Consider the following 72,089-nt stretch of genomic DNA (forward strand, 5'->3'; position numbering starts at 1 on the left):
GGAGTGGATAGGAAATCCTGACTTGCTGTGAACTCCCATCGTCCAATACAACCCGACCAGTGGATTGCGTTGCTTCCATGTATGGACGACTGCAGGACACTTTTTATGTTGCTTGTCTTAAGTTGATGTCTAGCTAATGCCAACTAGATAGTATAGACCTTGTATATATAATGCTCTTTATTGAAACACAGGCAATGGAAACGAAAACAGTCATGGTAAAGGCGAGGTCAGTATCTAGAAGGCGACCGTAAGTTCACAGATAACTGTATTGTCAAAGAACGTGAAGGCGGCAGGTAGGGGGTTATGTGTCCTGAGAAGGTGAAATTGCTCTGTGTGACGTGGATACGTCCCACGCTTCATCCAAGGGCTGGCCGTACACCTCCAGGAGCTGGATGCTCAGCCCCTCCATACACATGCATCCATGGCTCAGTAGAGAGAGGGGAGAAAGATGCGGGCAGACGCCTCCTCATTAGATCATTGCAACCTGTGAAGTCACCTTGAAAGAATGTCTGTTTAGAAAATGTTTTCTCACTTACCTTCTGGGGGTCCTAAATAGAAGCAGGCCTCCCTGTATGCAAAGTAGCAAGTGAGATCACTTCTCAAGTAGTCATGGAGCGTGTCAGCTGTGTCCATTTTAACCTCCCAGTCATTACCTTGGATGGACATTCAGAGGCAGCTGTTGTACCCACCAAGAGGTGTCCCGGAGACTGAACCTCGTTCACCTCGATCTGTGGCCGTACTTACAGGATATCCCTAGTTATATGCTGCACTGAGCACTTCTAATTTTGTCTTTTACATCATTGTTGGATAGCTTTGGTCTTCTCATTTACTACTTTTTATACTTGCATGAGGTGAAACATAAGATGTTCACGGTATTAACCACTTAAATGGATTTGGATTACTTCTAACCACAAATTATTTCTCACTTCTTTTTTTTTTTTTTTTTTTTTATGAAACAAAATTTCGGCTTCCATATGACACAATAAAAACAGAACTTGATCTCACACAGCGGCCCGACTCCTGTGTATTATTTAACTGTTTTATTTAATATGTTTATTACAGTAAAATATTAAACTACTATAATACTGCCTCCTATGTACAAGAATATAACTACTATAATACTGCTCCTATGTACAAGAATATAACTACTATAATACTGCCTCCTATGTACAAGAATATAACTACTATAATACTGCTCCTATGTACAAGAATATAACTACTATAATACTGCTCCTATGTACAAGAATATAACTACTATAATACTGCTCCTATGTACAAGAATATAACTACTATAATACTGCTCCTATGTACAAGAATATAACTACTATAATACTGCTCCTATGTACAAGAATATAACTACTATAATACGGCTCCTATGTACAAGAATATAACTACTATAATACTGCTCCTATGTACAAGAATATAACTACTATAATACTGCCTCCTATGTACAAGAATATAACTACTCTAATACTGCCTCCTATGTACAAGAATATAACTACTATAATACTGCCTCCTATGTACAAGAATATAACTACTATAATACTGCCTCCTATGTACAAGAATATAACTACTATAATACTGCCTCCTATGTACAAGAATATAACTACTATAATACTGCCTCCTATGTACAAGAATATAACTACTATAATACTGCTCCTATGTACAAGAATATAACTACTATAATACTGCCTCCTATGTACAAGAATATAACTACTATAATACTGCCTCCTATGTACAAGAATATAACTACTCTAATACTGCCTCCTATGTACAAGAATATAACTACTAGGAATGAGTGAATCGACTTTGGATGAAACATCCGAAGTTGATTCGCATAAAACTTCGTTCCAATACTGTACGGAGCAGTGGTACCTTGGAACCAAACCCGAGTTCGGGAAATGTTTTTTTTACAGTACAAATTAATTTATGAAGTTATTACCAGAAGTCTCGCGAGACTTCGCAAAGCAATAACTGGCTCATCAGAGCCAATACTGCCACGCTTCGGTGTGGGAGGGAAACGCCACACTGAGCATAGAAGGAAAGGGGGGGGGGGGGGGACAGGGAATCAGGCCTGAGAACTAGGGAAGGAAAATGGACACCAACCCTGAGCCTCTAACACCTTCACCTCTAGGTCAGGGTGTAGAGCGGATATCACCACCTCCAGGAAAACTACGTGACAAGGCATCTGCCTTGACGTTCTTAACCCCGGGACGATAGGTGACAGTGAACTTGAATCTGGTGAAAAACAAAGACCATCTGGCCTGCCTCGGGTCCAGTCATTTAGCCGACTCCAGGTAAGCCACGTTTTTGTGATCTGTGAACACCGTGATCGGATGAATCGCTCCTCCCAAACAATGACGCCATTCCTCAAAAGCCAACTTAATGGCCAGTAACTCCCTGTTTCCCACATTATAATTTCTCTCTGTGGAAGAGAGTTTTTTTTTTAAGAGAAAAAGGCACATAGACGCCATTTACCAGGTGACGAGCCCTGTGATAAAACTGCTCCTACCCCCACCTCGGACGCGTTCACTTCCACAATGAAAAGTTGTGATACATTCGGCTGCACCAATATAGGGGCAGAATAGAAGCAACGCCGAATCAGACCACCCTGAGACATCCGTCCCTTTCTTAGTCATGTCAGTTAAGGTTTTTACTATTGTCGAATAGTTCTGAATACATTTTCGGTAATAGTTGGTGAACCGCAAAACTGCGTATTTTCGGGTCGATCCCAGTCCAAAACAGCACAGACTTTCTCTGGATCTATTCAAAAACCTGAAGATAACAGTAAGTAGCCCAAAAACTGCACCTCGTGTACAGCAAAAACACAGTTCTCTAATTTTGGATACAATTTATTGTCCTTTAGGATCTGTAACACCTGTCTAACGTGATCCTGATGTGTCTCCATGTCTGGAGAATAAATTAGAATGTCATCCAAATACACGACTACAAACCTCCCCACAAGGTGATGAAAAATGTTATTCACGAAATGCTGGAAAACCGCAGGAGTATTGGTCAACCCAAAAGGCATGACCAGGTTCTCAAAGTGCCCCTTAGGAGTATTAAAAGCAGTCTTCCATTCATCCCCTTCCTTGATCCTAACCAGATTATATGCCCCCCTTAAGTCTAACTTGGAGAACACCTTGGCATCAACAATCTGGTTAAACAAATCGGGAATCAAAGGAAGAGGGTAAGGATTATGGACAGTAATCCGATTGAGCTCACGGAAATCCAGACATGGCCGAAGACCTCTGTCCTTTTTTTTAACAAAAAAGAACCCTGCTGCCACTGGAGACTTGGAAGGTCTTATGTGTCCTTTAGCCAAACTCTCTGCAATATACTCTCTCATGACCTGTCTTTCAGGTCCAGAAAGGTTATATAATCTAGATTTTGGCAATTTAACTCCGGGAATAAGGTTGATAGGACAATCATATTCCCAATGCAGAGGTAAGTCCTGGCATCCACTCTCCGAAAATACACCTGCAAAATCAGATATAAAAGAGGGTAATGTTTTAGTGGTTAAAGCAGAAAAGATGTATTCAAACAATTGTCAACGCAATAATCACCCCAATCCAGAATCTGTCTAGCTTGCCAATCAATGGTTGGATTGTGCTTGCTTAACCTCTTCAGGACACATGACGTACCGATGCGGCATGTTGTCCTGGCGGCGGTGATCGGTACCCGATGCTCGGAACCATGTTGTCCTTGCGGGCGGTGATCGGAACCCGGCGCCTGCTCCAAATCATTGAGCAGGCACCTTGGGTAAATGCGCAGGCACCCCCCGTGTCGGCGATTGCCGCAAACCGCAGGTCAATTCAGACCTGCGGTTTGCGGCGGTGCCATCGGGTCCCCATGCGGCTGTAGGGGGGACCCGATGGCATGGAAGGCAGCGCGATGTCTAAGGAAGGCATCACGCTGCCTTCCGGTGACCAGTCTGTGAGATCCAGCCCCCTGGATCTCACAGGCCGGAAGCTGTATGAGTAATACTCATTGTATTACTCATACAGTCAATGCATTCCAATACAGAAGTATTGTAATGCATTGTAAAGGATTAGACCCCCAAAAGTTGAAGTCCCAAAGTGGGACAAAAAATAAAGTGAAAAAAAAAGTTGAAAAAATAAAGTTTTCCCCCCGAAAAATTAAAAGTTTCAAGTAAAAATAAACAAAAACGTCATTTTCTCCAAATAAAGTAAAAAAAAAATTGGTAAAAAAAATAGGGGAAAAAAAAGTATAAATATTAGGTATTGCCGCGTTCGTATCGACTGGCTCTAAAAACATATAACATGACCTAACCACTCAGATGAACACCGTAAAAAATAAAAACTGTGCTAAATAAACAATTGTTTTGTCACCTTACATCACAAAAAGTACAACAGCAAGCGATCAAAAAGGTGTTTGCCCACCAAAATAGTACCAATCTAATCGTCACCTCATCCCGCAAAAAATGAGCCCCTACCTGAGACAATCGCCCAAAAAAAAACAAAACTATGGCTCAGAATATGGAGACACTAAAACATCATTTTTTTTTGTTATCGCCGCATCCGTATCGACCGGCTCTATAAAAATATCACATGTCCTAACCCCTCAGATGAACACCGTAAAAAATGTAAAATAAAAACTGTGCTAAATAAACCATTTTTTTGTCACCTTACATCACAAAAAGTGTAATAGCAAGCGATCAAAAAGTCACACGCACCCCAAAATAGTGCCAATCAAACCGTCATCTCATCCCGCAAAAATCATACCCTACCCAAGGTAATCGCCAAAAAACTGAAAAAATTATGGCTCTCAGACTATGGAAACACTAAAACATGATTTTTTTTGTTTCAATAAAGAAATCATTGTGTAAGACTTACATAAATAAAAAAAAAGTATACATATTAGGTATCGCTGCGTCCATGACAACCTGGTCTATAAAAATACCACATGATCTAACCTGTCAGATGAATGTTGTAAATAACAAAAAATAAAAACGGTGACAAAGCTAAAGTGTAAAATAGAGCAACCAAAAATCATATGTACCCAAAACTAGTACCAACAAAACTTCAACCCTATCCCGTAGTTTCTAAAATGGGGTCACTTTCTTGGAGTTTCTACTCTAGGGGTGCATCAGGGGGGCTTCAAATGGGACATGGTGTCAAAAAAACCAGTCCAGCAAAATCTGCCTTCCATAAACCGTATGGCGTTCCTTTCCTTCTGCGCCCTGCCGTGTGCCCGTACAGCAGTTTACGACCACATATGGGGTGTTTCTGTAAACTACAGAATCCGGGCAATAAATATTGAGTTTTGTTTGGCTGTTAAGCCTTGCTTTGTTACTGGAAAAAATGGATTAAAATTAAAAATTTGGCAAAAATGTGAAATTCAGAAATTTCATCTCCATTTGCAAATAACTCTTGTGGAACACCTAAAGGGTTAACGACATTTGCAAAATTTGTTTTGAATACCTTGAGGGGTGTAGTTTATATAATGGGGTCATTTATGGGTGGTTTCTATTATGTAAGCCTTGCAAAGTGACTTCAGACCTGAACTGGTCCCTAAAAATTGGGTTTTAGAAAAAAGATTTGCTTCTAAACTTCTAAGCCTTGTAATATCCCCAAAAAATAAAATATCATTCCCAAAATAATCCAAACATGAAGTAGACATATGAGGAATGTAAAGTAATAACTATTTTTGTAGGTATTACTATGTATTATAGAAGTAGAGAAATTGAAACTTGGAAATTTGCAATTTTTTACAAATCTTTGGTAAATTTGGTATTTTCTTATAAATAATTTTATTTTTTTTTTTACTTTATTTTACCAGTGTAGTGTCATGGTGACGAAAAAACAATCTCACAATGGCCTGGATAAGTCAAAGCGTTTTAAAGTTATCACCACTTAAAGTGACACTGGTCAGATTTGCAAAAAATGGCCAGGTCCTTAAGGTGAAATAAGGCTATGTCCTAAAGGGGTTAACCACGGTAAACCCAGAACCACCGGGGCAGGGAAACCTTCCAACACAAAACACGAGATAAATTCTTCATGAAAGTCACCCACCATTTAATAAAATTTACGTGATAAAAAAAAAAAGAAAGTCACCCACTCTTAGGGCTCATTCAGACGGCCGTAAGCTTTTTTGCGGATTAGGTGCTGGCCCATTCACTTTTATGGGGCCTTTTCTTCCATTGCACAGCTAATCAAAAGAAATGAAACATGTCCTATACTTGTCAGTTAAAATCAGGACATGGCCCCATTGAAGTCTATGGGTCAGCAAAAAAAACTAATGCAGTTTTTTTGCGGACATGCTGAACTGTCCGCAAAAAAACTGATCCGCATTTTTGCGGACAGCATACAGCCGTCTTAATGAGCCCTTAATCTGATATCATGCACCACTTGAGATAAACACTTCTGAGTTAGAGGTGCAGAACCAAAACCTAAAACGGAAATGTTTTTTTCTAATGCACTCGGTGACAACGCGTGCATACGGACGAACTGAGCATCAATCAGGTTCACCCCGGCCCCGCTGTCGATAAACACCTCAATCCCCACAGTTTTTGAATCTAGCGCCACCTCAGCAGTCAGGAGAAATCGGGTACTACCAGTCAAAGACAAATGCACATTTTCTGACTCTCCTCTCACCCCTACAAGAGTCAGATGGGAATTAAATGTTCCTATTTTTTCTTTTTGCCGTTGAATGTATGGACATACTCTGATCAAATGTCCCTTCTGTCCGCAAAAAAACCACACTCCCTTCCTATTACCAGGATGCTTAAAAGCAGCTCCAGGAGTAGCTCCCCCCAATTGCATAGTTTCGTCCCAAGACATAAACCCAGGAATATCTTCACCCAAAGTGTCAGGGGAGGACGATACAACATGTGATATTACGTCCTGAGAGTGGGGGCCCCTAGATCTCTCTCTCAGGCGTCTATCAATGCGTATAGCCAGAGACATAGCAGCCTCCAGAGACACTGGAGTTTCATGAAAGGCCAAGGCGTCCTTCAGATGCTCTGATAACCCTTGACAAAACTGGCTACGGAGGGCAGAATCGTTCCACTCTGTATTCGTAGCCCACCTCCTAAACTCAGAGCAATAGATCTCAGTCGAACGATCACCCTGACGAATGCCGCACAGCTGTCACGGATGAAGTTAGCAGATAGCTGGAACATATAAATAAACGAGCGACTGGCTTGATCCCAAACTAAGGAGCTTATAGGTGAGCCCTATAAAACCCCTAGAGCTCTCCCTGACAGCTATGCACATGCAAGGGTCTGTATGGTAGACGATTGCATGCCCGCGTACCTAATACTGTGTGACAACTGAAAACCCTATAATAGTGAGGGGACACGACCACCGGCTCCCTGCACTTAATACGGACGGAGTCAGGGTCACCTAGAATCAAGCCAGCAAGGAAACACAATAAAGTAAATGACTTATCTGAACAAACAGCAGAAGCAGCCTCCAGCAGTGAACACCTCATCCAGGAAGTAGTATAAACCGCAAAGTGAGGCAGTATGGGAGGGATTATAAAGGAAGACAATTAGTCAAAATAAGTGACACCTGGCAGAAGGAAAGGAGATGAGAAAGTGAAACCAAAACAAAAAACATCATACAAGAGGTAGAGAAGAACGTCTGCCAGATCTTCTCACAGAACTGGTGGTGTCAACAGCTTGGTTTTGGCTAGAGAGGTCCGAACGGATCATCATAGATAAGACCCAAAGCTTTGAAATGTTAATCTACTGACCGTGGAGACTGCGATCCGGTCGGCAGAGAAAAAGCCCATGAATGAGCATCCCCCTTAAGCAAGGAAATAACCTCACCGACCGCTGTTTCTCATCCCCAGATGAGTGTGGACGTAGCTTAAAATACAGTTTGCACACCTCCCTAAACAAAATGAAATATTCATGTCCCCCAGAAAGTCTGTCTGGGAGGGTAACTTTAGGCTCCAGATAGGCCTGGTCTCCACCACCACCAGGACCAACAGCCTGTGATCTCTGCATCTGCGAGACGGTTGTGCAGAGGTCAGCTACCTCCAAAGATAGCCCCTGCAGCTGACCTGCCAGTGGAGCAATAGGATCCATGGCTGCACACAAACAATGACGGTTTTGGCGGTTTATAATGTCACACTTAGGTGTGGGAGGGAAACTCCACACCGAGCATAGGAGGGAAGGGGGAACAGGGAATCAGGCCTGAGAACTAGGGAAGGAAGATGGACACCTCCTAGAGAAAACCCTAACCAAAACCCTGACTGACTACCAGTATGAACAGACCCCAGAGGTAGGTGAGTTCATACGCAGGAATACCTAGAGTCCTATCCAGCCCTATAGGACCCTGGTACTAATGGCAGGGACAAGACTACCTGTTTCTCCAAAAGGAAGGACAAGCAGGAGTCTCATTTAGGCCTAATACAAACAATAGGGAAATGCAACACACAGAACCCAAACAAAATACAAAAGGGAAAGGAAAGACTTAACTTCAAAAGAGCAATGGAAGCACCAGGAACTCAGCCGAGATCCAACCACAATCTATCCAAAGGTCCAAACAGAAGCTCTAAACCGCACAGCATCGTGGGAGAAGCAACTATAAATAGAGAAGGTTAAATGACCCTAATAGGGTCCGAAGTCGATTCGCTCATCCCTAAAGAGGACCCGTCTCCTCTCCGGAATTGTCTGTTTTAATAGCTTCATGCATTCCCCATGTAATAACAATTCTGGAGCCTCTATGTTGTTTTATTCCTCTATTATTTCTACTGGAAGTTATGAATGAATTGCTAGCAGTCTGCAGTAAGGGTACAGAGGGGCGGTAACAAGTTAGGGGTGTGTCCCCCAACTTCGCAAAGTAATAACTTCGGCTTTTCGGACCCAAAACATTCCAGTACTGTACAGAGCGCCCGCTCCGTACAGTATTAAACGTAAGTTTTATGTAAAATCGATTCGCTCATCCCTCGTCCTCTTTAAACATGTTCTGCAGATAAATGTCCATTATTATGAGGTGATGAGCACTGTCAGGTCTCTATGTGCCCTGTCCACGCTGTGCCCTGTCCACCCTGTGCCCTGTCCACGCTGTGCCCTGTCCACGCTGTGCCCTGTCCACCCTGTGCCCTGTCCACCCTGTGCCCTGTCCACCCTGTGCCCTGTCCACGCTGTGCCCTGTCCACCCTGTGCCCTGTCCACCCTGTGCCCTGTCCTTGAAGTCTGTGCAACTTTTATTATTGTCGCATATATACAGGGTGCACCTAGCCTTTCTGCTGCCTGAGGCAAAAACTGAAACGGCGCCTCTTGCCGCTGAGGCAATCGCCTCACCTGGCCTCATTGGTGGTGTACCCCGTGTGTGTGTATATATATATATATATATATATATATATATATATATGTATATCTTTTTTTTGTTTTTTGTTACACCACAGAGCAACAGGGCCCTGCTATGTCTGACACTGTGTATTGATGACTCGGCTCACACATCACACGCAGGCAGAACGTGTCTTTCATGTGGCAGGCACCGCAAGCGAACGCTTCCGCCGACTTCATCCTCCATAAACGCGGAGTTAACGGGGAGTACCAACATGGCCGCCCTTGATGCAGAGCACGGGAAACACCCCCCCCCCCTTCCTTGCTGATGAGTGTACAAAGATGGTCTCCAGATGGCGCCTCGTAAGTCATCGACCACGCCCAATCACATGACCTTGTTCGGATTCCATTGGCTGCTGAGCGGCTGGAGCCGGAAGTGACGCAGGGCGCTTTTTAAGCTCAAGTTGCGTGGTTGCTAGGAGAGGGGAGGCCGCCAAGCCCGGGATCGGCGGGTGGAGTGCAGATTGTGAGGTTCCGGGCGGCGCGGGTCCTCGCTGCTCTGTGGTGTGGGTGAGTCATAGACGCGGGGTGACCCGGACAGTACAACGGCTTTGCGTTCCGGCATTTTTCTTGGGGTCACTGGGTTATAATGGCGGGGAATTGGGCCGCAGCAGAACCATGTTTCCAGTCAAGTGACTGTGCTTACTACCAGTCACCGTCTGTCATGTATATGGCAGTGCATGCTGGGCCTTGTAGTTGGGCAGCACTTTGGCAGTGCTGACAGTTTTATTTGTTTTGCTGGGAGTTGTAGTACTTGAGGCACTTCAGGAAATGTTGCTTCAGAGGTGGCTTCCAAGTGACTAAAGGACTACGACTCCCAGCATGTTCAGCCGCAATATGTTCTCACAGCGTGTCACACATCTGTTCTGGGTTCGGGGCTCGGTGCTCTGGGGTAGGTTAGTGCACGTTGCAAGGCCGCGGTATTGGGTTGAACGTAGACCTGGGCAGGACTCGGAGCTAGAAGTTTGCTGATGTGTTTTTTTGGTAATTTTTTCCCGAATCTTGGTGTATGGGGGTCCAGTTCAGTCTACCAGCCAATGCTCCCGTTGCCCCCCTCAGTAGGACTCTGTGCAGTCCGCTCCGCATCCGGAGAAACAAGTCTAATGAATAATCCTTTCGAGGTTCTTTAAACAAGTGTTCCTCCTCCAACTGGTGCAAAACTACAACTCCTAGCATTCAAAGGGTTTCAGGACAGATACGGATGGACCTATCGTTATCAGATGAGTCGGGTCTTGCATCTGCGGCAGAAACCCCTACAGTATACACCGGCGTATGGCTGTGTGCAGAGCTGCAGTATGGCGGTAAAGCCACTGCGCCTTGTCTGGATTGCTGTGTCCGGTGACTGATCGGCAGGGGATCTGATATTGATGACCTGTCCCCAAGATAGGACATCGCTATCTGTGTACTAGGAAACCCCCTCGACGGCGCTTTACGCAAGTTTTTAAGGTGTTTTTCTGCACTAGCGCTGCTTGCAGTGTTTTTTACAGTAAAAACGCCAGCTCCAGGTGTTAGCGGAAGGTCTGCGGGAAATATGAAACTTGTTGGGACACACAAATAAAACAGATATTATTTTTATTTATTTTTTGCTCCTGTTTTGTTCATTAGGTGGCATTTTTTGTCTTTGCGGTAGTAGCATAAGGGGCTTTGAGACGTAGCGTAAGGGGCTCTTGGTGTTTTTCAGGCATTTTCCCATCACCTTTTTCTACAGGACGATATGCCAGTGGTGTGCTCCACAAAAACATGACCGAGATTATGTTTCACCCTGGCGTTATGTTTCGCCCGCTGCCGTTCATCGTATCCAGCATAGCCTGAAATGGCCGAAGGTTCCATTGACTATAAAAGAATCGGCAGGTATCCAGTCTGTTTCTGGCACGAGTGCCGAGGTTCTGCCGGACCCAAAAAAACCATGCTGCCATTAGTCGATGGGCTCTGGCTACACCTTTTTGATTATTCCACTGTTCCAGCAGCCACGGCTTCTGTCTCCACTGAATCGGAAGCGCTGATGTTATCCTTCTTGGTCACATGACTACTGCAGCCAATCGCTGATTGATTTTTTTTTTTTTTTTGTATAGAAAGGTGATGTCGGCTCTGCTTTCATGCATTTTTTTTTTTATTTTTCCAATGTAAATTGGCGAACGGCTTATGGCACACAGTTATTTATGTGGAGGTCGAGCATTTACTGTATACATCGGAAGCATTTCTTGGCGTGTATGTAGAACATAAAAAAGAACCGGGCGTAACAATGTTCTCAGCTGCCCGTCGCCCTCTCCAAAATCAAGCCTTTTAAAGTAAGGACTCAAACAGCGGAAAAGCAAAATACGGATACCGGCCGTATGCGTCCTGCGCTTTCTTTGGGCTATGTTGTAGAAATACCTATTTTTGTTAGCAAAACAGGCAAGAACAGGACGCTCAATAATTTGCAGAACAGCCGCACGGATGGGGTCAGCACGCTAATGACATCTGTGTGCTGTCCACATTTTTTTTTCTGTCACACCGTGATGGCCTGTACTCTCTACACAGCTGCGTTCTGTTCCCTGGGGCGTCACCCCCCTTCCCCCCGGGTGGGTTGTGGTTTTTGGGATGGTATACGTAGATCCTGTGAATAGACGTTTGTGGGGATAGAACTGAACCACCTTGTTCAGGTCGCTCTGGTCACGTTGTGGAGACGCGTGTCAGTGTATGTTCTGCCCACCTGACACCCTGCGCAAATACAGAACATGAGCCCGTTATCAGCCGTTGTCAGGAACACGGGTGATGGTTGTCAGTGGACACTGCCTATGTCCACATAAGATTATCACAAGGATTGCCTGGAGATCGTGGAGGAAGTAACGGAACCGCGCGGTTAATGTCAGCGCAGTCGGATTAGTGGAAGGCTTCAAGATCTTCTCTTCTGGTGCTGCAGTCTGATGGGCTTGTGTTTTTTCAGTTTAACTCCTTCAGGGACAGGTCATTTTCCATTTTTTTTAAATGTATTATATTTTTTTGGTTATTCCCAGAGTTATACATTTTTATTTTTCTAGGAGGGCTTGTTTTTTGCAGGACTAGTTATCGTTACTAGCTCATGAGCAGGCGCCATATTTCAATACCCGACTTCCTCTGTAAATTTATGGTGGACGGTCAGGAAGGGGTTAAAGGTGTTGGAGGTATCCGAAACGCACCAAGTTTGCCACTGTCGTCTCCCCTGTGTGTGTATTGCTGCGAACAAGGAATACAGTTATACCTGGATTTTACACCGATGCCGGATCGTATTTTCTTACGGTTATAGGTGGTGTCTGACTCGGTCATAGCCCTAGCAGCTCTTGTGAATGGGATAAAATATCAAAATCGTCGCCCCTTCTGTCCCCTGCAGCTTCCAGCTCTGAGCTGTGGTCCTCCCAGCTGCTGTTTGGTTTCCTTGGCTGCAGTGGTGACGCCCTGTATCCTGCTGAGACCAATGATTGGCTGCCCAGTGACCTCTGTGCCCCAACGTCACCGCTGTAGCCAGGAAGAGGTTGTCAGCAGCGAGGAGGACCATAGTGCAGCGCTGGAAGCATCAGGGGAGAAAATAGGAGTCTGACTAGTTTTATCACATTTACAGGGGCTGCCCGAGCTTATGGAACGGTCTACCCATGTAACAAGCTGGTTCCAAACTTTCCAGTAACAGACGATTAGTGAGTGCAGCTCTGGAGTGTACAGGACATAGCTCAGGATTAGTAATGTATGTACACAGTGACTGCACCAGCAGAATAGTGAGTGCAGCTCTGAAGTATAATACAGGATGTAACTCAGGATCAGTACAGGATAAGTAATATAATGTACACAGTGACTGCACCAGCAGAATAGTGAGTGCAGCTCTTGACTAGTTCAGACTGCTGTCTAGTGGCCAGGACTCGCAGGACCAAGCAGCTGTTTGTATGAGGCCTAAGGATGAAGGACTTTAGGAACCAGTTGCACATATCCTGGAGACAAGTGGACTTTGTGTCGCACCAATCTAAAAATGTAGGTGATTTTACAGTCCCATTGGCCAAGTGTCATCTGGAATTTCCTCCGCTCTGTTCTACACTGAACCCTCTCCCAACAGTAGTAATAGAGCTGGCCTTTAGGCAAACATTGCAGATTTCTGAGGTTCCGGCCATGTTGGATTTCAGCATGCACGATCCTTTCATTTTCAGGATAGATGAGTTGCAGGCTGATACATTTGACAGCAGTTTGCTCATCTCTCCCTATTCAGAACACACATTCTAGGCTGAGCCCCATATGTATGTGGGGTTGGGGGGGGGGGGGATAATTGGCAGCTTTGTAAAGTGTACGGTCACCATGGGGCCACAGCCTTGTCTATCTGTATCCATGGAGTAATATGGCTGAGACATTGTCAGGCGCTGTCCCTTTTAATGACGCAGTGCTGTATTAGGTCTCATGTTTGGTTAAAACGAAAAACTCTCCTCTTTCCAGTCACCTTTTCGTTTTCCTAATTGGCGCATCACACGGATTCTTGCGGCCATATCTCGGCAGCTCGCTGTGCGCGGGGGCAGGGAGGGCTCCCGTTATAACATTGACACTGGTTCAGCTGGACAGCCTAAACTGTTGTAAAGCTTTAATTCCAGCAAGGATTTGGTTTTGCCACTTCACTCCCAGAGCCGTGTTCTGCTGGCGGCCGAGCTGGGTGGTTGCAGGAAGCTGCTGGAATACCAGTGAGGTCGCGTCAGGAGTTACAGCTGGATCTGAGCCGGTCAGCGGCCTGAACGGAACGCGCTGAGTCAGAGGCACGAGCAGCACTTAGTGCAGAGTCTGCTGGGCTTATTCTTTTACAACTTATTTTTTTTGGAAGGACAACTTGAGTATTCTATCAATAGACACAGGCTTTATGCTTTAGACCATATTAGTCTAGCAGTTCACAAATCACGGATCCGCTAAATACGAGTGAAGTCCATGTGCAGTCCGCTTTTATTTCTCGAGGACCCTTGACCCACATTCTGCGGACATATTATCTTCTTGCGGAACGGGCATACGGATGCGGAAAGCAGGTGGATGAGCCATCTGCTTTCCACGTTCATATCTCTGTTTTGCAAAAAGATAGAACATGTACTAGGTTGCAAAATGAGGACCATGGACCCACTCAACCCAAAAAATGCAGAGACGGCACAGACTGCGGCCCTATTTTGCAGATCCACAATTGGAGGACTGCAAAATGCATACGGTCGTGTACGTGAGGCCTTATCGAGTATCCATTAGTAGTGTCTAATTGTGCCGATCAGATCAGTTTTTGTGAATTTCCTGTAGACTATTGTTGTAGAAATATATCTAGTTGTAATCTGCTCTCCAATATCTTTGTGTAAGGAAATGTAAACCCCCCCCCTTTCCTTCAGCCGCAGTCAGAGACGGACACAGGTGTTACCATCTTTCTTGAATTCTTGCTGAGCACTCCTCCTCCTCCCTGCCCAGTGTTTCTTTTATTTACTCACAAAAGGTGTAAAAGGGGCTGGCCCAAGACAAGGATACAGGAAGTGATGACATACAGGAAGTGATGACATACAGGAAGTGATGACATACAGGAAGTGATACTTGTCAAAGGACAGGGAAGGGCATTAATGTGGCTGGACAGACAATGCACACCCCATCCCTGTATAAGGAAGGATGAGTCATGTCCATTGTCTGATCAGCCAGGTGGCCGCCCATCCCCCATCACTGTCAGCATGGACCTCATCAGTGGCGTCGCCAGGGGGGGGGCCAGAGGGGGCCACGGCCCCCCCTACATCAAGCTGTGCCCCCCCCAACTAAAATGTCCCCCATTCATTTTGGTACTAGTGTTGGTCTCCTGGTCTGTGCTGCCTGCTGCGCACTGTGTAGGCACTGCTACCTGACATCTTCTTAAGTTCACACATCTCAGTCTGATGATCTGACTGAGTCTCGGTGCACGGTTGCCGTACTGCCGTTGCGGTCTCTGTCTCACTCGTCTCTTCTAGTCTCCACCCACCGCCGCCGCGCCGCATCCTCAGCCCCGCCCCCGCCCCCAGCCCCATACTAGTTGAGTCAGTCAGACTCAGTGGCAGTGCTGTGCAAAAATCAGCGCGCCGCTAGTCGAGACTAGCTCAGCTGATCTGAATTCATTCAACTACTGGCAGCAGTGGGGGGCGGCGCTCCTGCTCCTAGGCGGCGGAGGCAGCCTGGCCTGGGCCAGGTGCGTGACGTCACCGTGAGCAGCCCGCCCATTGCCTGTAGTCCTTGCTTAAAGGGCTTCTACCACCAGATTTGGTCCTATTTAGCTGACTGACACTAGCGATGTGCTAGTGTCAGCAGTCCATAACAGTGTTCTTACTTATCATGTGTCACCTTAAAAACATACTTTTATAGATATGCCTCTAGGTGCTATGTGGTCTATTCAGCACCTAGAGGCTCCATCCACTAACCATTTCAGCCGCCCATCGCGTCCCTCCAGCCCGCCCCGCTCCTGTTGATTGACGTGAAACTTCTTTTGTATCTCGTACCAATTCCTACGCCTGCGCCGTGCGCTTCTGTATTCGGCGCAGGCGCAGTGAGTGAATGCCGCGCTCCTGGTGCCGGCTTCCTCACTGTAATGTAGTTGGCGCAGGCACAGTGAGGAAGCCGGCGCCGGAAGAATACAGAAGCGCACGGCGCAGGCCGGGAATTGGTACGAGATACTGAGAAGTTTAACGTCAATCAACAGGGGCGGGCTGGAGGGACGCGGTGGGCGGAGCCTCTAGGTGCTGAATAGACCACATAGCACCTAGAGGCTCATTAGCATATCTATAAAAGTACGTTTTTAAGGTGACACATGATAAGTAAGAACACTGTTATGGACTGCTGACACTAGCACATCGCTAGTGTCAGTCAGCTAAATAGGACCAAATCTGGTGATAGAAGCCCTTTAAGCCAGCCAGGGCCAGGCGAGACTAGAGACTGACTGAGACAGACGAGACAGTGTGTGGCCTGGAGTGGCCCTACCGATACCGAACAGACAGACTGGACTGAGACTGACCTAGTGGTGACGGTGTGTAGCAACTTGCAAGCAGGACACTCAGGTTAACTTAATAATATAAGGTACTACAACGTACAGGTAGTGACTGAGTGGACTGACTAAGTCTCTTTCTATTCTAAGGGTACTTTCACACTTGCGGCAGTGTGATCCGGCCGGCAGTCCCGTCGTCGGTACTGCCCGCCGGATTCGCTGATCTGCCGCTGACTGTCTCTCCGCTTGTCATGCTGACAGACGGATCCGCCTTGTGCATTTTTTCACATTTTTACCGGTCTGCGCATGCGCAGGCCAGAAGGACGGATCCGGCATTCCGGTATTCTAATACATTCCTATGGGAAAAAATCTCGGCATTCAGGCAAGTCTTCAGTTTTTTTCGCCGGAGATAAAACCGTAGCATGCTGCGGTTTTCTCTTTTGCCTGATCAGTCAAAACGACTGAACTGAAGACGTCCTGATGCAAACTGAACGGAATGCTCTCCAATCAGAATGCATGGGGATAAAACTGATCAGTTCTTTTCCGGTATAGAGCCCCTGTGACGGAACTCAGTGCCGGAAAAGAAAAATGCTAGTGTGAAAGTAGCCTAACTAGAGAGATTAGATCTGACTGACTGAGTCTGAGAGGAGAGCTGGCTGGCGGCTGCCCCTGAATCTTCCTGATTTAAAAGTTAAAGGGGTTCTGCACTTTCATTTAACTGATGATCTATACTCTGGATAGATCATCAGCTTCTGATCAGTGGTGGTCCCAGGTCAGACACCCGGGTCCCCCGCCGATCAGCTGCTTGAGCAGGCAGCGGCGCTCCAGTAGCGCCGCGGCCTTCTCACTGTTTACCGCCGGCCCAGTGATGTTACGACTAGTATCAACTAGCGTGGGCGCGGCTAAGCTCCATTCAAGTGAACAGAGCTTAGCCGCGCTCAGGCTAGTTGATACTAGTCGTAACTCGTGACATCACTGGGCCGGCGGTAAACAGTGAGAAGGCAGCGGCGCTACTGGAGCGCCGCTGCCTGCTCAAGCAGCTGATCGGCGGGATCAGAAGCTGATGATCATCAGTTAAATGAAAGTGCAGAACCCCTTCAAAGTTAATGTCAGTGCAGCCTGGATGATTACAGTGTTTACTTTACCGTTTAGAGAAATCATGTTCAAATGTGAGCGGTGGGGAGGGTGATCTGTGGTCTGTGGATGTCATGAGTCATTACACTGTTATACGGGGGGGAGATCTATGGATGACACTGTTATAGTGTTATAGGGAGGAGGATCGGGGGTCTGTGGATGTCATGACACTGTTACGAGGGGGGGGATCTGTAGATGACACTGTTATAGGGAGGGGGATCTGTAGGTATTGGGTAAAGTATCGCAGCATTTCTAAGCATACTTGTGTAAATGTATCGTTGTTATAGCTGCCCCCCCCCCCCCCTACTTTTATCCTGGCCCCCAGTGTGCCCCCCCAAAATTTGAAAGCTAGAGACGCCACTGGACCTCATTCAATATTGCTCAAAGCGACCAGTATCTAGTGAAGATCATTCTACTGGTTCTTATAGGTTTGAGATTATCTGCAAGACATTGCTACGGCTATTGTCAGTATACGGTACTTGTATACAGACAAGGCAGATATGCATGTCTTAAAAGCAGCTATGTATCCAGAAAGGGATAGCGAAGCCGCAGCAAAGGTATAATATGGAGAGACAGATGACAATAGGGAGACAGATGACAATCTATAAACACACACACATCCTAAGATAAAATTTCCACAACACTATCGTTGAGAGCAGCATTGCGCGCTCTACCCATCTCCTGGTGGACGCACGTTCTCGTGATCATTGGATGTGGATAACGCTTTGTTCAGACATTGCTGTTATAGACTTGCAAAACCGTGAATACAGCCTGGAGACTTTTTTAGATCCCAAGACCTACTTGTGCTTTATATAAATTATTGCGTATTCTAGTAAGGCTACATGCACACGACCATATGTGTTTTGCAGTCTGCATGTGACATCCGTGTTGCGTCGTGTGTTGTTGTGTTGTGGTGTGTGTTTTTTTTTTTTTGTTGTTTTTTTTGCGGATCCATTGTAACAATGCCTATCCTTGTCGGCAAAACTGACACGTTTAGGATATGCTCTATATTTTTTGCGGGGCTACCGAACGGACATACGGATGTGGACCGCGCACGATTGAAATGAATGGGTCAACTTCTTATCCTCAAAAAGAAGGACACAGAAGCAAAATCCGTTTGTGTGCGTGAGGCCTAAAGCTTATGAATCCACTTCATGCCTCCGCCCGCAAGGATTTTCATATTGGAGCCAATTTTGAGACGAGCGGGAAAGGGCGACGTGGGATCCCTGAGTGAACGGCAGTCAGACATTTAATCCGCCGGCTAGAAATCCACCCTCATTAATATGTTCGAAGCAGAGGAAAGAATTAATTAGTGTTCTGTTGAGCTGGGTTTTGTGTACTCTCACTAATTTCTGGGATAATTGTCCTCCGGTTTCCATGTTCACAGCCCTGTGACTTCATTACCTATCAGACTGAGCCTCATGTTACACAGAGCGGCTTTTCTGCCTCGTGCACCTATATCCAGTGTGTGTATGTTTCTTACCTCTATTGGATATTCTCATGGAGCAATTTCCCGGTTGCTGTGGACACTTGCTAAGGCTTCTTTCACACTTGGGTTGCCGGAACTGCCTGCCAGAACCGGCAAAAAGTATGCCAACTGATGGTATTCGTAAGACTGATCAGTCTTAAAAATGCATTGAAATGCCGTATCCGTCTTTCCGGTGTCATCCGGAAAAACGGATCCAGCATTTCGGTATTTTGAATGCCGGATCTGGCACTAATACATTCCTATGGAAAAAAATGCTGGATCCAGCATTCAGGCAAGTCTTCAGGTTTTTTTGGCCGGAGATAAAACCGCAGCATGCTACGGTATTATCTCCGTCCTGATCAGTCAAAAAGACTGAACTGAAGGCATCCTGTACGGATTGCTCTCCATTCAGAATGCATGGGGATAAAACCGACCAGTTTTTTTCCGGTATTAAGCCCCTAGGACGGAACTCTATGCCGGAAAAGAAAAACGCAAGTGTGAAGGTACCCTAATTTGTTTGGGTTTCTTGAAAGTCTGTAACCAAGGGGCACATCTACTATAGTGTCTGCGTCTGTTTTTAGGAGTAAAAAGTCTGTTTCCGACTCTTAGCTTTTTAAGTCTCATTTACCAACTGATTTATAATATTTTTTTTCGCCTATTTTGAGTTTTAAGACTAAGGCCTCTTTCACACGGGCGTCATGTTTTTGGCCCGGATAAGATGCGAGTGCGTCGCGGGAAAATGCACAAATTTTTTTTTTTCTGCACGAGTGCAAAACACTGTAATGCATTTTGCACGCGTGTGAGAAAAATCTGCAAATCACAGAAGTTCAGGTTTGGGTTAGGTGTTGTGTAGATTGTATTTTCCCTTATAACATGGTTATAAGGGAAAATAATAGCATTCTGAATACAGAATGCATAGTACAATAGGGCTGGAGGGGTTAAAAAAAATAAATCAATTTAACTCTCCTTAATCTACTTGTTTGCGCAGCCGGCATCTCTTCTGTCTTCTTCGTTGTGCACAGGAAAAGGACCTGTGGTGACGTCACTGCGCTCATCACATGGTCCATCACATGATCTTTTACCATGGTGATGGATCATGTGACGGACCATGTGATGAGCGTAGTGATGTCACCACAGGTCCTTTTCCTGTGCGCAGCAAAGATGAAGACAGAAGAGAAGTCGGGCTGCGCAAACAAGTGAATGAGGTGAGTTAAATATAATTATTATTTTTTTTAACCACTCCAGCCCTATTGTACTATGCATTCTGTATTAAGAATGCTATTATTTTCCCTTATAACCATGTTATAAGGGGAAATAATGATCGGGTCCCCATCCCGATAGTCTCCTAGCAACCGTGAGTGTGAATCGCACCGCATCCGCACTTGCTTGTGATTTTCACGCAGCCCCATTCACTTCTATGGAAAACGCACAAAGAGCAGCATGATGCGATTTTCACGCAAAGCACAAGTGATAGAAATTAATGTGTCTGGATTCAGTGCGGGTGCAATGCGTTCACCTCACGCATTGCACCCGTGCGGAAAGCTCGCCCGTGTGAAAGGGGCCTAAGGGTCCTTGCACACGACCGTATGCCCTCCTAGATATACAGTCCGTGAGCGGGTCATATGTCCCGGAGCGACATTGATCGTGCGCAGGGGAGCGCACAGCATCATAGGTTACTGTGATACTGTGCACATCGGGTCGCCTGTGGGACTGTTGTCCCGCACTCAAAATTATCTGATGATTACAGTATATAGTCCCGCGTGCGGCCCGATGCACGCAGCATCATTGTAATCTATGATGCTGTGCGCTCCCGTGCGCACGATCGATGCCGCTCTGGGACATATGGCCCGCTCACGGACTATATATCTCGGAGGGCATACGATCGTGGGCAAGGGCCCTAATTCAGAAGTCTTAAAACGTTTGCACCTATTTTCCAACCCATTTTATGTAGGTACGCCTGGCGTACTTTAATGGAGACGTGCGCCTAATTTCAGCTCTCCTGCACCACAATTTAATGCGCACACTAGACCAGTCTTGGTGATTTATGAATCTGTCGTGCAAGAAAACAACCACTTAGGGGTCAGACTTAGACCAAAAAAGACAAACCTGATTTATATAAGGATAATAAATGAGGTGCAAATAAAGGCAAATGTTGCCAATACGCTTGTTTTCAGTTTTTTTTTTGTTTTTTTTTTACTCCAAAAAAAGTGAGCTTGATAAATGTGCCCCATAGTGTCTTCCTTCTTCGATCCCCAGCAATCAACTGTAATCTATGTGGAAACCTTCTATGTCTCTGCAGCGCCACCACAGGGGGGGATAAAGGACACAGTTCTCATTCAAATCAGTGTTATACAGGACAGGTCATCCAATGCTCTTTGTAACCTCTCTCCACCTTGGGCCAAGAGACGAGTGTCCTGAAGGAGGGCCCCCCTTCTGTTTACTCAGAATTTCCCACTAGGATCTATGAAAATGGGTTTTCTAAACTGTAGAGCCACCTGCACATGTTGCGCAATAGGTGCATTTCCCCCCCCCCCCCCCCCCACGCATTCCCCCCCCCCACGCAGAACAGCAACGTAGTACAGTACCAGCAAAGTGTATGAGAATTCCCAAATCATGTCTCGAAATTTAAGTGGATCTTGTGTGCGCTCACCTGCATCCGCCTTAAAGGTGGCAATCTTTTATTTATTATTGCATTGTACTCCTTTTGTGCTAAAATCATTACTTCAGTTGGTCTTTATTAAAAATTGTTGAGCCGTTGTCCCTGCACAGCTTTGAGTTTATCTAGTAGCTGGTTCTGAATTTTTCTCTCCGTCAGTTGGGGAGCTGATGGGCTCCTTATCTCTGCTCTCTGACCTTTTATAAACCCTCATTATAGCTCAGTCCTCATTTAAGCCACATTCTTATCAGTAACATAAGTGTTTGACCTTTTTAGTAATGTATAGATAAGGTTTATTAGATGACAGCACAAATGTACCAGTCGTGCAGCTAGACAAACGGTTAACCCTTTGTGACAGAACGGCTCAATATTTTTAATAAAGACCAACTGAGAATTTTTTTTTTTTTTTGGTGCAGATTTCATGTGAACTTTCTGCACATAAACCAACACCATCTGTAGGTACCTTTTTAGGGCCTGTTCACACAGTGCTAAATTTCCACCGGTGGATATGTGGTGTTTGCAATGGGAGGCAGCGCTGCCATTTGAGCGACCAGTGGTTTAAAGGCACGACCATGTCAAGAAGGGACGGGTCACATGTTCGTTTGGTGCTTTTTCAGACATTTATTTTTATTTTTTCCTTTTGGACATGTCTGTGGGAAAGTGTCCGAATAAATGGCAATAAACTATGATCAAACGCAGTGTGACTCCAGCCTAAAAGTCTTCCCTGCTGGTTCAGCACGTGTACAGAGCGCACACCATTTAACAGCCCTACATAGTAAGGCTGAAAAAAGCCCTATGTCCATCCAGTTCGGCCTGTTATCCTGCAAGTTGATCCAGAGGAAGGCAAAAAAAAACTCCTGTGAGGTAGAAGCCAATTTTCCCCACTTAAAGGAGAAATAAATTCTTTCCCGACTCCAATCAAGCATCAGAATAACTCCCTGGATCAGCGACCCCTCTCTAGTAGCTGTAGCCTGTAATATTATTACGCTCCAGAAATACATCCAGGCCCCTCCTGAACTCTTTTAAGCCCCCTTCACACGGGCATCGCAGGTGAGGGCCAGATGCGTTCAGGGAAAATTGTGCGAGTAGGCACGCAATTTCAGTCAGTTTTGACTGCGATTGCGTTCCGTTCAGGTTTTTTTTTTTTTTCTACGCGAGTGCAATGCGTTTTGCACACGCGTGAGAAAAACATTACTCTGGTACCCAGATTTCTTCACTGAAGTTCGGTGTTCTGTAGATTTTATTATTTTCCATTATAACATGGTTATAAGGGAAAATATTAGCTTTCTTAATACAGAATGTTAAGTATAATGTCAATTGAAGGTTTAAAAATAATAAAAACATAACTCCCCTCATCCTCTTGATCGCGCAGCCGGCATAGTCTTCTTTCTTCTTCTTTCAGATCCTGCAAAAGGACCTTTGACGTAATTGCGCTCACCGCGTGGTGACGTTCAGCGCAGGTCCTGCTGAATGAAGATAAAAGATTATTTTATCTTCATTCAGCAGGACCTGCGCTGATGTCACCACGTGGTGAGCGCGATTACGTCGTCAAAGGTCCTTTTGCAGGTCCTGAAAGAAGACTATGCCGGCTGCACGATCAAGTGGATAAGGTGAGTCTATGGGGAAAGTTGTGTATTTAGGGGGGGCCTTCACACACAGCAGTTTTTGTTGTAGGAACTTCTCTGACTGTAAGTCATTTTCTTTCATCTCTATGTGGTTGTTTTGGCAGCAAGATCATGAATTTCTGCAGGCCCCATTCTGATGAATGAAACTGATTTTCAGTCTCAGAAATTTCCACAACAAAATCTACCATGTGTGAAGGCCCCTAATAGGCCGAACTGGATGGACATGTCTTATTTCAGTCTTACTACTATGTTACTACCAACTGATGTTGAAACATTTTTAGATGTCTTCAGCAAACCTCAAGGCTTGTTGGCTACTTTGCTCCTGGGTCAGGTCTTTTGATTTTTATCTTTACCAATCTCGAGCATATGAAGTGACAATTTCTTTTCTTGATCGTTGTAGATGAAAGGTTCTACCACAGACGATGAAGCACTAAGGAGGAGAGTGCCTGTCACACTGTAGTAACATCTGGGCGATGGCCATTCATGGCCTCAGTCGAGGCACAGGTGTACATTGCTGAGCTTAGAGGTGAAGGTCGTCAGAGGCCAACTCCTGATCCAGACAAACCCAGAAGTAACGGCCCTGCTGCAAATCTCTGGAAGCTGAAGAGGGAGCATGCCCATTTGGCTCATGATCGCCGATCTACTTACTACGTGTTCCCACGTCCTTACTGTTTGTTCTCCGGGCCCAGCAAAACCGTACCTTTAACGCCATCTCCTCCACCAACTGGACGACAGTCGCTGCATGACACCCTTGAAAGGACGTTGGTTTTCCATAGAACTTCTAAAAAGCTAACCACGCCTTCCTTGGGGCCAAAGACAGAAAGCGGAAGGCTCATCTCCACCCGCTACAAATATCCACCAATCAGGCCTTTCCTTAAATCTGCCAAAACTGAAAGTGCCATGACGTCTTTGTTGGTAGATCAGTACCACCTGCCAAGTGCAGCTGGCGAGCTCCCTGAAGTTGCCATTAGAAGACCTTCCAGTGTTGCAGCCAAGCTGACCTCAGATCCGTCCAGGTCAGGCTTAATTACCAACTCTTTCCTACGACCCGGCAGTGCTAAAGTGCCTTTACATCCACATGTAGACAAGAAGAAGACGCCAAACCCACTGCAGGTTGGAGCAAAGTCTGCTTCCTGTCTTTCCAGCGAGAAAGGAGGCTTCGGCCAACCTAATGGTCTAGTTCCTTCACTTCATTACACTGGCGTTCGTGCACGGTCTACTTCTTCATCCAGCATCATGGAGGGAATGGCCAAAGTTGAGGAAGTCACGCGGCTTAATCTTGAAAGTAATAAAGTTGGCAGCTCTCCTCACAGAGGAGTCCAACTAACAGAGGCTGTGAGGCGCTTGACGGGGAGTCATTTGCCCACTGGCTATGAAGCACAACTTGAAATTTCTACTAAAGCTGTGTGCCAAAATGATGAGACCTGTGCCAGCAGTGCCACAGCACACCCCTCGTCACATTCAGGCCACCAAAAAGACATTGCACCGAGCAGCCTAGCATCAGAGGGTCCAAGCCTTAACGATGGCATCAGTGTTTCCAGCATCTGCACCCAACAAGCCAGTGCCAGCCTTGATGCCTTGGGAGGTGACTCGTACCTCCTTAACTCTGCTCACCTTCCATCCTTGAAAAGCGAACCCTTACTGTCGGTGACTGGTGAGACGACTCATGGAGGAAATGTTACTGTGATGGCTTCTCAGATCTCAACTATATATCTTAATAAACCATGTGAAGCTGTAGCAAGTAACCAAGAGTAAGTTGTGCTCCTTAAAGGGACCATGGGGGTTATTCTGTAGTGGTTGGCACTTGGCATTATTCAATTGTAATTAATGGAATTCTCTGAGCAGAGCCTGAGATCTCGTGTCCATTGATATAATTTTACCTTATACTTGTATTCGTTTTAAGTGCCATCAAGATGGTTTCAACTCTTAGCTGCCAGATGAATAGTATTTGGGTCTTTATGGTTCTCATACTTCCTCTATTCCATGGAACCTGATGGTTCAGTTTCCCTATGTGCCTGCCCTAGCCGTAGTTTGAAAAGTATTACTGTGCAGTAGAGATGAGCGAATCAATTGTAATTAGTTAAATTTGTTAGAAATCGCCCTCCTGGAGCCCTGAAAGGCTAGCCCTGCTGATCAAGGGACCCCGTCCCTCAAGTGACAGGGTCAGACATCTTGCCTGGCCCTGTGAATCTTATTTGCTTTGCTCTGAGTATAGGTTTAAGCAAAGTGGATCTACTGCTTCTAACTGAGCAGCACAGATATCGACTGCTTGTGCCACGGACATCTGGGTACACCCAGGAGTGGAAGCCACTGCCTCCACTTCCGGGTGTACTCAGACTTCAGCGGCACATTCACAGTTGGTATCTGCACTGCTCAGGCAGCAATAGCAGATCCTCTGCACCGATACTCGGAGCAACAGCACAGCTGCAAGATTACTGGCCCGGTGGACCAAGGGGGCAGGTCTCTTGAGCAGCGGGGCCAGCACCTTGGTGCTCTAGGAATGTGATTTTTGAATTCAATTCATAAGACTCGATCGGCTCATCTCTACTATGCAATGAATGGGGCATTTCAAGTGAATTATTGTAATGATAATTTGGGGAGGCCTTACATGCCACATGCATCTCTGGGACTATTATCGATGCAGGAGAGTGATGGAATGCATCCTGGGAGGTGGAGGTGCTTGATGAGCTGCTGCCCACTCACAGAAAGGGAAGAAAGTCCTTCAGATATAAGTGAAAAAAAAAAGTTTTAAATGTACAGAGATTGTTTACTGCAGGGGCTATATGTGAAATCTACTGTAACATCTGTTCTTTATGGCCCTGGTATTGGATGTTCTGTGGAAGGACTTGGTTGGTCTTGACATACATTTTGTTGCTCTTTTCTTCAACTTAGCTTTACTGTGCTAAACTCTGATGCTGAAGAGGAGCTTCCTGAAGACCTGGAAGACAGCCAGGATGAAGAGGAGGATGAGGAAGGTTTGTATTTGCCAGTTCCGTACTCTTCTAACCCATAACTGAACTTGCTGATGATGCACTTTGAACAGTTCTCAGCAACTATATATATTCATTGTCTTCTACAGATCCTTCCATTGTCCAATCAGCCTCCACTACATCATTAGCTGACATTTCCAGGTATGTAAGTGTTATTATTTGTATTGTAACCTTTTATTGCTTGCTTTTCTCACATATTGGCCTCAACATTCATGGCAGTTCTCAGCATTTAGCACCCAGTGCATGGGCACCCAGTATATGAAATGGACATTATTGCAGTGGGATCCTCTGCCACGCATGCTTGTTCTCTGTGGGGAGGGCACTACAATGACTGCTTCTTCTGTGCAAACTGGTGAGCAGCCGGTGCACCTTTAATCAGACTTTCAGCAAACCCACCAATGCTTTAGCTTATTCTACTCATGAAATGACAGACCGGACCGGAAACTACAATTTTCTTACAGTGCAATTATCCCTGCCATTCCATCCAACCCCTGGAATACACACAGATGTTATGGGTTTACTACAGAAGTGCAAGTATTGGACCCTGGTGGTCAATTGAGAGATGTACCTTTTGATGTCATAGGATTTAATATCTGACCTATATCTGTGTATGGGGGGTAGTCCCTGATGATATCTGAATTGTTGGTTCAGGGTACCGCACAACAACTATTTGCAGGGTATCACAGGTCATATGAGACTGTCCCCTGATGAGCTTGTTCCTGTTGGCACGGTGAAACGCGTTGTATACTATCCATGGTTTGATTTTGGTACATATGTACACACTTTTTTTTTTTTTTTTCTATAACCAAGGTTAACTACATTTTTGACGTGACTACTGGACATTTATACTTTCCTTTTATACTATGGTGTTGGGATTCTTTTCTGTTTTAGGGACTCCGTAGTGTGACTAGGAGGTTCCTGACACGGGATTGCTCCTATCGGGGCGCCCATTCCATTTTTAGGTAGGGCCTAAATAGCAATAGGGAAAGGAATAGGGACATATCTTTTTCATAATCAACCCAGTGAGAATATTAATCACTTCCCATCTGGGCCATTTGCCCCCTTCCTGACCAGGCCAAATTTAGCAAAACTGACACATCTCACTTTATGTGGTAATAACTTTGGAACGCCTTTATTTATCCAAGTCATTCAGAGATTGTTTTCTCGTGACACATTGTACTTCATGATAGTCATAAATTTGAGTCAAAATATTTCACCTTTTATTTATGAAAAAATCCCAAATTTACCCAAAAATTTGAAAAATTCGCAATTTTCTAAATTTCAATTTCTCTGCTTTTAAAACAGAAAGTGATACCTCATAAAATATTTATTATTTAACATTCCCCATATGTCTACTTTATGTTGGCATCATTTTTGGAAATGTCATTTTATTTTTTTAGGACGTTAGAAGGCTTAGAAGTTTAGAAGCAATTCTTCAAATTTTTAAGAAAATTGCCAAAACCCACTTTTTAAGGACCAGTTCAGGTATGAAGTCACTTTGTGGGGCCTACATAGTGGATACCCCCATAAATGACCCCATTGTAGAAACTACACCCCTCAAGGTATTCAAAACCGATTTTACAAACTTTGTTAACCCTTTAGGCGTTCCACAAGAATTAAAGGAAAATGGAGATCAAATTTTTAAATTTCACTTTTTTGGCAGATTTTCCATTTTAATCAATTTTTTTTTTTTAACACATCGATGGTTAACAGCCAAACAAAACTCAATATTTATTACCCAGGTTTACAGAAACACCCCACATGTGGTCATAAACTGCTGTATGGGCACACGGCAGGGCGCAGAAGAAAAGGAACTCCACATGGTTTTTAGATGCCATGTCCCATTTGAAGCCCCCTGATGCACCCTTACAGTAGAAACTCCCAAGAAGTGACCCCATTTTGGAAACTAGGGGATAAGGTGCCAGTTTTATTAGTACTATTTTTGGGTACATATCATTTTTTTGATCATTCATTATAACACTTTATGGGGCAAGGTGACCAACAAATTGGTTGTTTTAGCACAGTTTCTATTTATTTATTTTTACAGCGTTCACCTGTGGGGTTCAGTCAAGTGACATTTTTATAGAGCAGATTGTTACGGACGTGGCGATACCTAATATGTATACTTTTTCTCATTTATTAAAGTTTTACACAATAATAGCATTTTTGAAACAAAAAAATTATGTTTTAATGTGTCCATGTTCTGAGAGCTATAGTTTTTTTTTTTATTTTTTGAGAGATTTTCTTATGTAGGGGCTCATTTTTTGCGGGATGAGGTGACGGTTTTATTGGTACTATTTTGTGGGACATACGCATTTTTGATCACTTGGTGTTGCATCTTTTGTGATGCAAGGTGACAAAAATTGCTTGTTTTGACGTTGTTTTTTTTTTTTTTTTTTTTTTACGGTGTTCACCCGAGGGGTTAGGTCATGTGATATTTTTATAGAGCTGGTTTTACGGACGCGGCAATACCAAATATGTCTATTTTATTTTTTCTATTTTTCATTTTTATTTTTTATTCCTAACTTGGGAACTTTTTTTTTTTTTTTTACATGTGAAACTTTATTTTATTTTTTCAACCCTTTTTTATTTTTTTAATTTTTTTTTTTTACACTTTTCGTCCCCCATAAGGTCATACAAGACCTCTGGGGGACATTTGCTTCACTTTTTTTTTTTTTTTTTTTTTTTTTTTCACTGTTGATTTCTCCTGTAACTGGGGCTGACATAGTAGCCCCAGTTACAGGACAAATGCACCCCTATAGAGGCTGTACAGCCTCACAGCAGGGCTGATCGAGGTCTCTGAGAGACCTCACACAGCTCCTGCACACTCCGGTCACGGCGGTCACATGACCGCCGGGCCAGAACAGGAAGCGCACAGCGCTTCCTGCTCTGCAGACACAGCGCTCGGTGAGCGCTGTGTCTGCAGCGATCCGGAAGGCAGGGACACCTGGGCACTGTCCCTGCCTTGTCTTAGGGTTGCCCTGCTGTCACTGACAGCGGGCAACCCGATCAGCAGCTGCACGATTAGCATGCAGCTGCTATTTCTGACAGGACGTTTTAAAACGTGCTGTCAGAAATAGACGTCCACCCATAGGACGTTTATAGTCTATGGGCGGACGTGAAGCGGTTAAGCAAAAGGAGGTAATTAGAAGGTATTTTGGTGAGTAATATTAAAAGCTATGTTTTAGTGGTGGTTTCTGTGATGCTTGCTTCCTTCACTTCACTATTTGCATCTATCTGACTTTTTGACGGTCCACTAGTCAGAGCTGTAACAGATTTTCAATAGGCAGTGGGTTTCTGTAGTATGATATACAACAGTTTTAAAAATAAAACTTAGTAAACCTAGTACAGATCCTCTATACTACACCACACAGGAGAGCTGACAGATTCACTATACTACACTACACAGGAGAGCTGACAGATCCTCTATACTACACCACACAGGAGAGCTGACAGATCCTCTATACTACACCACACAGGAGAGCTGACAGATCCTCTATACTACACCACACAGCAGAGCTGACAGATCCTCTATACTACACCACACAGCAGAGCTGACAGATCCTCTATACTACACCACACAGCAGAGCTGACAGATCCTCTATACTACACCACACAGGAGAGCTGACAGATCCTCTATACTACACCACACAGGAGAGCTGACAGATCCTCTATACTACACCACACAGGAGAGCTGACAGATCCTCTATACTACACCACACAGGAGAGCTGACAGATCCTCTATACTACACCACACAGCAGAGCTGACAGATCCTCTATACTACACCACACAGGAGAGCTGACAGATCCTCTATACTACACCATTCAGTGCTCTTCCAGTGCTCATACCTGTTAGTCCAGTTTAGTAGGTGAAAAATTGTGAGAATAAATGTTTGTACGTTTCACTTCTCGTATGTTTGTTTTAATTTATAACGATTTAGGCCTCTTTCACACTTGCGTTGTTGGGATCCGGCATGCACTTCCGTTGCCGGAGGTGCCTGCCGGATCCGGAAAACGCAAGTGTACTGAAAGCATTTGAAGACGGAACCGTCTTCCAAATGCTTTCAGTGTTACTATGGCACCCAGGACGCTATTAAAGTCCTGGTTGCCATAGTAGGAGCGGGGGAGCGGTATACTTACAGTCCGTGCGGCTCCCGGGGCGCTCCAGAATGACGTCAGAGCGCCCCATGCGCATGGATGACGTGATCCATGCGATCACGTGATCCATGCGCTTGGGGCGCCCTGACGTCACTCTGGAGCGCCCGGGGAGCCGCACGGACGGTAAGTATGCTGCTCCCCCGCTCCCCACTACACTTACCATGGCTGTCAGGACTTTAGCGTCCCGGCAGCCATGGTAACCACTCTGAAAAAGCTAAATGTCGGCTCCGGCAATGCGCCGAAACGACGTTTAGCTTAAGGCCGGATCCGGATCAATGCCTTCCAATGGGCATTAATTCCGGATCCGGCCTTGCGGCAAGTGTTCCGGATTTTTGGCCGGAGCAAAAAGCGCAGCATGCTGCGGTATTTTCTCCGGCCAACAAACGTTCCGTACCAGAACTGAAGACATCCTGATGCATCCTGAACGGATTTCTCTCCATTCAGAATGCATTAGGATAATCCTGATCAGGATTCTTCCGGCATAGAGCCCCGACGACGGAACTCTATGCCGGAAGAAAAGAACGCAGGTGTGAAAGAGCCCTAACCTGCAAATGTTCATTTCTAGGCAATGTGATCCCAGTATGGACCCAGTGCCCCCAGATGTGGATTTAATTGTGAGACCTGCCCTCACCCCAAGCCTGTTTCCCAACACTCCCTCAACTATTTATTTTGCCACTCAGGATGAAAAAGGTAAGAGACTACTGTGTCTTGTCCTGTTAGATAAATCCCGGCACCTCCGTATTCACATACATAAAACGTCATCACTTCTTTGAGTCTTTGCTGAACTGCAGTGGGCACTTCTGTTTATTGGTAGACTATATATTCTTTAAAAAAATAGCTTTCTAAATATTCTCCAATCCATATACATCTACCATTTTGGGGTATGCGGCTCCTATGCACATCTGTATTTCAACCCTGCATCCGTACTCTCTTCCATCTGCCCTCCCTCAGCTAGTCGTTACCCTGCAGGACAAGGATAGACAGATGTACGTAAGAGCGAGAGATTATATGCATATAAATTGTGTCTTCCATGTTCCTATGCTTATGTTATGTCGTCGTCTTGTGTGCTTGTAGTGGAGCTGTTGCCTTGGGCCCAAAGAAAACTGATGAAGTGGAAAATGAGCACAGTCACCCCAAATATAGTGAAACAGACAGTGGCAAGGTCCCACTTCCGGATCACAAAAAGTGAGTAACTGCCTGACGTATAGTAATCGTGAACCAACCTAAGCAGCCATATTTATTAAGGCTTAAAATCGCAGATAGAATTTTCATGGAATTTCTGTTATTCCCTGTAGGGGGAAAAAGTTGCAGGAGGCTTGGACTTTGTGCGCCTAAAGCATAGTGCCCCTTAGTGCCTACCCTCACAGTAGTGTGCCCAATACAGTAAGAATGTCACCTTAGGCCCCCCCCAGTGTAAGGATGCTTCCTTGGTGCCACCCTACACAGTAAGGGTGCCTCCTTAGATTACCCTATGTAGTATCATGCACCGTTAGTGCCTCGTAAAGTAATGCTTGCCTAGCACTGTTCCCTGTCTGCAGCACCCAGCAGGCACCATGACATCAATGGATCGCGCTCGCGTCAGTGGTCCAGGGTGAATGGTGGGGAAGGATGCTGATGGCTCCTTGATTCACTATAGTAAGTGTGGATGTGTGGCAGCTTTCCTGGGACAGTAACCAAACTCCAGGACTGTCCCACTGGATCCAGGATGGTTTGGAGACATATTTTTTGTTAGCCTAGTCCCTAGACCAGTGATGGCTAACCTCCAGCACGCCATCTGTAGTGAAACTACGTCTCCCAGCATGCTCCATTAATTTCTGTGGAGTTTTGAGAACAGCCATCTTGGGAGTTGTAGTTTTACCACAGCTGGAGTGCCTGAGGTTAGCCATCACAGCCCTAGACAATAAGTTGATCATTGGACATCTCGCTGACACGTAAGAAAACCCAACAGCAAGTGTTGCATTTCTCTGCAGCGCCGCCACAAGTGAAGCGAAGTATTACACCATTCGCCTTTGAAATAAATGCTCCTACAATGCAGTTTACACATGTTGGGTCCTCCAGAGCAAGACGCGTTTTGTAATTGCTGTCCACTGCGGATAATATGGCGAATTCAGGACCCTCAGCTAACTCGGTGTACATGAGGGTGTGTGAGATGGGAAATCGGACTGAAAGCCCCCCAGTGACTGGCTCGTTGTTTTTGTCACTGTTTTGAATAACCTGTAAATCTTTCTTGCAGAGAATCACGATTGGTTGGGTTGCTGGGGTCATCACATGAAGTCCACAGGCTTCAAAGCTATCCGAGACTACCAGAAGGTAAATTTCCATAAATGAAGAAGTCCAATCAGATTTTCAATTCGCAGTTGCCACTTTCTGATCTTGTTGTTTTGTGTCCATTTAGTTGAACCATTTCCCAGGCACCTTTCAGATTGGAAGGAAAGATCGTCTGTGGAGAAACCTGTCCAAAATGCTCGCTCGCTATGGAAGGAAAGAATTCAACTTCTTCCCCCAGTCCTTTGTGCTTCCTCAAGACATCAAGCTGCTGAGAAAAGCCTGGGAGGCGGGTGGAACGCGGCAGAAATGGATTGTTAAGCCGGTACGGGATAGATTTAATCAATAGTTGATGGCTGCATCCAGAGGCTTTTGACTGGGTTCAGACGTAGTGATCATGCCCATGAAGGGCCATAGGGTGCGACCCCAGCCTAGACGGTAGATTCTATCAGGCTTTCTGCATTTATGTATTAGGGCTTAGTACAACTTCTGAGATGGTATGGGGCCTTAGAGCACAATTAGACATGGGCCCCTATATACTTTTTTATACTCGTTTCATACATTTATTTTTTTTTAGATATATATTTTTTTTTATTTTTTATTGCCAGATTCATTTAGAAAAAAATTGTGACATTTCCTTGGATGATGATATTGAGGCATTCTGCCCTAGAACATCGTACATTACAGACCCTAAAGGGGGTTTCCAATCTTTATATTTTTTTTTTTTTTATATAATAGGAAATCATATTTTGTAATATACATGTATGTAAAAGCCCTGCATACATGCCTTTCATATATCAGGCGGTTGACCCCTATATGCAGTAGAATGGTATAGCCTATAGATAAGTCCTGTGTAATGTATTCATGGCCTAACTGAAACATGGCATCAGTCATGTGAAACTCTTCACATCATATAATCCCTGACATTCAGCCGTAGTGTTACGTGACATAAATGTGCTGGGTAAGCACTAGGGATCGACCAATTATCGGATATACCGATGTTATCGGCCGATATTCATGATTTTCTTAGTTATTGGTATCGGCATCTAACCCTGCCGATAATGCGTCCAGCGCGCTGTCACAGAACATGAACGCACTGCTGTCAGCGCGCTCATGTTCCCTCAGCAGCGCATGTTTAGTCCTAGCGGCTCTCCTGTGGATGCATCTTGCAGGACTAAAATGGGTTGTACCTTTTTTTTTATTATTTTTTTTCCTTTTTTAAGGAGAGGCTTACTGTATGGATATAATAAAGGTATTCAAGACCAATATTAAATAAACATGTATTTGAAAATCTACAGATTATCATTAGTGATCCTAGAAATTGTTTTCTGATCGTTGGGTCTTTGGTACAGAAAAATTTGTTTTTATTGGCGGAAATATGGCTCATCAGTCACAAGGCAAAGAAGCCCGATTCCCCCATTTGCATACTATTTTCTATTGGGGGAAAAATCATTCCAAATCAATCATTGTAACGGTTAAAAAAAAATAATAATGAGGTTAGGTTTACATATGTACTCAAATTCTAGTATTCTGTTCCAGCATAGGAACCTAGTACCGGAATAATCACCAAACCTGTCATATGTCAGACACCATTGGGGCCCGATGGTTCCCCTTCACTATAACGGGCTACATTTTTGTTTTTTGGCATCAATACCAGCACTCGCATTACAAATGTGATGAATTGAAAATAAAAGCCACAAAAAACGCAATGGAAACCCAAACTAAAAGCAGAAAAAGTGTGTGAAGGAAGCTTAATAAGAGTACTTTCTAGGGATCGACCGCTATTGATTTTTTTAGGGCCGATACCGATAATTTGTGAACTTTCAGGCCGATAGCCGATAATTTATACCGATATTCTGGGAATTTTCATTTTTGATTAAAAAAAATTCCTACACATCTGCTGAAAATTAATGTTTATTGTTAACGTGTATTTATTTATTTTTTTTGTAAATCTTTTTTTCATTTATACTTAATATAATTTTTTTTTTTTTTTTTTACTAACTTTTAGCCCCCTTAGGGACTAGAACCCTTGTCCTATTCACCCTGATAGATCTCTATCAGGGTGAATAGGATCTCACACTGTCCCTACTGCTCTGTGCTTTGTGCACACAGCAGCATGGAGCTGAACATGGCAGCCAGGGCTTCAGTAGCGTCCTGGCTGCCATGGAGACCGATCGGAGCCCCAGGCTTACACTGCTGGGGCTCCGATCGGAGGTGCAGGAGAGAGGGGATCTTGTGGCCACTGCCACCAATGATTAATACTGGGGGGTGGGGGGGCGCACTGCGCCACCAACGTTTTTAATACTGGGATGGGGGGCGCCAATGATTAATACTGGGGGGCTTGGGGGGGCGCACTGCTCCACCAATGAAGATAAGTCTCTCAATCATTCATATACAGGAGGCGGGAGCTGGATGCAGAATCACATAGCCAGCTCCCGACCTCTAGGAGCGGTAGCTGCGATCCGCGGCACTTAAGGGGTTAACTACCGCAGATCTCAGCTACAGCTCCTAGAGGTCGGGAGCTGGCTATGTGATTCTGCATCCAGCTCCCGCCTCCTGTATATGAATTAATGAAAGACTTATCTTAGTTGGTGGAGCGGTGGCCACAGCCCCTCCCCTTCTTTTGTCCTCTCTCCTCTAATTGGCGGCAGCAGCATCACAGGGGGAGGGAGACACTGCTTCCTTCTCCCCTGTGCTGCTGAGGGAACACAGAGAGCGCTGACAGCAGCGCGTTCTGTGTTCCCAATACGTTATCGGAATATCGGCAAAATAGATGCCGATACCGATAACGTTCAAAATCCTGAATATCGGACGATAATATCGGTAAAACCGATAATCGGTTGATCCCTAGTAATTTCACACTAGTGTTTTTTCTTTTCCGGCACTGAGTTCAGTCCTAGGGGCTCAATACTGGAAAAGAACTGATCAGTTTTATCCTAATGCATTCTGAATGCAGCGAAATCCATTCAGGATGTCTTCAGTTCAATCACCGAACGGCGTTTTGGACGGAGGAAATACCACAGCATGCTGCGGTATTATCTCCGTCCAAAATTCCAGATCAGTGGCCGGATCCGGCGTTAATTTAAATTGAAATGGCTTAGTGCCGGATCTGGCATTAAAAATGCCGGATCTGTCCTTCCGGTCTGTCCATGCGCAGACCGGTAAAAATGTGAAAAAAAATATATAACTGATCCGTTTCTCCGGGTGACATCCAGAGAGACGGATCCGTTCTTGCAATGCATTTGCGTCTACAAATGCTGTCCGTTTGCATGCAGATTGCCAGATCACTCTGCCGCAAGTGTAAAAGTAGCCTAAAACTACTCTCCAGACTTGAAATGGCATTCTTGCTAAATATTGCAGAATGAGACTAATTGGTAATTCATTTGGTTCCATTTTAGCCCGCATCAGCCAGAGGAATGGGGATCCAGGTTATACATAAATGGAGCCAGCTTCCGAAGAAGAGACCACTGCTGGTACAGAGGTAATAGTTCTGTGTGAACCTAAGGCTAGGGTTACACCATGACACCTGTCACAGCGATGATCTCTTGGAAATTAATGGGATCGCCGCAGCAGTCGCAAGAAATCCAACACGACAGGTGTCGCTCGACCAGTGTAACCCTAGCCTAAAGGAGCAAGACCAGTCCATGTCTGTCGTACACCGATTGGTCTCCTCCCCATGCTAGCCATTTGTGGCATTGTTCCCTTTGTCGACATTACGGGCACAGTAGTCCTGACCTCTTCTATGTTGTCTCTCTTCAGGTACCTGCACAAACCCTACCTCATCAGCGGCAGCAAGTTTGACTTGCGGATTTATGTTTACGTCACGTCATATGACCCCCTCCGAGTGTACTTGTTTACAGACGGCCTGGTGCGATTCGCCAGCTGCAAGTACGTTCTTCATTGTGAGGCTTTTATTTGTTACACTTATTTCTGTGATCCCTTTTGAGAAGTGGGTCTGTTACGGCATGCTGGGAGTTGTAGTTTTGCAACAGCTGGAGCCATGTGTTGGAGACCACTGCTCTAGAGTGTAGCTCTGAATTAAATATATATACAGTTGCAAGAAAAAGTATGTGAACCCTTTGGAATGATATGGATTTCTGCACAAATTGGTCATAAAATGTGATCTGATCGTCATCTAAGTCACAACAATAGACAATCACAGTCTGCTTAAACTAATAACACACAAAGAATTAAATGTTACCATGTTTTTATTGAACACACCATGTAAACATTCACAGTGCAGGTGGAAAAAGTATGTGAACCCCTAGACTAATGACATCTCCAAGAGCTAATTGGAGTGAGGTGTCAGCCAACTGGAGTCCAATCAATGAGATGAGATTGGAGGTGTTGGTTACCGCTGCCCTGCCCTATAAAAAACACATACCAGGTGTGGGTTTGCTTTTCACAAGAAGCATTGCCTGATGTGAATGATGCCTCGCACAAAAGAGCTCTCAGAAGACCTACGATTAAGAATTGTTGACTTGCATGAAGCTGGAAAGGGTTATAAAAGTATCTCCAAAAGCCTTGCTGTTCATCAGTCCACGGTAAGACAAATTGTCTATAATGGAGAAAGTTCAGCACTGCTGCTACTCTCCCTAGGAGTGGCCGTCCTGTAAAGATGACTGCAAGAGCACAGCACAGACTGCTCAATGAGGTGAAGAAGAATCCTAGAGTGTCAGCTAAAGACTTACAAAAGTCTCTGGCATATGCTAACATCCCTGTATCTACGATACATAAAACACTAAACAAGAATGGATTTCATGGGAGGATACCACAGAGGAAGACACTGCTGTCCAAAAAAACATTGCTGCACGTTTACAGTTTGCACAAGAGCACCTGGATGTCCCACAGCAGTACTGGCAAAATATTCTGTGGACAGATGAAACCAAAGTGGAGTTGTTTGGAAGAAACACACAACACTATGTGTGGAGAAAAAGAGGCACAGCACACCAACATCAAAACCTCATCCCAACTGTGAAGTATGGTGGTGGGGGCATCATGGTTTGGGGCTGCTTTGCTGCATCAGGGCCTGGACGGATTGCTATTATCAAAGGAAAAATGAATTCCCAAGTTTATCAAGACATTTTGCAGGAGAACTTAAGGCCATCTGTCCACCAGCTGAAGCTCAACAGAAGATGGGTGTTGCAACAGGACAACGACCCAAAGCATAGAAGTAAATCAACAACAGAATGGCTTAAACAGAAGAAAATCCGCCTTCTGGAGTGGCCCAGTCAGATTCCTGACCTCAACCCGATGGAGATGCTGTGGCATGACCTCAAGAAAGCGATTCACACCAGACATCCCAAGAATATTGCTGAACTGAAACAGTTCTGTAAAGAGGAATGGTCAAGAATTACTCCTGACCGTTGTGCACGTCTGATCTGCAACTACAGGAAACGTTTGGTGGAAGTTATTGCTGCCAAAGGAGGTTCAACCAGTTATTAAATCCAAGGGGTTCACATACTTTTTCCACCTGCACTGTGAATGTTTACATGGTGTGTTCAATAAAAACATGGTAACATTTAATTCTTTGTGTTTTATTAGTTTAAGCAGACTGTGATTGTCTATTGTTGTGACTTGGATGAAGATCAGATCACATTTTATGACCAATTTGTGCAGAAATCCATATAATTCCAAAGGGTTCACATACTTTTTCTTGCAACTGTATTCCATGAATTTGAGTCCAAGTTCTTATTATCCTGAAAACCCATATTCAGACTGCAGATAGATGTGTGGCCTCTTATCTCATGTAGTATTTTTGGATTTCTCCTGTACTGAATGACAGTAATTTCTAGAATATCAATTTAGCAGTAAATCATTATATAGGTAATTGTCTGATACATTTTACAAAGTAGTTTCCATGTCATAGCTATGCTTTAAAAGGGTTTTTCGAGATATTTTTACTAATGTCCTATCCTCAGGATAGGTCATCGGTATCTGATCAGTGGGGGGTATGACTCCTGGGAGTATTGGTAGTGCAGCAGTCTTCTCTCCACTTAATTTAGTACAGCACCGTTCACAGTGGATGTGCTTGGTATTGCAGCTCAGCCCCATTCACTTCAAAAGAGCTGAGCTGTGCCGCGCCTAGGCCATGCGACCAGTAAAAGTGACGTCACTTGCCTAGGGAAAGCTGTGAGAAGGCAGCTACTGGGAGCCCTGGTGCCTTCTCAAACAGCTGATCAGCAGAGGTGTCAGAGCCCACCGATGAGCGAACTTGTGTTTTTAAGTTCGGCGTCCAAAGTTCGGGTTATTGAAGAATCCCGTTATGATTTCCGCTACCACAGATCATAATGGAATTTGGAATCCATAACGGGATTTTTCAATAACCCGAACTTTGGACGCCGAACTTAAACCACAAGTTCGCTCAACACTAGTCGTCACTAAAAATATCTCTGAGAACCCCTTAGGCCTCTTTCACACAGGCGTCATGTTTTTTGCCCGGATAAGATGCTGGTGTGTTGCGGGAAAATGTGCGATTTTTTTTTTTTATTTATTTATTTTATTTATTTTATTTATTTTTTTTTTTTCGCGCGAGTGCAAAACATTGTAATGCATTTTGCACGCGCGTGAGAAAAATCGGCATGTTTGGTACCCAAACCTGAACTTCTTCACAGAAGTTTGGGTTTGGGGTTCACGTAGATTGCATTATTTTCCCTTATAACCATGTAATAAGGGAAAATAATAGCATTCTTAATACAGAATGCATAGTACAATAGGGCTGGAGGGGTTAAAAAATAATTAAACTCACCTTAATCCACTTGATCGCGCAGCCGGCTTCTCTTCTGTCTTCTTCTTTGCTGTGCACAGGAATAGGACCTTTTGATGACGTCACTGTGCTCATCACATGGTTCATCACCATCGTGAGGGACCATGTGATTGGATCATGTGATGTGACTTCACCACAGGTCCTTAGCCGGCAGCTCAACATTACAGAAGAAGACAGATCCGCAACTACGCGATCAAGTTGACTTGAATTTTTTTGGGGGTGTTTTTAACCCCTTCATCACTATTTTACTATGCATTCTGTATTCAGAATGCTATTATTTTCCCTTATAACCATGTTATAAGGGGAAATAATACAGATCGGGTCTCCATCCCGATCGTCCCCTAGCAACCATGCGTGAAAATCGCACCGCATCCACACTTGCTTGCGGATGCTTGCGATTTTCACGCGGCCCCATTCACGTCTATGGGGCCTGCGTTGTGTCAAAAACACAGAATATAGAGTATGCTGCGATTTTTACGCAACGCACAAGTTATGCGTGAAAATCACCGCTCGTGTGCACAGCCCCATAGAAATGAATGGGTCAGGATTCAGTGCGGGTGCAATGCGTTGAACTCGCGCATCGCATCCGCGCGGAATACTCGCTCGTGTGAAAGGGGCCTTATAGTTTACCACAGTGACCTCTACGGGGCTATCAGCATAGGTCGTTATAAAGCTCTGTACAAGGGAATATGTCTATCCTATAAACTGTCATGTTGCTGCCATCACTATATGCTCAGTGGAGATCTGACCTCTGTGGGACCACAACTCTGGTTTAGTGCTATGTCCTCTAAGTTCTCCCTGCATGATGGTGCCCCTGGCAAGGAACTGCAGCCAGCCCCATTCACTTAAAGGGGTTTCCCATGACTAATGTAAAAAATGAAAATCGGACCTCATGCAGTACATGACCATTTCTAACAAGGCTAGAACCAGCCCTGTACCTCACATGGATCCAGAGATATCCCCATGAATTGCTCTGCTAGATTTATATCAAGCTGACAGCTCAAGGAGTGTCCTTTCTGCTGCAGCTCAGGAGGCGTGTCTCAGCTCTCCCTATCACAGCTCAGGAGGTGTGTCTCAGCTCTCCCTATCACAGCTCAGGAGGCGTGTCTCAGCTCTCCCTATCACAGCTCAGGAGGCGTGTCTCAGCTCTCCCTATCACAGCTCAGGAGGCGTGTCTCAGCTCTCCCTATCACAGCTCAGGAGGCGTGTCTCAGCTCTCCCTATCACAGCTCAGGAGGCGTGTCTCAGCTCTCCCTATCACAGCTCAGGAGGCGTGTCTCAGCTCTCCCTATCACAGCTCAGGAGGCGTGTCTCAGCTCTCCCTATCACAGCTCAGGAGGCGTGTCTCAGCTCTCCCTATCACAGCTCAGGAGGCGTGTCTCAGCTCTCCCTATCACAGCTCAGGAGGCGTGTCTCAGCTCTCCCTATCACAGCTCAGGAGGCGTGTCTCAGCTCTCCCTATCACAGCTCAGGAGGCGTGTCTCAGCTCTCCCTATCACAGCTCAGGAGGCGTGTCTCAGCTCTCCCTATCACAGCTCAGGAGGCGTGTCTCAGCTCTCCCTATCACAGCTCAGGAGGCGGTTGAAGGATAAAACTGAGCATGTGCGGCCATCTCAGTGAGCCGGACAAAGAAATAGGAAAAAAACGAACATCAGGTGGCGCTCTACAGATACATTTTATTGAATAGCTCGATGCCTATGCTAAATTTGTAATTCTATGCCATTAAAAAAAATATTCAGATCCAGGTGCTGGTTTGAAAACTGTAGAATATTTTTCGTGGGGCTACCCCTTTAAATTGAGGTGGGCTGCAGTTTCCTGCACAGCAAGTGGTGAAATGTGCCGCTGTGCAGGACAATGGGTGATGGTCAGACCCCCATTGATAAGGTGATGGCATATCCTTTTTAGAATATCTCTTTGATCTGTTTCTTGCTCTTCCTCGTGGATTATTGTAGGCTGGACTCTGCACTGAATGTGGGAATAGAAGAATTACTACCCTAAGGATATTTGGCATCTTCTCTCTGCATGGTCTTAATGCTGCCAGTAATTTGATGCCATTTCGCTTTTGTTTTGTTTTTCCAGGTATTCATCATCTATGAAAAGCCTTAGCAACAAATTCATGCACTTGACAAACTACTCTGTGAATAAAAAGAACGTGGAATACAAGGCGAACGCGGATGAGTCTGCCTGTCAGGGGCATAAGTGGTATGTCACATTCTGTCCTATGGTGGAGCTCATCTTGACACTGGAGATATAACTAGTAGTGGGAAGGTTACTCCGAACATGTCCAGCCATTCTCATGGATGTTGCTTCATGTTCTGCTCCTTCCAAATATGAATCTAGTACAGACATGAACTCTGCCTGTGTGAAGGAGGCCTAAAGCTCATGTTTATTCCGCTATACTTACTGATCTAAAACCTATAGGGACATCTTGGAGATGATATGGTTTAAGATTCTCACTGATCTCTCCCTGCAGGGCACTTAAGGCATTGTGGAGCTACCTCAACCAGAAAGGTTTCAGCAGTGACAAAATCTGGGAGAAGATCAAAGAGATGGTGATCAAGACAATTATTGCGTAAGTCCTGGTTGAAATTAATTTGCCAAAAATCTATCCCGGTTCAATTTTAATTCACACAAGTCCATAGCTCATTTAGACTGGGTCTCCAGAGGGTGGCTGCAACCTAACCCACCCGTGGTGGCCAGTGGTTACATGTATTTGCAGGTTATCGAGATGGGCAAGGTTGTGGCAGTCCTGTGAAATCCCTACATAATGCATGATCATTATTGACCATTGCCACCCAGGTATACAGCTTGTTACTTATACGAGAGCTAGCGAGCCGTGTGCCTGTGTGAGCAGCACATTATCAGGACAGATTTTCATCTTCCGGATGTAAACTTATCCATTCCCTGACAGCAGACAGAGGCCTTGAAAAGCTTGACTCGAAACAGAGTATATTAGAAAGTTGCGGGACTTTCCCTGATACTTTGGCGACACATTTACATTCGTCCTTTCTCCATGTCAGCCTTCCCTTTTGGCTGTTATTTGAGCCTATTTATGACTTTTGCATGGAGAAACATTAAAAAAGGTGTAGTTATTTGCAATTCACTTCAGTTTAGCTTTAAATGGTAAGTCTACATGGAACAGAATTGCTGAGGATTTTACCTGCAGGCTTGTGCTGGTCAATATCACAGAGAAACGCAGCAGCAAGCAAGTGGATGAGGCATTACAAATCATATCCACATGCTGTGGGCTTTTTCTGTGAAGGAACTAAAGTGTAGATTGCAACATAACTGATGTGCATCAGATTTTAAAATCTGTTGATATCATCACTTTCAATATAGCAGGGTTAATTTGAGGATGAATCTGTAGCAAAATATGCAGATATGGTGATTTTGCAGATTTTTCTGTGAAATCGGCAGTGGAAAATTTTCCATTCTATGTGGGCTTACCCCAACAGTGTTAGGCCTTATGCACGCGGCCGTTCCGTGCATTGGGGACTGCAATTTGCGGTCCCCAATGCATGGACCCCATCCATGCGGGAGCCGTGACTAATCCGTCCGCACCGTAAAAATAATAGAACAAGTTCTATTTTCTTGCTGTGCAGAGGCACGGACAGAAAACCCACGGAAGCACTCTGTAGTGCTTCCGTGGGATTCCGATCCGTGCCTTCGTTACGCACAGCATCTCCCGGATTGCGGACCCATTCAAGTTAATGGGTCCGCATCCGTGGTGCGGGGTGTATTGCGGACCCGCTGTATGCGGGCCGCAATACGGCCACGACTGGGCAATGGTCTTAAGCCTTATTCAGTGACATAAGGTATGACGGAAAAATCTGCACCTGTGTTTAGAGCCACACCAAAATCGCTGACCGAACACTGACTGTGTGAATAAGGCATTAAAGGGGTCGTCTCTCTTCAGGAAAAGGCATTTATCATGTAAACAAAGTTAATATAAAACACTAATGCATTGTGATTGTCCATATTGTATCCTCTGCTGGTGTCATTCATTTTTTACATCACATTATTCATTCTTCGTTTCTATGGTTACAACCACGCTGCAATCCAGCAGCGGTCGTTGTGCTTGCACACTGTAGGAAAAAGCACCGCCCTCTGGGGGCCATGGAAGTTCGCATAAGTTGGTGCTTTTTCCTATAGTGAGCAAGCACGACCACCTCTGCTGGATTGCAGATGGACAATCGCAATACATCAGACAGTGTCTTGTATTAACTTTCTCCACATGATAAATGCCATTCGCTGAAGTAAGACAACCCCTTTTAAGCTCCAATACATTTTATATAAGCCAGTTTTAGTATTGCTGAATCTTACCCTTACCTAAGGTGGAAACGCTGGACACTACAGCTATAAGTCAGCATTGTATGAAAGCTACTGGTTAGGCTGGGATTGCACATTGCGCTTGTGAATATTGTTTTCCTGCTTTATTTAGCTCTGAGCCCTATGTGAACAGCCTAATGAAAATGCACGTACAGAACCCATACAGCTGCCATGAACTTTTTGGTTTCGATATCATGCTGGATGAGAACCTGAAGCCGTGGGTCTTAGAAGTTAACATCTCTCCGAGGTAATGAATACACCTTATAGCAACCGCTGGTAATACTGGTAAAGTAACTGCATAAATCTTGGCACCAAAAAGTGTCTTTATGATTATTACTAGAAAGTTAATAAACAAATGTCACCTATCCACAGATGATACATGTGTAATCACTGGGGGTCTGAGTGCTGGGAACCCCCCCCCCCGGTCACAAGACAAGGGACCTCTGAGTCTTTTGTGTGTATGGACCCCCATTCTCGTGCAGTTCCCAGTGGTCAGAACTAGTGTTGGACGATATACCGCAGTATTAAGAAACTGTGATATCCCGCCGCTATATCCCTCTACCCCCATTCCCCCAACCATAGAGCAGTGGGAGGCGGTCTAGAGCGGCGGCAATCGTAGAGAGGCCAGGAGGCGATAGAGCAATGATGTAGAAGTGGCTGCTGGGGTTAAAATATGGTTGCAGGAGGGGGACAGAGCTCAGGAGCGGACAGTATACTGACAGTGTATACTGTGCTGTACTCCATCTGTATACACTGACCCTGCATCCCAAAATGGCTGGATACACTGACTCTGCACAGCACTATACGGAGTACAGGGTCGGCGTATATAGGTTACAGCACAGTGTATATGGGGGCAGGGTCAGTGTATAGTTATATGGGGTACAGGCTGGGGTATGAGTTTCGCGTGTGTGTGTAAAAAAAATAAAAGAAAATAAAAATTCTGGAGGTTTCGAGAGCATGAGGCGTGTGGCAGAAAGTAGAGGGCATGGCGCAGGGAGGTTTGTGGTCTGACAGTCATTCAGGAACACTACAGTCAGCCTCTCCACAGTCTGAAATTGCTGATCATAGGGAATAAGGGCACCTTCACACGTGGCAGAAAATTCTGCAACTGAAAATCTGTTCTATTCACCTTTTAATGGGGCTTAAAGAAATCCAGGTGCTTGCTGCCCTATTCAAATGAATGATTTTTCAGTCGCAGAATTCTCTGCCACGTGTGAAGGCGCCCTAATAGATATTTTAGGTTTGGTGTGCACTGTCTTTAATGTTTGATGCTGACAGAGCCAGGCCTTCTGTCAGTACATGGAAATATTGTACCACTGAGGTAATGAAAATATCTAGCAGCCTTCGACCCCAGAGGACTCCCAGATGTCCTCTATATACTCCCAGGAACTCGCCAGTAATGTTGTATAGGATTCACAGTTAAAGGGATATTGCTCATGTTTCTAAAATACATCCAGGCGTTCGGTATACCTACGATAGAAATTTCTGGATTGCCAACTTGTGCTGTGAACCACTGAATGCTACAAAGATGTGCAAAAACCTTTTTAGTTTTCTATCCATTTGTAGCTTTTGTGCACATAAACTGTCTCTTTCCCATAGTCTGCATTCTAATTCTCCACTGGATGTGAAGATCAAAGGTCAGATGATCCGAGACCTCCTGAATCTGGCTGGCTTCCTACTCCCCAGTAAAGAGGGCACGAGCTCCAGTAATGGATATTCGAGTTCCAGGTGTGTGCAAGATTTTCCAACTAATAAATCTAATGGAATTCCCTGATGTATGCCACTGTATAGACGTGCAGAGACCTATGTTGCTCACTAGCTGCCATTGTAATAAATGTAATACTGAAAAAAATATATAAAAAATATATATATATATATATATATATATATATATATATATATATATATATATAATTCCTATGGATACACTTAACACATACGTGAGCTTTTCTAGACTCCCGATATTGATGAGCTAGCCTCATCAGAATCTGATCCATGAGGATCCATCACCCTGCGCTGCCACCAATCAGCTGTACCTGCAACCTCCGATGCCAGAACTAGCACTTTCAGTGTAGGCGCTAGCACAGTGTAGTGGCCATGTCTGGTTACTGTAACTCAACATCCAATTACAGTTGTCCCTCAAGATACAATGGCCTCGGGATACAATATTTTCAACATAAAAGGGTATTTTCTCGGCCATCATAAGTTGAAACCAGACTCAACATACAACGACTTGGATCCAACCAATCCAGGGCACTTCTCTGGTAAAATAGCTGATTAGTTGCTATTTAGCAGCTATTCCTGACTGTTACATGTAAGGACCTGTTTTATCTGTCTTGGTTTATATTGTAACTTGAGAGACAACTTTACTTTAATGAGAACTGAGCTGCAGTAACCTCTCTACATTTTAGAGTCTTCATTCAGACTGCTAGTTCTGGTGCCGGAGGCTGCGGGGAACGGATGATTTGGCGTGGTACTGAGATGTCTGACCCCTACTGATCAGATGTTGATGTCCTATCCTTTATCCAACGCAACGCATTACTAATCGGTCTCCCTCTCACTAAACTCTCCCCCCTTCAGTCTGTCCTAAATGCTGCAGCCAGGCTCATCTATCCATCCAACCGCTACACTGATGCCGCTAGTCTGTGCCAGTCACTTCACTGGTTGCCCATCCAGCACAGAATACAGTTCACACTTCTCACCCACAAAGCTCTCCACAGTGCTGCACCTCCATACATCTCCATCTACCACCCTACTCATGCTCTCCACAGTGCTGCACCTCCATACATCTCCTCCCTCATCTCCATCTACCACCCTACTCGTGCTCTCCACAGTGCTGCACCTTCATACATCTCCTCCCTCATCTCCATCTACCACCCTACTCGTGCTCTCCACAGTGCTGCACCTTCATACATCTCCTCTCTCATCTCCATCTACCACCCTACTCGTGCTCTCCACAGTGCTGCACCTTCATACATCTCCTCCCTCATCTCCATCTACCACCCTACTCATGCTCTCCACAGTGCTGCACCTTCATACATCTCCTCCCTCATCTCCATCTACCACCCTACTCGTGCTCTCCACAGTGCTGCACCTTCATACATCTCCTCTCTCATCTCCATCTACCACCCTACTCCTGCTCTCCACAGTGCTGCCCCTCCATACATCTCCCTCATCTCCATCTACCACCCTACTCGTGCTCTCCACAGTGCTGCCCCTCCATACATCTCCTCCCACCACCCTACTCCTGCTCTCCACAGTGCTGCACCTCCATACATCTCCTCCCTCATCTCCATCTACCACCCTACTCCTGCTCTCCGGTCTGTTAGCGACCTAAGATTAATAACCCCCAATAATTTGTACCTCTCACTCCCGTCTTCAAGACTTTTCTCGAGCTGCACATACTCTCTGGAATACTCTGCCCCGGAATATTAGGTCAATTCACAACTTCTTCTCCACCTTCAAACGTGCCTTAAAAACACATCTTTTCAGGCAGGCTTATCAAGCTACCTAAACTGACTATTCCCCGACTAAACCTTCCCCCGCCAACTCCTCTGGCCTGAGCTCTATCCTCTAGTAGTCCCAAACCCGAAGCAGATCGGCCGGCACCGCTCCTGTCAGTTCAATGATGGCTCAAATCCTACTTATCACAACCTTATGTGTCACCCCCAATTCCTCATAAATTGTAAGCTCTTGCGAGCAGCGCCCCAACTCCTAGTGTTTCAGTTGTATATTAGCCAGTTACTTTTGTTTTGTACATGAACCCTATGAATTTGTAAAGTGCTGCGGAATATGGTGGCGCTATATAAATACATTTTATTATTATTCTCTGTGGGAACAGACTATCAACAAATCTTGTGTCTGATTCTGCACTTCTGCTTCCATCTAACCCCTACTACTACTGTATTGTCGTAAGGTAAGAAACAAGTAGGGGACCAATAGACGTAGAGTACGATGCTGGATCAGACTACACAGGGCTTGATTGTAGCCTGTAATCTGGAGCAGTAAAAATGTATATACTGATTCCAAATGTGAGTATTACCTTTTAATTATAATTTTTTTCTTAAGTCTTTATAGGAAGGATCTTGGGCATTCGCCAGAGACTCTGAATGAGGATAAGATGAAACGGGCACATTACCTCAGCCCTAAGGTGCCAGATAAGGTAATGCGAGCTCTGGTTAACGCTCATCAGCCATGTTGTATGTACTGTTCTACACTATCGCTTAATCTTTGTAACCAAGAAATCCCATCGTAACCTAAGACCTCCATTCCATGGTCTGTCTTGCAGGATCTCTATGCCACAGTGCTGGACCAGCTCACTCCAGAGGACGTGCGAGTCCTAGTGGAGACTGAAGATGAACTCTCACGCTGTGGACAGTTTGAACGTGTCTTCCCTTCCGCCATCTCCTCACGATATTTGCGTTTCTTTGAACAACAACGTTATTTCAATATTCTCACCAACCAGTGGGAGCAGAAGTACTATGCCAACAGGGAGAAAGGTAAGCAGCCGACGGGGAAACCCTCACATGGGCTAAATTTAAAGGAGGCGTCCCTCCATGAAATATTACATTCATCTGTTACATCATGTAAAGCGATGGTCTCCAATCAGTGACTTTCCGTATGTTACAAAACTGCAACTGAAGACATTCAGGGCACGCTGTTTATTGTAGTTTTTGTCTAGCATTTTGAGGATACATATCAATGACTTTCATTATATAATTATTTTATTTTTTTGGTCTACCAAAATTCGGAGCTGTTGGATAATATCCCTAACTGGTGTATTGACGGTGTTTAAAATTGTGCTCTATGTGTATATACGGTTACATACTTGTTGTTACGCCCCCTGCTGTCCTTTTTAGTTTCCTCTTGCAACATCCACCTAATGTGTACAGTACCGGTGGACACACATGCCCAGTAGCTTGGTCCCTCCATATGTAGCTTTTGCTTCTTCTTCATCTGGTGTTGGGACCAAGCCACCCCAGAGCGCCTCCTTTCTTGGTGAGAAGTGGTTAGTGAACCACTTCCTCTGCTGAGTTATTCCTGTATGTGTCTATCTGCGTTTTTATTGTTAATTAGGACAAGAACTACTGAGAAGCTTATGCTTGATGAATTATCACACTGGTTCTGCTCCACACTCCTCTCTGGTAAGTCAGGTCTTGGCATTGATTTGACCTTCTCATGTAGATACACATTGTGGAACTGAAATTATGTTGTTTCCCCACCATTAAATATCATATTGCTTGGAAAAATGAGGCATATTTGCCTTTTACATGCATCAGAAACTCCCCAGTGAAAAGTTCTGACATTTGCTTATCGTGGTGCCCTCTGGTGTTCATTTACTTGCCATACATTTTGACCACCAGGTGGTGCTATATTATGCAGGTAGATCCGTCTACTGAACTTGGTGCTGTGCACAGCCGTGCTCAGTCATTCTCCCCACAGTCAGGTCTCCACATACGGATCCTCTGTTCACTACAGGGCAGCTAATGAAATGGCTTTTGTGCTTTGTTTGCTAGGGTACAAGCAGAGCCTCTGCAGTGACATGGCAGGATCTCTGAGCAAACTCCTTTTGGGAGCAAGTATTGCCTGCTGCCAAAGGGGGAAGTAGATTGATTCTCGAGGGTCTGCCCCCTAGCAGTACAGATTAGCAGTAGCACCAAAGGGAGCACATGGAAGAAGAAACTGTACATTTATTTCAAAACTGCTATTGGCAAATTTTTTCTGGACTTTTTGCATTAAAACGGGTCATGGCATAACTCCTTAAGGGTCCAGTATGTGTCCCGCACCAAAAAAGGGCTACAGCTACACAGCAACATGTCTCGTTGAAGCATGTCATTTTGCGACGCCATTGACTTTCATTACAAAAACAATTGCATATCACCGTGTAGCTGGACCCTTAATCTGAGAAATCTGCATGGATGGACCCATATGATATCTGGCTTCTTATGAAGCTCCTCCATCCATAAGAGATTATCTTTGGCTCCGTTGTATTATCATTTTAAGGGCTTGTTCACGCGAACATTAGGGCTCCGTTCCCGTGCTGCAGGTCGCATACGGCGGTTCCGCAATACACGGGTCACCAGCCGTGTGCATTCCGCATCACGGATGTGGACCCATTCACTTGAATGGGTCCGCAAATTCGGAGGTGCGGTGCGGAACGCAACGAAAGCGCGGAACGGAAGCACTACGGAGTGCTTCCGTGGTGGTCCGTTCCACAGCACGTGCACGGAGCCCTTACGTTCTTGTTAACAAGCCCTAAGGTTGTGTTTTCTTCCTTTTGGTCACGACAGAGATCTCGCGGTCAGAGTGCAACGTGTCTCAATGGCTACCACAAAGGGGATGCTGCAAAATCCAGGTCAGTGTTTACCCGAGTCCCACCAGATGGCGGTGTTATTTCATTGCCTGTCTCACTAGGGATGCAACATCTTCTCACAGCTGTACTTTTGTAGGAATTTTCACTATTGACCCCTTGCCACCCTGTAGTATACCCAAGCCATCTGGGATTGGAACTGACTCCACCACCTTAGATGCCACAGTCAATGCCCATCGTGGCATCTAAGTGGTTTGATAGGAGTGTTTCCTTTGTCACCCCCATTGCAATTCAGCCTCAAGGCAAACCGTCCCAGTATTCTGCTTTAAGGCCTTCTAATAGGCTGCCCATTCATACTGGTATAAATACACTGCATTACATAAATGGCACGGTGTGAGTGTTCGTAATATATATATATATATATATTTTTTTATGTATCTGAAACAGATTGCCACCTTCTCCAGATGAACAACGGAAACAACTTAAGACTTCCCCTCTCCATCAGAGTCCCGTGGTCCACCAGCCGCAAGACCTCAGCCCCAGCCCCCTCCTATCTCATATTCTTTCCAACGTGCCAGAATCGGCATTGGTGATGTGACGCGCGTCGCTCCATGTCCTCTGCCCCACTTAAAATCTACCTCAGTGGATGATGAGTTCTGACCGTACACACCGACCAAAACATCTGTGACAAAGGTGCGGGGCAAGGAGGCAGACTGATCGCTGTGCTTCCAGAAGAAAATGCAATACAGCAAGGAGCAATCAAGGATTTCATATGTGTATTTTTATAACGTGTTAGTAAGTGCCTGGGATGAAAGTGTCCGCTGTGAGTTGTGCTCCTTTCTAATAATTTCCAGCAGCGGGATCATTTGCCTTGTTTTGGGTTCTTGGTCTCACGGGCTCCTTGAATTGTCTTATTCCACATTCATGGGGGACCTTAGTCCTATGCACAGCCAGATCCAGGCCTTAGAGTAGGGAAGATGTTGTGTCTGAGTGTGTGTTTCTTTTTTTTTCTTTTTTTTCAAAAATAATATATTAATAATAAATAAAAATTATAAAAGTGACAACTGAACCGACGTTTTCTTATGGAAGGTGAGGGGTTCTATTCAGCTGGAAAAATACAACCCATAGGTGGAGATTCATCAAACTTGTGTAGAGTAGAACCGGCTTAGTTGCCCATAGCAACCAACCAGATCAATCCTTTCATTTTTCAAAGGAGCTGTGGAATCTGATTGGTTGCTATGGGCAACTAAGCCAGTTCTACCTTACACCAGTCCGATACATCTCCCCCATAGTTTTTAGTTGGCGTTCATGGTTAGTGTTGAGCGAAGCGAGCTTCGGATGCTACAGCAGAAGTCCCTTCGTTCAAAACTTCGGAATAATACTGTATGGAGATCTCTCTCCATACAGTATTAGAATGTATGGGCTCTGATGAGCCGCAGTTATTCACGAAGTCGCATGTGACTTCGTTGAATAACTTCGGTAGTTTTAAACCACTTTAAAACTAAACTTGAAACCAAACTCAGCTTCACCTCCGAGGTACTAGTCGGAACCGAAGCAGAGTTCAGTTTCAAGTTTTAAAGTGTTTTTCCACCTAAATAACTTCGGTAGTTGATTGTTAAACAGTCACGCGCGACTTCGGCTCATCGGAGCCCGTACATTTTAATGCTGTACGGAGACGAATCTCCACACTATTCATGGTGATCATCTGCTTTCCTCTGCTGCAGCTGAAGCCTGCGCACGCTTTCTGTAGGTCCATATAGCGGATTCAAGTGTAGTCTCCGTAGTGCCCATCACAACCAGTCAGATTTCAGCTCCCAGTGGATCCAAAGTAGGATTGGCAGGTAGGAGAGATGTCCTTCATACAGTTGTGTTCAAAATTATTCAACCCCCACTGAAATTGAGTGTTGTGGCCCCAGTTTGACATTGATTTTGATCATTTCAGTCATCTTGTTTACAATTAAATCAAAGAGGCCCTTGTAAGTCAGACAAATATAACATAACATTTATAATGAAATCACCACAAATGCCTTTTCTGTGCTCACATCATTATCAGTTTTATTCAATCTTAGTACTTAGTACAACATCCTTTTCCAGTTATAACAGCTTTTAAACGTGAAGCACAGCTTGACACAAGTGTCTTGCAGCGATCTACGGGTATCTTCGCCCATTCTTCATGGGCAGAAGCCTCCAGTTCAGTCACATTCTTAGGCTTGCGCGCTGCAACTGCTTTCTGTAAGTCCCACCAGAGGTTCTCAGTCGGATTTAAGTCTGGTGACTGCGATGGCCACTTCAAAATGTCCCAGCCTTTAATCTGCAGCCATGCTCTAGTGGACTTGGAGGTATGCTTGGGATCATTGTCCTGTTGAAAGGTCCAACGTCTCCCAAGCCTCAGGTTTGTGACGGACTGCATCACATTTTCATCCAATATCTGCTGATACTGAAGAGAATTCATGGTACCTTGCACACGCTGAAGCTTCCCTGTACCTGTAGAAGCAAAGCATGATTGACCCCCCGCCATGCTTCACAGTAGGCAAGGTGTTCTTTTCTTCATAGGCCTTGTTCTTCCTCCTCCAAACATAGCGTTGATCCATGGGCCCAAACAGTTCTAATTTTGTTTCATCAGTCCACAGAAAACTTTTGTGGTTTGCCCACATGACTTTTGGCATACTGCAGTCCACTCTTCTTATTCTTTGGAGACACAAGGGGGTGCGCCTGGGAGTTCTGGCATGGAGGCCTTCATTACGCAGTGTGCGCCTTATTGTCTGAGCTGAAACTTCAGTGCCCACATCTGACAAATCTTTTTTCAGTTCCTCAGCAGTCACACGGGGACTTTTCTCCACTTTGCGCTTCAGGTAGCGCACAGCAGTCGAAGTCAGCATCTTCTTTCTGCCACGACCAGGTAGCGTTTCAACAGTGCCCTTTGCCTTGAATTTGCGAATGATGCTTCCTATGGTGTCTCTTGGTATGTTTAACATCTTTGCAATCTTCTTATAGCCATTGCCCTTCCTGTGAAGAGAAATCACCTCTTCTCTTGTCTTCCTGGACCATTCTCTTGACTTCACCATGTTTGTAAACACACCAGTAAATGTCTAGAAGGAGCTGAGTATCACAGTCCTTTTACATCGGCCTAATTGGTGCTTATTATGCTTGATTGCTGCTCCTTGACATCCACAGGTGTTTTCAATACCTGATCGAAAACACTTGAATGAACCTCTGTTCTTAAGAGTGGTAGTCTTTAAGGGGTTGAATATTTGTGTCAATGAAGAAATCACAAAAAAAAACATTTAATACTGTATTACAAAAACAATTGATGTCATTTTAGTTGCATTTGGTTCTTTAAAAAGTCCTTGTAAGATTTCATTCTGAACACAATTACAAATGTACACTAAATTCCCTAAAACCCTTTACAGCATTGGGGGTTGAATAATTTTGAACACAACTGTATGTAGTCTACATATGTGGCCCCAGTGGTGCAGCATAAGGGTTTTTTGGTAAAGGCAGTATAAATGAGTAAACCTTTTGGCTGAGCCAGTACCTCACTATGTTCAATATCTCTGCTTGCTGTTGGTGAATGAAGCCTCTTCTGACCTAGTCCTAACTTGGTTCTAGTTCGTATCCGTGTAGGGAAGAGACAATCTGCTTGGAGTCCTGGACTGGAGGGAGATTTGCATTGCTCTTGTATGCAGCTTACTGAGGATTTTCAGCTCTGATACATTGTAACAAACCCTGAGCTATGCAATCAGGACTTGGACACAGTGGATTGTCTTCAGAATGTACCTTTTATAGATTAATTTGCAGCATTGACTCCAGCTATAGCGTGGTATATAGCTCATGCATTGCCCTCAGCCTGGGATTCTTTGATCAGAAATGGTTGTTAGAGGACCCCGGACTAATGTGTTCACACATCATTATACAGATTCGGCCCGTCATAGGCGCCTGTCTACGCCCCCTCCCCCTGCTTAGTGGCAAATGCCTAATTTTGAAGTCTCTCTTAAAGGGAACCTGTCATCAACTTTATGCTCCCCATACTAACTGCAGCATAAGAAGAGGCAGGTGAGTTGATTTCAGCGTCTGTCATTTAGTAAGTGGTTGCCGAGAACCAGCATCACAATCATTGCAGACTGGCCGCCTGAGAAGAGTCTTGGCCGCCTATGAATTCCTGTTCTCCCGGCCCATCTGCTGGTGACTGGCAGTCTTCTACCTAGTTTTCTCCCTTTCTCTCTAGGAGAGAACTGCCAATCATCAGCAGAAGGGCCGGAGAGCAGGAGATTAGGAATAACCAGGACTCTTCTCAGGTAGATTTGACTCTTCTCAAGGCCTCGGCTGCAATGGTTATGATGCTGGTTCTTGGCAACCACTTACTCTTAGCTCATGAGTGACACATCGCTGACATCAGCATTTCTCTCACTAATTTATGCTGCCCTCGGTGAGGTCAACATAAAGATGATGTCGGGTTCCCTTTAAGGTAGTGAATAGGGTTAAGTTACCGCTCTTACGCTGACAATATTTAGCAAGTACCAAAATAAGCCGGAGCAGTGACCCCCCCCCCCCCCCCCCCCTCTCGCTCCTCCACAGCTGGGGTGTCATATAGTGAGCCCTTAGGACGCCAAGTCCTCCCAGGGAAAGCTGAACTCTGGAATCCTGCAGCTGTCACAGAGCAGGGACTGGATTCCTGGGAACGAAGTATCGCGCTCTGTACCGCGGATGTGCCCTAGTGGAGCGAGGCCTTCAGCATGGAAGACGACCTGGGTAATTCTGAGGCCCACACAATGTACTCAAGAGCAGTACCCCCAAATTAGAAATGGTCCTCTGGTGTGAAGTCTTGTTCTATTCAGCCATTTCTGGGTCCTCCTATAAGGAGATGTTCATGAAATTCCATACATCTGAATGGGGCTGTTTCTGCAGCTTGTGTTTGAATTTCTGCAAGACCCGTTCAGAATGATGAATGAAATTTCTAGGTCGGGTCCGAGTGTGAAAGATGCTGCATAGTGGCAGCCATGATGGCTTCTAAAGAGTTGCAAAATTCTCTGACATGTGGAAAACGTACGTATCATTAGTTAAGGGGGTATTCTGGTCTCGGTGATGGCTTTTTGCTAGGATATGCATTCCTTTTATAATCCTGGGAGTCTAACCTCTGGGAATTAATGGACCTTTGCACTGATTTAGTGCCGTTCCGTTTCTAGGTTATAGTTCACAGGGGCCGTGCGTTCAAAAGCCGTGATGGGGATGAAATGCTGAATCGGCACTGTGCTGCAAGGTAGGAATAACCTTTTGCAGGATCGTGCACACGAAACTGCAAAACACGGATAACGGCTAGAATAGAACAGTCCTATCCTTGTTCGTAATACGGACAAGAATAGGACGTGTTCTATAATTTTGGGGACACCACAGGGTGTGCCGATTGGTGTGGACGAAATATGCTTTCGTGTGAATGAGCCCTAAAGGTGTTCAGAAATATTATATTGATGGCCTATTCTCAGGATAGGTCATCAATATCGGATCGTCAGAGGCCCGATCTGCTGTTTGAACACGCTGCTGTGCACACTGGAGCGCTGCGGATTCTTCACGGCTTACCAAGCCCAGCCTCATCCATTGGATAGTGGCTTTTGCTTGGTATCACTTGAATCTTATCACTATTATCTGCACATAGGCCACACGACTGATGTACAGTGATGTCATTGGCCTAGAAAGAGGCTGATCAGCAAGGGGTCCCAGGTGTTGGACCCCCACCGATCTGATATTGATAACCTATCCTGAGGATAAGTCGTCAATATCAAGTTTCCAAATAACCGCTTTACAGACTCTACTGGGGCTCATACGTGCTGTTTCGTAATGCCCATGCCTCCTTCTAAATATATATATATTTTTTTTTCTGTGGCTTTTTTTTTTTTCACTGTGGCATCATGCACACAACCGAAGCAGGTATGTGCCCCTATTGCGCTCGCAAACAGCGGCTCCGCAGTATGTGGGCACCGTATCACGGATGCTGACCCATTCAATTGATTCATTTTTTTTTTTTGTTCCATATCTCCACACCGCAAAAAAGTAGTGCATGTACTGCTTTTTTTTTGTGGTGTGAACTGTCTAATGCAGGTTGCGGACCCCATTCAAGTGAATTGATCCGCAGACTGTCACGCAAGTTTTGGTGAAAAAAAAATAGCAGCTCCAGAGGCTAGCTGAAAGTCTACGGGGGGAATTATGAATAGGACACAAGAATATTTTTTTGCTACTGCCACTTTTTTTGTTTTAATTTGGTGACTTTTTTTTTTGTGCGATATCAGCTTATCGATAGGAACACCATCCACACATTAGTTTTTTTGGGGGGTAAAAAAAGCAAGGGCAGTCTATGGCGTGTTTAGTAGGGGGGGGGGGGGGAAGCGCCAGAGCAAATTTGTTTGTAGGGCCCCAAAAGAACTGGGGTTTTTTTTGTTTTTTTTAACGGACTCCAGGTGTGTATCACTTTAATTTGTACCGAGCAGGCGAAGAAATCTTTACGCATCATTTATACGCATCATTACACTGTTTACACCGATCATCTCCTCCATCTGAAAATTTGAGAGGCGTCTGCTGTTCAGATAGATGTCACTGTGTTCCGCACTTAGCAGCCTCTCCCGGCCATCTGCACACTTCATCCAGTGCCCGGTGTCCACGGCTACAGCACACGTGTTGACAGCTGCACCTGTTGTCTGTACGTGGACGAGCGGCCTTGTAACCCTCCAGCTTCTATTCGCACAAAATAGCTTCAAAATCTGCAGCGAATTCCCCTTTTACATGCTGATTTCATGCGGTTTGAGCTGCAGATTTCATAAAATCCGCTTTGAAGCTTCTCTGCCAATTCCACAACAGACGGGGCCCGCAGTGGATTTGAAAATATGCCTTCAGTCTGTCGCGTGTTGTCTTCTGATTGGTTAGCAGATCAGATCTAGTGTGTTGTTTGTTGCTGTGTGGGGTTTAGTAAAATATTTCTGTAGTGCCAGGCCGTGCCCTGAGAGTGCCGCTACATAGTCATACTACTACATGCCCATACTTTGTAGAAGAAGTGCAAGGCCTGCTTTTATTTATTTATTTATACATACACTGGAACTGTGCCACTCTTGTCCACGGTGCTTTTCCAAGGCTTCCTGCACAGGGGTGCGGGCTGTGTAAGGCTACTTTCACACTAGCGTTCGGGGTTCCGCTTGTGAGTTCTGTTTGAAGGCTCTCACAAGCAGATCTGTACGGCCCCAATGCATTCTGAGTGGATGCGGATCCGCTCAGAATGCATCAGTCTGGCACCGTTTCGCCTCCGTTCCGCTCAGCAGGCGGACACCCGAACGCAGATTGCAGCGTTCGGGTGTCCGCCTGGCCGTGCGGAGCCAAACGGATCCGTCCTGACTTACAATGTAAGTCAATGGGGACAGATCCCTTTGAAGGTGACACAATATGGTGCAATTTCAAATGGATCCGTCCCCATTGACTTTCAATGCAAAGTCTGGACGGATCTGTCTGACTAACGCAAGTGTCAAATGCAAGTATCAAAGTAGCCTTACAAATTCCACTTTAGTTTTCATAAAGATTTCTGTGCTTTTCTGCACCAAAAGCCGTGCGTGTTAATTGCACTTTTTGGTGCATTGAAAAGGCTGAAATCCACACAAACTATCAACATGCTGCAGATTTTCAAATCTGCACCGCAGATCTTGTTCCACACTGAAGAAAAAAAGTGTACATGAGATTTGTGAAAGCCGTGTACGTTCCACATTTCTGCGGAGCGGTACATCCGGCCCTCTTTAGAACTGCCTATTCTTGTCTGCAAAACGGGCAAGATTTGGACGTGTTCTATTTTTTTTATTTTTATTTTTTTGCTGTCCGCATCTGATCCTCAAAAAATGCAGACCAAAACCGCGGTCTTGTGCACGAGCTGTTACACAGAAAACGCACGTAATCCGCCATGTGTACAGGTAGCTTTACACAGTTGTAGTGAGAGCCCTTCACTACATCGCACGATGCTGATTTCTGCACCACAACATAAGGGGAGCACGTGCACACCTGTTTCTTGCTTCACCATATGCACATTGGATATTGCTACCCTCACCGCCCTTGTGTTATCTCTCCCCTTTTTTCTGCAGTTCTGATTTTGTTGCCATCAGTTCCAGTATAGAGTAAACCTCCTCCCACCCCCAGCAGTAGCAAAGGGTGTTATTTTGTAGCACATCATTTTGTGACTCCAAAATTCTAATCAGCGACACAATGTACAATTTTGTGACAACTTGTCATTTTGGGGGGCAGCTGACTGTTTTGTAGCATAGCTTTCTATTTTGTAAGGTCCTTGCAGAAATCTGTTTTTCTTTGTTCCATATCATACAGTTTTGTGACATTTGCCTCTCATTCCATCTGTGTAAATCGCACCAGTAGAAACTATTTGTTCCAATAGCGTTTGTCCCTCGCACACATCTGCTGCACAATACAAATGCACTATAATATACTTTCTATTTTAGAAAGTATATTATAAGGCTCCATTCACACGTCCACACCGTGTTTTACGGATCCGCACAACACAGACAGCGGCAATGTGCGTTCCGCATTTTTGCCGGCACTAATATAATATGTCTGGTCTTCAAGAATAGGGCATGTTCTATTTTTTTGCCCCATAGAAATGAATAGGTCCGCAATGCGGAAATGAAATAGCGGACATGTAAATGGAGCCTAAGTATATTACACCCCTCAGTATATTGATAGCACACCTATACCAGTCCCTAAAAGGACATGTGTGGCCCTACTAGCTAGCGTTTGGTGTCCCTAACAGCCTGTCCCTGCCCCAAACAGTAACCTCTCCCGACACTGGCAAAACACTGAATGTAAAATGGCGGCCAGATCAGGTTTATTTATAAGGTAGGGGATAATGTCCATGTGCTGAAACGTCTCAATTGGCTGTCCTGTCCCACCTGATGGATGTGTCATGGGTCAAAGTTCTTCATAATGTAAAAGAATATGGCGCCGGCAGACATCACCATATGTTCGCCCGTTTGGCAAATTGCGAACAAGCAAAGTTTGCCGCGAACCGCAAGGCCATCTGGCACCAGGAGAGAGATAGTGTGTGGACTCTCATTGCAGTCTTTGGTGACCTTTTGGCGCCGGGGGTGGTGTGGAGTGGGCCTGGCGTGCATGCTGGTAACTGCTTTCCGTGGATATAATGGAGGCCATTTTGGCACCGAAAATGACAGTAATTCAGGCGGAGCCAGCATGCATGTGGAGCCTGCACGTCCTGAATTGTATGGTAGCCGTCATGGCACATAACAGGTAAAATTTTGTGTTAGGAACCCGTCTAACTAGAGATCGCCTTGACGTGCGGCAGACGGGCTCAAATAAATTTTGTACAAAACGATTCGCCAAGCATCTCTAACTTATTAGTTCAGCATTTGCAATTATGACTCAATTTTGTACTTCATTTGGTTTGCAGTGAGCTGCTGCATTGCTTGTTTTGTTTAACAGCAAGGCCATCTCTATTCTTCTTATTCTGTTCATCTCCTTTAAGGTCAAACAAGTAATTTTATAGATTTACATTTAAAGTGATACGGCCGCTGAGGAATGCGGTCAGCAGGCGACAATAACTGGTCACTACATTATCAAAGCCCTAAAATATAGACATGGCGCCTCTGTGCTCAGTGTCAGGTACCGCAGGGACAGCATCGATCCGGAGGCCTGGCGCTCTCCTGGAATAAGAGGACGTGAAGCCTGGAGTTAGAAGGCCTAGCGTCTGCTTCACATGACACTCATGTATTCCTGTGGGAAGTGATGGAGCATGTGAGCAATGAGGAGTCATGGAGGTTGCGACACATGGTGACCTGGAAGAAGGGGGGGGGGGGGGGGGGTCACAAATTTTTATTCTGTGTTTATTTGCAGTTCTTTTGTTCTGCCAACTTTATAAAAAAAATTAAAAAAAAGACTCAAGATCCACATAATTGTCAAATTCTTGAAGTTTAACCCAATAAAGCTTAATGAAAAGTACTGTAATTTTCTAATTCTTTGTGTTTCAATTCTTCACCTCATTTCAGAATTCTGCTTGCTGTCAATGAATGGCGTCATCTTGGTTTACATCCAGAGGATGAAACCCTACACAGACCTAATGTTTCTCACAGCTGAGGGTTTGCTGCAGTTGTTTGCATTCTAGACCATTCTCTGTGTGTTAAAACACATCAGCAAAGCAACTGTCCTGTCTTTCTAGATTGCTACAATGTGTCACTGCAGGGCAAAGGTATCAAGCTGGAAAGTCCAGGCCCGCAGAGGATACAATTGTATCAAACCCTCAGCTGTGAGAAGTGTAAAGCCAGGATGTGCTTTCAGCCTCTAGATGTCAACAAGACTGTTCACTGACAGCAAGCAGAGATCAAGAAAATGGTGAGAACTGAAAAATTGTATTAGAGAGTTGCAGAACTTTCTACAATAGACTCCAATGGAAAGGACTCCAGCAGAATGATTATTTCGGTGGATGGATCCCCCATTTCCAAGATCTCAGAAAGTCATGAGCCTTGAAGTGGTGCTCGGCAAAAGCCCTGGTGCCAGGTCTCAGTAATGCTATGACATACTTTGGTGCCACTTGGGTTCCACAGTGCAGAGCTGGGGGCCACAAGGAGCTCTGGGAGCACATAGGACAGTCTTCCAGTGGGATACCAGTCGCTGCTCCAACTTTTTACCTGTCCCGTAACATCCATTTGGTGCATTAGTGCGCCCCTCCGTACCCTGCAATGGGTGACGTCAACAAGCACCTGGGGTCTGTCAGCGCTACCTGTCAATCACACAGCACATTCCTCCACGTTGCCTGCGGTGACCCCCTAGAAACGTGTTCATTTGACAGGACACACAGGCATCTGGTCAGCGCTAAATCACAAGCCAAGGAGAAAAGAACTGCGAGCCGAGCCTTACTGACTGTCCATAGGAGCTGACATCCCACTTTCCACAGACCGTGAATGACGACATCAGTATATATGGATATATAGAGTTGCACATCGCCTGCTTCCGCTGCTATTCCTCTGTGTCACTTCTTACTGCAGTTCTGGCATTCTATTCTTGAACCAGGAAGATCAAGATAAATAGAACTATAGGTCACAGATAGAAACATGCTGCATGGATGGAATTGTGGAAGAACACTTAAAATAAGTAGCAAAATAATACAAACCGGATTCCAAAAAAGTTGGGACACTATACAAATCGTGAATAAAAACTGAATGCAATGATGTGGAGGTGCCAACTTCTAATATTTTATTCAGAATAGAACATAAATCACGGAACAAAAGTTTAAACTGAGAAAATGTACCATTTTAAGAGAAAAATATGTTGAATCAGAATTTCATGGTGTCAACAAATCCCCAAAAAGTTGGGACAAGGCCATTTTCCCCACTGTGTGGCATCTCCCCTTCTTCTTACAACACTCAACAGACGTCTGGGGACCGAGGAGACCAGTTTCTCAAGTTTAGAAATAGGAATGCTCTCCCATTCTTGTCTAATACAGGCCTCTAACTGTTCAATCGTCTCGGGCCTTCTTTGTTGCACCTTCCTCTTTATGATGCGCCAAATGTTCTCTATAGGTGAAAGATCTGGACTGCAGACTGGCCATTTCAGTACCCGGATCCTTCTCCTACACAGCCATGATGTTGTGATTGATGCCGAATGTGGTCTGGCATTTTCTCTTCCCTGAAAGAGATGACGTCTGGATGGGAGCATATGTTGTTCTAGAACCTGAATATATTTTTCTGTATTGATGGTGCCTTTCCAGACATGCAAGCTGCCCATGCCACACGCACTCATGCCACCCCATACCATCAGAGATGCAGGCTTCTGAACTGAGCATTGATAACAAATTGGGTTGTCCTTGTCCTCTTTGGTCCGGATGACATGGCGTCCCAGATTTCCAAAAAGAACTTTGAATCGTGACTCGTCTGACCACAGAATAGTCTTCCATTTTGCCACACTCCATTTTAAATGATCCCTGGCCCAGTGAAAACGCCTGAGCTTGTGGATCTTGCTTAGAAATGGCTTCTTCTTTGCACTGTAGAGTTTCAGCTGGCAACGGCGGATGGCACGGTGGATTGTGTTCACTGACAATGGTTTCTGGAAGTATTCCTGAGCCCATTCTGTGATCTCCTTTACAGTAGCATTCCTGTTTGTGGTGCAGTGTCGTTTAAGGGCCCGGAGATCACGGGCATCCAGTATGGTTTTACCGCCTTGACCCTTACGCACAGAGATTGTTCCAGATTCTCTGAATCTTCGGATGATGTTATGCACAGTTGATGATGATAGATGCAAAGTCTTTGCAATTTTTCGCTGGGTAACACCTTTCTGATATTGCTCCACTATCTTTCTGCGCAACATTGTGGGAATTGGTGATCCTCTACCCATCTTGGCTTCTGAGAGACACTGCCACTCTGAGAAGCTCTTTTTATACCCAATCATGTTGCCAATTGACCTAATTAGTGTTAATTGGTCTTCCAGCTCTTCGTTATGCTCAAATTTACTTTTTCCAGCCTCTTATTGCTACTTGTCCCAACTTTTTGGGGATTTGTTGACACCGTGAAATTTTGAATCAACGTATTTTTCCTTTAAAATGATACATTTACTCGGATTAAACGTTTGATCTGTCATCTACGTTCTATTACAAATAAAATATTGACATTTGCCATCTCCACATCATTGCATTCAGTTTTTATTCACAATTTGTTTAGTCCCAACTTTTTTGGAATCCAGTTTGTAGTATTTAAAGGGGTTTTCTGTGACTTTTTTTTTATTTTTACTGTTGACCTACCCTCTGCATAGGACAGCAGTATCTGATCGGCGGTGGTCCGAACCCCCGACAATCAGTTTAAGAAACTTGCAGGAGCGCCACGGCCTTCTCTCCGCTCGCCAAGCACAGCGCCATACATTGTATAGTGGCTGTGCTTGGTATTGCAGCTCAGCCCCATTCACTTCTATGGGGATGAGCACCGCCTAGGCCACGTGACCGAAGAACGTAAAGTCACATGGCAAAGGTGCGAGAAGGTTCAGCGCTACTGTGAGGGTCGGTGTCTTCACAAACAGCTGATCTGTGGGAGTCCTGGGTGTCTCACCCCCCCACAAATTAGATCCTGATGACCTATCCTGAAGTGTTAGAAAACAATAGGTTATTATACCCTGCGTAACAATACTGCAATATATTTGACAAGCCTATAAAAGCTCTTAAAGATACAGTACCTAAACTAACACACAAGGATTCTCCGATTCCTTTGAATCTCCATGTTTTATCATCATGCCATTTTTAGGTCGGAAAATCTGTGCTGATTCATTTGTCAAAATATCTTTATGGTGGTTGGAGCTCCATTTTTCTACTATAGAACTCTAAATCCCCTGCACAGAATTAGAGTTGGTGGAATTCTGAAGCCACCACCAGGGGGAGCTCAGGAGATTACTGCATACTGTGATTTTGTGTTTAATGTATTACAGTAAGTTCATCAGCTCCCCCTAGTGGTGGCTGCGGGGACACAGAATGTTATCATGTAACTCTAGGCCTAGTCCTAGGATTTGGAGCACGGTATTGGAAAAATGGTGGCCTGACCACAATAAAGATATATCCGGAAATTAATCAGAACTTATTTTATTCCATCAGCATTCACTTTAAACTGGATGAATATATTAAAACAATGACTCCCTATTTTAACTTTCTGACCCCCCCCCCCCCCCCATAGATACAATCTATCTAGGGAAGGTGTCACTCCTCTGCTGGGATGTGCAGTAACTTGTTTCTTGGGCAATGATTTGGGGATTTCAGCAGCTTGTGTGGTGCCAGAACGGTTAAAGATAGCCGTGCAGACCCCAGTGTCCGGTTTACTGACCCTGCATCGGCCCATGCTCGATTGCAGAGATGAAATAAGTAGATGTTGACATCCTGATATCCTCAACCCACAAGTTAATTTCCAGCCACAGACGCTCGCATTGCATTTGCCCTGTGTATTACAATCCTGACAGATTCTGTATGAAAGAGCAAATCTGTCATCAACATTTTACAGTAAAATATGTATAATAAATATTATATTGTAATCTCCCTCCCATCCAGGCTGACAGTACAGATTAGGCTACTTTCACACTGGCGTTTTGGCCTTCTGTTTGTGAGATCCGTTCGAAAACGGATCAGTTTTGCCCTAATACATTCTGAATGGAAAAGGATCCGCTCAGAATGCGTCAGTTTGCATCAGTTCAGTCTCCATTCTGCTCTGCAGCGTTTTGGTGTCTGACGAAACTGAGCCAAACAGATCCGCCCTGGCGCACAATGTAAGTCAATGGGGACGGATCCGTTTTCTATGACACAATCTGGCACAATAGAAAACTGATCCGTCCTCCATTGACTTAGAATGGTGTTCAATACGGATCCGTCTTGGCTATGTTAAAGACAGGGGTCGAGTTGAGGGGGAACGCGTGGGAACGGCGTTCCTGCACTTTTTTCATGGCAGGAACGCCGTTCCCTTTCAGGGCAAAAGGACCAGGAGGGGAAGCGGTGAAATCAGATTCACAGGGGGCGGAGCGGAGGCGAGGCCCTGCGTGACTCGCACTGTGCAGGGCAGGCTAAGTGAGGAGGGAAGGGGAGCGGCTTCCGTTGAGGACGGAAGACTCACTGACTGACTCCCCCCCCTCCTGGCTGACAGCTCCCCTCCTCCTATCCTGAGCCCGCGACTGCTGAGGCGTACCTACCATATAGGCAGACCACGCAGCTGCTATGGGGCCCGTGAGGAAGGGGGGGCCCTGCAGTGAAGGAGAGTCCCCGCCCCTGTCTATCTTCCTAACTGTCTCCTGTCTGCTAGCCCTGCCTCCTAGCTCCGCCTCCTGCCTGTTAGCTCCGCCCCCGCCTGATTCCTCTGGATTGCCACAACCAGTAATGAAGTAAGTGACGACTTGTAGGTGAGGACAGTGCAGAGGTGTATGGGGGTCACTCAGCTTTCCCAGGCTATTCCTCTGCACATATGCCATTCAGAACAGGAGGGAAGCTGGGTGTCACTACATTATGTAATGTGACTCAGCTTTCCTAATGTCCTGCATGGCACAAGTGCAGAGGCATGAGAAGATATGAGGGTAGGTGGGAGTTGTTCAGCTTTCTCAGACTATTCTCATGTCTCTCCACATGTGCCATGCAGGACAGCAGAAAAGCTGGGTGCTATTACATCATGTAATGTCACTCAGATTTCCTGCTATCCTGCAAGGCATAAAAGCTATGGGGCCCAATGATTTCTGTGTACGCCCCTGCCTGACTGTCTGCTGAGGTGAGCGTGGCTGGACCATCCGACCGGACCGGGGTCCTGGTGGTCCGGTCCAGGCCAGTCTAAGTGTCTGTGACTGTCCCTGAGTGAGTCCGGGGGCCCTAACCCGCCTGGTGGGAGCGCCGGTGGCCAGCAGCCCCAGACCAGACCAGTCAATACCCCCTCTTTTATCTCAGTCAGTACTCTCATCAGATGTGACTGCAGGCAGCACAGCAGCAGGCCAGAAGAGATCGATCAGCCAGGATTAATGTGCACAGTCTGGGTGGGAGGCCCCCCTTACCCTGGCCTTAGGCAAGTGACAAACTGCCTCCTCAATCTTAGGCAAGTGACAAACCCAGCTCTGCTACATCTACAATGAGCAACTACAACAAATGTAATGCCAAACTGCAGTTCCTCTATGCGATTGTGATGCCTCAGATAGCTTCCACTGGACCCACAGCCTGTGGGTCCAGTGGAAGCTATCTAAGGCATCACATAGAGGAACTGCAGTTTGGCATTACATTTGTTGTAGTTGCTCATTGTAGATGTAGCAGAGCTGAGTTTGTCACTTTCCTAAGAATGAGGGGGGCAGTTTGTCACTTGCCTAAGCGAGGCCTCCCACTGTGCACATTAATCCTGGCTGATCGATCGCTGCTGCTCTCACATCTGATAAGAGATTTCCTAAGGGGGTATTGACTGGCATTAGGGACGGGCTGGTGGATGAGGGCAGCCACCCGGTCCTGCCTATGGATCACCCAGTTTGCACTTAGCTATGCCCAGGCCCCATGCCAGGGGGTCCCTGATGTATTAACTGACCAATAACATGGAGATCCCAGTGCCAGCTGCCTTGCTGGTGGACGATTGGCATATACTTATGCTGTGGGCCACAGCAGAAGTATATGCCAATCGTCCACCAGCAAGGCAACTGGCACTGGGATCTCCATGTTTATTTCATGTTAATTTTGCAGTTGTTTGTGTAAACTGGCACTTTACAATAAATTTTGCACTGAATTTTCTGCGAAATATATATTTATTTTTTTGGGGGGGGGGGGGGGGGGTTGCAGTGGATCTTGGGTGAGTTCCCACACTTTTTTCCCCAGGACTTGACCCCTGGTTAAAGATAATACAAACTGATCTGTTCTGAACGGATGCAGACGGTTGAATTATCTGAACGGATCCGTCTGAGCAGATCCATGACGAATCCGCACCAAACGCAAGTGTGAAAGTAGCCTTAAAGACTTAAGACCTTTAGAGAGCAAAGCAGAGATTACATATTATTTTTGACCTTACAGGAACTTTTGCTCATTATCGCCCCCTGCTGAATAATATACATTCTATGCACTGACAAAGGGAGTAAGAAATAGGAAATGACAAATGCTGTAAGCAAATTTGTACCTCACAAAACTTTATCACTTGCAAACCATGTCAGCTAATGTCCTAATACTAACTCCTATGTACGAGAAAGTAATTATTATAATACTGCCTCCTATGTACAAGACTATAACTACTATAATACTGCCTCCTATGTACAAGAATATAACTACTATTATACTGCTCCTATGTACAAGAATATAACTACTATAATACTGCTCCTATGTACAAGAATATAACTACTATAATACTGCTCCTATGTACAAGAATATAACTACTATAATACTGCCTCCTATGTACAAGAATATAACTACTATAATACTGCTCCTATGTACAAGAATATAACTGCTATAATACTGCTCCTATGTACAAGAATATAACTACTATAATACTGCTCCTGTGTACAAGAATATAACTACTATAATACTGCTCCTATGTACAAGAATATAACTACTATAATACTGCCTCCTATGTACAAGAATATAACTACTATAATACTGCTCCTATGTACAAGAATATAACTACTATAATACTGCCTCCTATGTACAAGAATATAACTACTATAATACTGCTCCTATGTACAAGAATATATCTACTATAATACTGCTCCTATGTACAAGAATATAACTACTATAATACTGCTCCTATGTACAGGAATATAACTACTATAATACTGCTCCTGTGTACAAGAATATAACTACTATAATACTGCCTCCTATGTACAAGAATATATCTACTATAATACTGCCCCTATGTACAAGAATATAACTACTATAATACTGCCTCCTATGTACAAGAATATAACTACTATAATACTGCTCCTATGTACAAGAATATAACTACTATAATGCTGCTCCTATGTACAATAATATAACTACTATAATACTGCTCCTATGTACAAGAATATAACTACTATAATACTGCCTCCTATGTACAAGAATATAACTACTATAATACTGCCTCCTATGTACAGGAATATAACTACTATAATACTGCTCCTATGTACAATAATATAACTACTATAATACTGCTCCTATGTACAAGAATATAACTACTATAATACTGCTCCTATGTACAAGAATATAACTACTATAATACTGCCTCCTATGTACAAGAATATAACTACTATAATACTGCCTCCTATGTACAAGAATATAACTACTATAATACTGCTCCTATGTACAAGAATATAACTACTATAATACTGCTCCTATGTACAAGAATATAACTACTATAATACTGTTCCTATGTACAAGAATATAATTACTATAATACTGCTCCTATGTACAAGGATATAACTACTATAATACTGCCTCCTATGTACAAGAATATAACTACTATAATACTGCCTCCTATGTACAAGAATATTACTACTATAATACTGCTCCTATGTACAAGAATATAACTACTATAATACTGCTCCTATGTACAAGAATATAACTACTATAATACTGCCCCTACAAGAATTTGATAAGTTTAGCATAAGAAATGACAGGGATGATAGGAGTTGTTTTTCCTTCGAGCACTGGCAGGATTCGGCTGAGCCTCTAGTAACATTTGGCCATCATCCCGTTCTCTGCAGGATCCAGTACTTGGCGCTTTTATTCCTTCCTCATTGTTGTGCTGTCTGTTGACTGACGATACCTGACACGGCGGAGAATGACTTTCGTACATGGAGTAAGAGAAGGAGCCGAGAGTCTCCATATAAGGATTCCCAGATGCCTCTTACACAAGGACTAAGTGTCTGCTGATGTCCCGGCAGGAAGCTGCAGGACCTGGAGGATGTTATTGACCTTGGTATAGGGTTATCCCCACAGCACCGGAGCCCAGTAATGCCACAGTTTTGGGGATTTGCTATTTAAGCGTTTTTCTAATACTTTCTGTAGTTAACGTTGAAGGGTGGCTGTGCTTTTAATGTGATTTTTTTCGGATCTGTGAGCAGATAATGCAGAGATGAACGTACAATGGACTTCGAGGCTCAGTCTGAGGTTGTGCTGGAGGTTCCTTGGTAACAAATACAATGTCCGGTGAAGGAGACCCCGAGGCTGCGCTCGTTACTACAGATCAGTACAGGATAATGTCAGCTAATGATGGAATGAGAGCGGGTGACCGTACACCAGGAGAATGGAGGGCCATGAGGCATCATAGGGGAGGTCCATACCAGTACCGCTCTCTATTTCCATTTCCTACACGTATATACTTTGTCATGTCACTGTATATAATGTTATTGTATAATACTGTCGAGGGGACCCTGATGATAAAATCTTTTATTCCTCCTCCTGGGTGGGCCCATTCTCCCCCATAGCTACACCCCTGGTGTTAGTGTTTGTCACCAGCAGCACTTTATCACAGCGGAGCCCCGGCATAATACTCAAGGTCTAAGTGATTCTCATGCATAGTTCTACTATATCGTTTCTACATAACAGTGCCATATTGTGCCCCATAGTACTGCTATATAGTTTCTACATAATAGTGCCATACTGTGTCCACATAGTACTGCTACATAGTATCTACATAATAGTTCCATACTTTGCCCACCTAGTACTGCTATATAGTATCTACATAATAGTCCATACAGTTCCGACATAATATGTCTATATAGTATCTACAAAATAGTGTCATACTGTGTCCATATAGTACTGCTCCATAGTATTGACCTAATACCATATTGTGTCTACATAATAGTGTCATACTGTATCCACATTGTACTGCTATAGAATATCTACATAATAATGTAATACTGTGACCACATAATATTGTTATACAGTATCTACACAATAGTGCCATGTTTTTCCCACAAAGTACAGCTATATAGCATCTACATAATAGTGCCATACTGTGCCCACATAGTACAGCTATAAAGTATCTACATAATAGGGCCATACAGTGCCTACATAGTACAGCTATAAAGTATCTACATAATAGTGCCATACAGTGCCTACATAATACTGCTTTATGGTATCTACATAATATCGCCATAAAGTGTCATAGACATAGTGAAAACAGAACAGAACAATACAGCTCCCACATAATGATGCTATGTAGTATCTATGTAATAGTGTCTCACAATGCCCACATCATTTTGCCATATAGTGTATACACGATAGTCTCGTACAGTGCCCACATAATATGATATAGAGCATCTACTGTAAATGATAGTGTCCATGTAATACTGCCACATAGTGTCTACTTAATAGTGGCCAGATAATACTGTCTTATAGTGTTTGCATAATAATGCCATATAGCATCCACAATACCGCTATACAGTAGAATAGAAAATAGTAAACTCGTACAGTTTAAACACATCGCTTGTCCTGATAGTTTGCTACAATGTATCAGTTCACGTACAGCTTTTCAATCTCTGAATATAAAGAATAATGGTCCCATTCACTAGCAAAATTCTTGAAAATAGTGAAGAACTAAAACACAAAAGTATCATATTTTTTAGATCACAGTCAGTGGTGCCAGACCCCCCTGACAGCTTCTGCTAGATCAGGCAGACTGCTCATTAAAGCGATCTGCCTGATCACTGAGAAGATCCTGCACCCGCCAGCAGTGATCTGTATGCAGGACAGGAAGCCGCACACGACGTGCACATCGCTGGAGCTTGGGCAGAGGATCTGCTTTGATCCACCATTTTTTGGGGTCCCGGAAAACTCTTTTAAAGGGGTACCCTGGTTCTATCAAGTTATTTCTATACACTAGATTGAGAATAACTATTAGATTGGTGGGGGATAGACCACCTGGGCCCCCATTGAGAACGGGGACCCCGTGTCCCATGTGGATCCCAGAAATGAATGGAGCGGTAGGTCAAGCTCTATTTTCTCTGTAGGACTTCAGGAGATGGCCAAGCGCTGCACTCCGCCATCCCCAGCCGTCCTATACAGATGAAGGAAGCTGCAATGCACATACTCCAACGCTGCTCCATTCATTCGAGGAACTTGGGACCCCCATTCTCATAATCGGTGGGGGTCCCAGTAGTCTAACACCCCCCACCAAACCATAGCCTCTATCTTAATAGGGATTAGGTGATCTAACCAGAACACCCCTTTAAGGGCTCATGCACACAACCATAGCCTGTTTTGCGGTCCGCAAATTGCTCTTCTGCAAAACACAGATACCGTTCATGTGTGATCCTCGTCTGTAAGACGGACATTAATAGGACAGGTGTCGCAGAACGGACATAGGCAACTTTTAATCAGTATGAAATATTTTTTTCCCCTGTTTTCTGTTGGCTAAACCCAGGTGTGTCTGAAAATCACGCTACATTAAAGAATCCCTCTAAGTGCACCATGTGACCTCATCCTCCGAGCGCTATTTCTTGATGGGAGTTTTATGAACCTGATTCTTACATTTGTTTCCTACGTCTGACATTTTATACCAAGCCCCGGGTGTGAGATAAGACGAGAGGATCGTGTTATGTCAGGGCTCGGAGCAGGAGGCGGCGCGGTGCGGACTCGTTATTACATTAGTCCGAGTCCATAGGCTGCGTCCTGATAAATGTATTGATATAAGGATGGTCGCTCCAAGGTCTCCTGTGACAGGGAGTTATCGGCTGGAGAGGTACTCTCCTGAAATACTCTGTGCCTCCAGGGACTCATACACCTCCCACTTTTCACTATTTCCCTCCTCATAACATGAATCTGCCACATGTAGTAATAGCCTAACACCCTTCTAATATCCACAGATTACCCTCCTGAAATACTCTGTGCTGCTGGGGACCTTTATGCCTCCAACTTTTCACCGTTCCCTCCTCTCATCATGACACTGCCTTCTGTCACGTTGATGCCTCTTTCACACGAACGTGTGCGCTCCGTGGCCGCATTGGCGGATCCGCATTACACGGGGGCGCCGTTCCGCGGGCACTTGAATGGGTCCGCAAATCCAGGGACGCGGAACGGAAGCACTACGGAGTGCTTCCGTGGGGTTTCGTCTCGTGCTTCCGTTCCGCAAAAAGATAGAACATGTCCTGCTGAGGAACCTTACAACCTACAACATATGAAACAGAAACAGTGCCCCCAATCGTCCATGGCTGTGTCTGTTAATGCATTCACTTGAATGGGGCATAGCTGCAATACACGACGACGAGACGGTCAAGGGCGGTGCTATTTTCGGAAACCGCTTTTTTATTATTCTCAAACTTTGCAACTTTTTTTTTTAAATCTCCTACTGTTTTGTGCCTGCAGCTCCTGTGCAGTCCTATGTGTCTCCACGGTTACAGACTACAAACAAACCTTTCGTAGTCAGATCCTATGGGTGTTTCCCCCAGCCATTTCCGGTTAGGCAGAGGCTGCGCCACCTTTCAATATAATGAATATTTAACATGAAAATAAAATAAATAAATAGAATAAAAAATTATTAAAGAAATTGAAACAATGAAACCGAGGATTGTAATCTAGATAGGTCCAGTGGCTGCACTATTGTAACTGTGCCCGGTGGCAGCTCACTCATCGGGGTGCAGGGGTCCACCTTCCTTATAGAATTATCAGACATAGAGTACTGTGCGCAGGGCCGAT

General features: G+C 44.8%; 2 protein-coding genes across 4 annotated transcripts in view; both read left to right on the forward strand.

Annotated features, from left to right (window-relative positions):
• Positions 1–943, forward strand: part of CNPPD1 (cyclin Pas1/PHO80 domain containing 1) — an 8,479-nt gene extending 7,536 nt beyond the window's left edge. Inside the window, exon 8 of the mRNA XM_040439255.1 lies at positions 1–943. This exon is cut by the window's left edge and continues 2,891 nt beyond it. The gene's annotated coding sequence lies outside the window, so the exon portion shown is untranslated.
• An 8,750-nt stretch (positions 944–9,693) lies between these two features.
• On the forward strand, positions 9,694–50,961 carry TTLL4 (tubulin tyrosine ligase like 4). Of its 3 annotated transcripts, none has more exons than XM_040440463.1 (19): positions 9,694–9,832; positions 23,552–24,902; positions 26,044–26,126; positions 26,231–26,282; positions 30,865–30,989; positions 31,374–31,484; positions 32,533–32,609; positions 32,695–32,889; positions 35,963–36,045; positions 36,324–36,452; positions 41,410–41,532; positions 41,804–41,902; positions 43,772–43,906; positions 45,259–45,387; positions 47,728–47,821; positions 47,948–48,158; positions 48,736–48,803; positions 49,950–50,014; positions 50,417–50,961. In XM_040440463.1, exons 2-19 carry the CDS (start codon positions 23,635–23,637, stop codon positions 50,565–50,567), a joined length of 3,198 nt encoding a protein of 1,065 aa, XP_040296397.1. In that variant the 5' UTR covers positions 9,694–9,832; positions 23,552–23,634; the 3' UTR covers positions 50,568–50,961. The 3 variants fall into 3 exon arrangements, with proteins under 3 accessions (XP_040296397.1, XP_040296399.1, XP_040296398.1); XM_040440465.1 differs by having other exon boundaries at positions 47,737–47,821; XM_040440464.1 differs by having other exon boundaries at positions 26,044–26,121; positions 26,229–26,282.
• The last annotated feature ends 21,128 nt before the right edge of the window (positions 50,962–72,089 follow it).

This window comes from Bufo bufo, chromosome 7, assembly GCF_905171765.1.
Source record: "Bufo bufo chromosome 7, aBufBuf1.1, whole genome shotgun sequence".
Taxonomy (NCBI): domain Eukaryota; kingdom Metazoa; phylum Chordata; class Amphibia; order Anura; family Bufonidae; genus Bufo; species Bufo bufo.

Coding starts and splice junctions, on each gene's coding strand:
- TTLL4 (XM_040440463.1), top strand. CDS start 23,635: ATGGCCTCAGTCGAGGCACAGGTGTACATTGCTGAGCTTAGAGGTGAA. Junction 48,804..49,949: donor CTGCTCCACACTCCTCTCTG/GTAAGTCAGGTC, acceptor TGGTCACGACAG/AGATCTCGCGGTCAGAGTGC. Junction 50,015..50,416: donor GGGGATGCTGCAAAATCCAG/GTCAGTGTTTAC, acceptor TATCTGAAACAG/ATTGCCACCTTCTCCAGATG.